This window comes from Leuciscus leuciscus, assembly GCF_965113295.1.
Source record: "Leuciscus leuciscus genome assembly, chromosome: 3".
In the NCBI taxonomy this organism is placed as follows: Eukaryota; Metazoa; Chordata; class Actinopteri; order Cypriniformes; family Leuciscidae; genus Leuciscus; species Leuciscus leuciscus.
In genome coordinates this window covers 25,078,476-25,150,564 of record NC_138727.1, presented here as the reverse complement: position 1 = coordinate 25,150,564, position 72,089 = coordinate 25,078,476, and the positions used below count along the sequence as shown (strand labels likewise).

At 43.8% G+C, this 72,089-nt stretch overlaps 1 protein-coding gene and 1 long non-coding RNA gene across 2 annotated transcripts; one reads left to right on the top strand and one right to left on the bottom strand.

The window, feature by feature from the left end:
* Positions 1 to 26,765: 26,765 nt before the first annotated feature.
* LOC309493573 lies at positions 26,766 to 28,409 on the bottom strand. The gene is made up of 3 exons (XR_014204000.1): positions 28,285 to 28,409; positions 27,532 to 27,639; positions 26,766 to 27,494 (listed from the first exon to the last, which is right to left on the bottom strand). It is a non-coding gene; the product is annotated as an uncharacterized lncRNA (long non-coding RNA).
* A 20,700-nt stretch (positions 28,410 to 49,109) lies between these two features.
* Positions 49,110 to 58,736, top strand: ednrba (endothelin receptor Ba). Its single transcript, XM_082165561.1, has 7 exons — positions 49,110 to 49,986; positions 55,019 to 55,131; positions 55,228 to 55,432; positions 55,558 to 55,707; positions 55,958 to 56,091; positions 56,293 to 56,401; positions 57,072 to 58,736. Exons 1-7 carry the CDS (start codon positions 49,576 to 49,578, stop codon positions 57,207 to 57,209), a joined length of 1,260 nt encoding a protein of 419 aa, XP_082021687.1. The 5' UTR covers positions 49,110 to 49,575; the 3' UTR covers positions 57,210 to 58,736.
* The last annotated feature ends 13,353 nt before the right edge of the window (positions 58,737 to 72,089 follow it).

The window sequence follows — 72,089 nt, the reverse complement described above, 5'->3', positions numbered from 1 at the left end:
GGCTCAAACATGAATGGAGTAGCGAGAATATAACGTTAGGTCAAAATATCTGAAATGAAGAGGTTTACGGCTGATCAAGTACTGGAGGTGTTGATGGACTCGGAGTCCGATCACTCCTTATTTGATCATTCTGAATCTGATCGGGACGAAGTAGTTAGTGAGAGAGATGTTCATGTCACAGAAATATCTTTATGCACAATGTTGGATAATATATATATATATATATATATATATGAAGAGTTCAGATGCAAAAGCCTCTAAGTGCCATCTGAAATTGTCTTCTAAAATTATCATTTTTATCAAGCTTGTATATTTAAGTTCAGTAATTTCACTTAAATTACAATTAATAGGTAATTTTCATTGCCATTTAAGTGAAATTACTGAACTTAAATATACGAGCTTGATAAAAATGATCATTTTAGAAGAAAATTTCAGATGGCTTTTAGAGGCTTTTGCATCTGAACTCTTCATATATATATATATATATATATATATATATATATATAAACACTATAATGTTTGTGTGTGAGTGTGCATGTAGGCTATTTGTGTGCATAAATATGAGCGTGTAATGCCCAAATTGTTTCTCTCTTTGTGCACATTTACCACACTGTAATATGTATTTACAGGTGGAACTATAGATATAGAATATCGTGCAAAAATTGATGATTATGGCTTACATCTTATGTAAACCCCAAATTCTAAATTAGAATATTGTGAAAAGGTTTTCACAAGCTGTAAGCCATAATCAAAGTTATAACAAATAAAGGCTTGAAATATCTCACTTTGCATGTAATGAGTCTACATAATATATTAGTTTCACCTTTTAAGTTGAATTACTGAAATAAATAAACTTTTGCACGATATTCACATTTTTCGAGTTTCAACTGTGTGTGTATATATATATATATATATATATATATATATATATATATATATATATATATATATATAATGTGTGTGTGTGTGTGTGTGTGTGTGTGTGTGTGTGTGTGTGTGTGTGTGTGTGTCTTTTTTATTGAAAGTAATTCCAATTATTCATATAATTATTTACAGGTAGAACACAGCGAGGGGGAAATGTTTCCACATCCTGGGAAATGTTACTCAGTGTACCACTCAAAAGCAAATTACAGTGCCTAAATTTTATATATTTTAGATTTATTTATAATTGTAATTTATTTTGGAAGGTTTTATATATGATGGAAAAGACATCTGAATGTATTCTGCTTGAAAATGCACTTGTTTGATAAAAATGCCTTTTTCTCAGCTTTTTGTCCAGAATGTTGTGTTTTTGACAAAACCTATCTATGTTCAAGTGGCAATAAAAAAAGAAAAAATTAAGATAAAATAATTTTTTTTTTTTTTGTTTAAAAGCAGACGCTCAGATCTTTATTTTGATATGTAGCATGTTCATATATTCATAGAACAAAATATTCTGGGCCATTAAAATTTAGCGAAAATCGTCAAAAACCCTGGCGGTGGCTGGCAACTTTTCAAAAAAATGCTGGCGGGGAAAGAGTTAACCGAGAACCTCGGCCAATGTTTCATATTCGCGTCGTGCCTAACAACGCCCTTCAGCCGTGACTTATTCAGATACAGCACTAGCCTAGAGTACCTTATTGATTTTATAAAACGGTTACCACGCAATACAAATATTAATCCCGAAACATATGTATCTATTCAACTATCATGAAGTAAAATGAATCACTAAAAGCCAATTCCTTCCGCTGGAGAAAAAAAAAAGAGTCCCTGACCATAAAGCAACAGAAGAAGTTAGCTACATTATTTCTCCATTAGATGGAGACAAAGACTGTCTTAATGAGTGAGTCAGTCAGTCAGTAGAGAAGACTTTTGAAATGACTCAAACGTGATCACGGAGAAGAAAGACGCAACTGACATGACTATAGGCACGGACAACCCCCATTAACTGTTAAAAGTACAACTACAAGATATCACACCGGACATTCAAACGGATTTTTTATTATGAATATAGCACTGACCTGAAGGAAAATGCTATATCTAGCCTACTGTAAATGCATACACTCGCTTTCTCGATCTCATCCAGAAGTTGTTACTGGAAATGAAAATCAGCATTGTGATTCTTTTTGTACACAAACTTAAAATAACCAAAAGACACGTAACAGTTAAACAGCGGACTGAATAAGTCACGGCTGAAGGGCGTTGTTAGGCACGACGCGAATATGAAACATTGGCCGAGGTCCTCGGTTAAAGCTAGCGGGTATTAATGTCTGGCTATAATTGTTGTAGAAATTGTGTTACTAAGACCTTTGTACACCCAAATAGTTGAATTTCCAAAACAGCCTAATACATGAATGAACCTCATCGTCGATTATGGTCTAGTCTGAGTCTAACATCATAACTAACATGGTCAGGCTGGTTGTGTCCATGTTCTAATGCTGCGGCAGCTTCCCGCAAAAGCTCACTGACAGATTTCGCCATATCTCGTCGTCTCGGATTACAATATAATCACATTTAATTTCGTTTCACACATTCAAATCATGCACACGGGACGTCGACGACTTCGCTTTACAGAAGGCGTGTCTCTAGCGCAGTTACTAGAATAAGCCACACCCACTCATTAACATAGAATTTGCATGCAGGTTGTCTTTGAAAATGAAAACGAAAATGAAAACTGTGAAATAAAAGAGGAATTAAAATGAAAACGAAAATTTACATTTGTATTTGAATTGTGTCACTATTATTGCGTGAGCGTTACTAAAGAGCATTGTAAAAACTGTATTTGTAGTTTCTTTTTCACGTTTGGCTTTTCATTTTAATATTGGCAGTCTTGCCTCGAGACTGTAGTGAAAATGAAATGTGAAATCAACAATTGCATTTTATTTTTCAATTTGACAGGGATAATGCTGTGAAAATGAAATCATTTAATTTCATTCTCAATTTTGTCACATATTTTGCATACAGTTTTCTGTAATGAAATCGTTAATCTGGTTTTAATTTTAATTTTAATTTTAATCATTTAATTTATTTATTTAAATTTGGCAGAAAATGCCTTCCATATATAAGAGTAGGCTATATAAAATGTAACTTCCTGGCTCTTTTGTTTTGACCCCTGACTTTTATATGCTAATACATAGAAACTACGCCTGTGCCCCTGCCATGATCGAACCAATCTTCATTTTCAATTTAGCAAACGGAGAGCAAACATCTCTTCTGCTCAAGGATTCTAAATTCAAGGATCTATGATTTAACCAGAGACAAAAAGACCTCCTAATTCCACAGATGGTAAGTTCACTTCAACACATGTTTAAACCTTAAAACACTTGATAATTTAACGTTATTTCAAACAAAACAACCCATTTTATGTTTTATCTATGTAAGTCAGTGTTTTGTTGTGTATTAGATTAAAATACTCATACTTGATTGTAATAAGGTTCGTAATGATGTAGATGTAGGAAGGAAGAAGACAGGGGTCGGCTGACTGGGACGCTCACTTTATTAACTCTTCTCAAATAAATAAAAAGATGCGCACAAAGCGCCTTCACCGTGTCACAGCACAGCTTTCAGACAAAACAATATTCTCAGCACAATTCTCTTTCCACTCTCCAGCAGCGTCCTTGTGAGGTCCCAGTCCAAACTCTCTCTCCCTCTCTCTCGCTCTCCTCGGTTATATGCGGTCTCTCCACGCCAATTACTGCAATCAGACACAGGTGTTCATCATCTGTACTTGACCTACTTACTCACCGCTCGGCCCCCACCTTTCTCTCCCGCTCCAGACTTCGCGAAACCACGCCCCCCTCGCCACATTGATAATTTAACAATTCAAATAAAATGAACTATTATTCACTATTAAAATACTTATACTTGATAATTTAACATTTCAAATAATATGAACTATTATTCACTATTTTATGTTTTATCTATGTAACATATCATTGTATGTTATTGTATGTACTGTGTTGTGTGTGATCGAAGTTGTGTACTGGCCATGTCATGCTGTCCAAGACAAATTTCCCAGAAATGGGACAATAAAGTATAAAGTAAAGTAAAGTAAGTAAGTAAGGCAGTGTTTTGTTAGATTAAAATACTCATACTTGATAATTTAACATTTCAAATAATGTGAACTATTATTCACTATTAAAATACTTATACTTGATCATTTAACATGTTTCATATAATCTAAATTGTTTTAATTATGGATGTGACTGTGTAATCTGAAAACAATTCACTCTGACATATTTCTTCGTCGCAGAAAATTCCACGATCGGCTATTTATACACTCCTGAGAGACTATCAGACAGACATTTGTATTCTTAACTCATATAATGTTGTGTTTAAAAGGTTAAAACTTACTTTTAGAAATAGTTAAATAAATGTAATCTTATTTCACATATCTGTTATTGTATAATGATTTTTAATTTGTCTATGCTATTTCTTAATTTCATTCACCCGTTTTTATTCTCGCCACAGACATTATCCGTCATCTGAAAAACAAATCCATGACAGATTTCTTCATGTTCATAATTTCACCATTCTGTGGACATTATCCACCAATAATAAAAACATCCCTGCAAAAAACATTCACTTCCATTTCACCAATCTGTGGAAATTATCCGTCACCAATAATAAAAACTTCCCTGCAAAAAAAAAAAAAAAAAAAAAAAAAAATTCACTTCCTTGTCACACCAAGCAGTTTACAGTCAAAACACATCTGAAAAACCAATCCATGACAGATCTCTTCATATTCATAATTTCGTCATTCTGTGAACATTATCCATAATAAAAACACCCCTCCTGCAAAAACATTCCTCTCACACCAAGCAGATTACAATCATAAACACAACCATAAAAATTCCGGAAACACACACAGTCAAAGGTCAACAAACAGGTGATCATAAGACCCCATATAAACAAACATCCTGTCAGAAACAGATGTCATAAAAACAAAAATCAAGGGGCCATAAATAATTTGACACAAGCTACAGGGTATACCTACTATTAACTGATCTTGATGAACCTTCAGCAGTGTGTTCGTTGTAAGAGTCCGATCACATCGATGTGACTATTGTGAGTCAAAGATACAGCGCCACCAACTGGCAGAAGGAAGTGTGTCACTTTCAAAATGCTTTGAAATCACCCTCTTATTCTTACCCGAATTGCTTCAAACTTCATTATTATAATCTAAGCACATGGCAGATGTAGACCTGTTAAAGGATTCTTGATATCTTAAATACTGTTGCCATGGCAATGCATTAACCCTCTGGGGTCTGAGGTGTTTTTGGGGTCCTTGAGATGTTCTGACATGCCCTGACATTTGTGCTTTTTTCAGTTGCTTATAAACATATTAATGGCAAAGGTGTAATTACACTCTATTTAGCACAAACAGGGCTACCACAATATGTGAGCAAGATGTATGTACATGTTTTCATTTTTGAGAGAATAATGTTTATGCATGGTTATTGAAAAAACTAAAAATGAAAGTTTCTGAAATAAGGCCACAAAACACATACTAAATATGTGTCAATAAGACTTTTGACTAATGGATGTCGTCGCCTAGAGTTTTTTCTTCAAAATGATGTGAAAACCATCCTGCCTAATAATTCACATAAAACGATACATTGATTTAAATTTTGTGAAACACTTTTAGTTTGGAAAGGCAATATGCGGATGGGGCGTAAACGACCCAACACCATCATGAATATTTAGTGGTTCACACCCATAATGAGCCTTTCATTCAGGTGTGTCACTGAGCCACAGGAAAGAATGCAAGGACTAATATATATATATATATATATATATATATATATATATATACACACACATACATATATATATATATATATATATATATATTTTACATTTACATTTATGCATTTGGCAGACGCTTTTATCCAAAGCGACTTACATTGTATTATCCTATACATTTATACAAAGGTATGTGCAATCCCCTGGGATCGAACCCACTCTTGCTCTTACCACTGAGCTACAGGAAAGCTGCTATATATATATAATTGGTTCACAGTTGGAAACATGTTGTTTTTGCTTGCAAATTGTATAATATCCAAGGTAAATATTTCTAGTAATTGTGCAGTTAATTCTCATGCTGTATCTTCAGAAAGTTTTGGAATATATTCTCTACCCAAATGTGTCACTAATAAAACACAATAAAAAATTATTTAAAGAGAAGGCTTATATTGACCTTTTAAGTTTTTGTTTACATCTATCCTTGTATATATTTTAGCTATTTTATTAAAAAGGTTATACAATTACAACAATTAAAATTTTAACAATATTTCCAGTGTAATCTTTCTTTGTAAAAATACATTTTATCAAACGTATTTCAAAGTTAAGGATTCATTAGTTTGAATATCGCCTACATTGGAACAAACACTATAACATCTTAGTTGATTATTTTTGACAAAACATATATATATATTTAACACATGAGCAGAAATTGGCAACATTATAAGCTTATTTGATGTGGCAGTATTTTACAGTAAAAACTTTATAATCTATCCGATTTTTGTAGTCGATTTTTACTCATCTTAGTATAGCAATAGAGTTCGGTAAAAGCTGTTCATTCATTCACACACAGAAACGCGATTCATTTTTTAACAGTATTTGTGCCAGCTGTTGTAGCTACACAACAGCGGGCATCTGTGCATTCATTCATTCACGCACAGAAACGCGATTCATATTTAAACAGTCTTTTTGCGTGTACAGACACTTGCGATTAGAACAAAGCATACACTGTAAAAAATAAAAAGTTGAGTAAACTTAAAAAAGTAAAGCAACCAGCTGCAAAGCATTTTTGAGTTTACTCAACTTCAGTGGTCGAAGTTCATCCAACTACCAGTCCAACTCAAAGAAATGAGTTAGCACAACTACTGAGGTCCTGAAGTTGAGTAAACTCAAAAAAGCTTTGCAGCTGGTTGCTTTACTTTTTTAAGTTGATTCAATTTTTTACTTTTTTTAGTTGATTCAATTTTTTACTTTTTTAAGTTGATTCAATTTTTTACTTTTTTAAGTTGATTAAACTTTTTTACTTTTTTAAGTTAATTCAACTTTTTCAAATATCTCACCCAGATACTTGTATAGCCTTCACATTAAGAATCCAAATGCAGGGAGTAAACCACACTGTAAATACAACACAATACAAAAGACATTGCTATCATTACAGAACTTATTTATTGACAAATATTCTGCAAAACAACACATTTTCTATTTGCATTAGGTACACATATTTTAAGGTGATGAAGTTCTATTCCACTCTTCAAGATTAATAAAAATAAAAAATAAATGCACAAAATTAGAGTACAAACTGGAATAAATAAATGCTCAACCTTACAATTATCCATATGGATTGCAGCTACTTGGACAATCTTTTGAAGGACTATGCAAAATAAATCAGCCTTGCGGAGCACTTTAGGTCAAGATAAATAAACGTTTTTTTTCTAAACAAACTAAACAATTTTTTTCTTAACCACCAGTTACTACTGGTGTATTTTAATACTTTAGGATAGTCCATTGGGGCCATAAATCAAGCCAAAGAGGAGAGTAACAACTGTGGCAAAGGTCTTGCACATTATCTGGCCCAATCTGCTCTTATAGTACTACAGAGAGGCACCTTATATTTGGGTTTGAGTGGCAACATCATCTTCAACGATAGTTAAGATCCTCATCTTCTCCCCTTGTGAATGTCTTCTGGCTCTGTGTCCTGCAGTAGAAAATAAATCAGCATAAAATTAGGGTCATTTTTATTTTATTTTATTGAATTATGTTAGACCAGAGTGTCCCTAAAGGTCTGCTCATGTAACTTCACTTGAAACACGGTCATGTTTAACCTTATGATTGTGCACTGTATTGTTTTAACAGGTTAGATATCAGAGGGAATGTCTCCAGACAGTGATGTGAAACGTACTCGGTTACTAACGTAACCTCGGTTCTCTCTAGAGAGGAAACGAGTACTGCGTAAATCTTACGCTAGGGGAAATCTCTTTTCCACGAGATACTGAAGCCAAAAAATTATCCTTAATTTTGAAATAATGTAAAACGCGTTGCGGCAGCATGCAGACACAGGCGAGACGGCTTGTGCGCCTATTGGCTGCCCTGCGGCAACTGCAGCAGCCTATCGATAAGGCCCACTCGTGACGTCAGCTCCAATGGGGGCGCTTCGCGCCCAATACGTCACGTCCCGCCAGAATGGGCGTGGTCTAGGGCTATAAACATAGCTTCGAGAGGCTAGCTCACTGGTTTTTCATCGCCGAAGCGAACCAGAGCGTGTGCAGGCACGGCAAGATACGCAGTACTCGTTTCCTCTCTAGAGAGAACCGAGGTTACGTTAGTAACCGAGTACGTTCTCTTACGAGAGGTACTCTCGTACTGCGTAAATCTTACGCTAGGGGAAACAGTGTAAAACGCCGTGCATGCTAAGATCCAGCACCAAAGTCCCAAGGGCAAGTGCCCGGGCTCATATAGTACATGATCATAAGGGACTCACAGAGAGCCCAGGAAAGAGTGGCTAGAATAGCATCATTCCTGTAATAATATAACATCTTATAAGGAGCAGTTATACTGATGATGTGTCGTACAGTCAGGGCGACCCCCGGCCTGGACTGACGAATATAGTGGGTCTTACACACTGCCCATAGAGCTGCGCGATCCAACAGCGAACATTTGCTCAAGCAGTTTCAGTATTCTGGCCCGAACACATCAGGGCAGACAGTACCGATTTTAGACCGAAAGCAGCTTAGCCTGCAAGGCGGGAACCTCTAGGTTATAAAACCTTATAAATGCAGACGGGGAGGCCCAGCCTGCCGCCATACAGATATCTTGCAAGGCAATCCCACTAGACCAAGCCCACGACGAGGCCACGCCTCTCGTGGAGTGTGCTCTGACTCCAAATGGGCACTGTAAGCCCTTAGAGGTATAAGCCAGCGCTATAGCATCAACTATCCAACTGGATAGGCTCTGTTTCGACACGGCAAGTCCCTTAGAACGTCCGTAGAGTGAAAACAAAGAGCTGCTCTGTCTGTCTGAAAACAGACGTGCGAGACACATAAGCTCTTAATGCTCTGACTGGGCAAAGGAAGCTTGCGTCTCCTTCCTCGTCAGAGACCGGTAAGGCTGACAGGGAATGACCTGCGCCCTAAACGGTGTGTTGAGGGATTTTGGAACATAACCGTGCTTAGGTTTGAGTATAACTCAAGTCATTAGGCCCAAACTCCATACACGTCGCGCTTACTGAGAGCGCGTGTAAGTCCCCTGTGCGCTTCACTGAAGCGAGAGCCAGAAGAAACACTGTCTTGAAAGACAGGTGTTTAAGATCAATCGTCTGTAAAGGCTCGAATGGGTTACCTTTCATGGCTTCCAGCACTGTAGAAAGGTTCCATACAGGGACTGAGGGAGGTCTGGGAGGATTCAGTCTCTTAGCTCCTCTAAGGAAGACGATGACTAAATCGTTCCTTCCTACTGACTGACCCAGCGTTGTTTTTGAGAACGCTGCTATGGCCGCCACATACACTTTGAGCGTGGAAGGGGTCCTGCCCTTGTCCAACAGCTCTTGTAGGAAGGAGAGAACCTCCGTCACCCCACAGTCTAGGGGCGACACGCCACGAGCTGTGCACCAGCTGGAGAACACTGACCATTTCGAGGAATAGAGACGTCGCATAGACGGAGCTCTAGCCTGCGTGATCGTGTTTAACACTCCGCTTGGGGCGGTCAGCGGGTACCCGTTGATGGCCCAAACATGAAGGGACCACAGCTCTGGGCGCGGATGCCAAAACGAGCCCTTGGCCTGAGAGAGGAGGTCCCTCCTCACTGGCACTGGCCATGGGGCAGTGCTTGCTAGCTGCATCAGAACTGGGAACCAGGGTTGGTTTTTCCAGAACGGCGCTACGAGTAGCACTGAGCATCCTTCTCTGATCCGTTCTATCACCTGAGGCAGGAGAAAGACGGGAGGAAAGGCATAGAGCGGGCGGCGGGGCCATACGTGAGCCAGCGCGTCCCTGCTCTTGGAGAAAAATTGGAGAAAAATTCCAGACAGTGAGCGTTTTCTTGAGACGCGAACAGGTCTACTTCCGCTCTGCCGAATTTCTTCCACAGCAGCTGGACTGTCTGTGGGTGTAGAGGCCATTCGCCTGTCGGAACATTGTTTCTGGACAGTCTGTCCGGTCCTACGTTCAGGAGCCCTGGCACATGCGCTGCTCTCGGCGAGAGCAGGTTGCGCTGAGCCCACACCAGGAGGCGTTCTGTCAGCCTGTGCAGGTTTCGGGACCTGAGGCCGCCCTGGCGATTTATGTAGGACACCACTGACATGTTGTCCGAGCGGACCAGGACGTGGTGTCCTCGTATTTAGGGACAAAAACGCGTCAGTGCGTTGTCTACTGCCAACATTTCGAGGCAGTTTATGTGTAGAAGCTTCTCCCGTTCTGACCATTGGCCGAAGAACGGTCTGCCCTTGAGCAGTGCTCCCCATCCCAAGGTGGAGGCGTCCGTAGACACTACCTTCACACTCGAGGAAGTCCCCAGGCTAACACCTGATTGGTACAAGTCGTTTGCTTTCCCAGGTTTCAGAGCTGCGATGCATTTCTGATTGACCTTGAGACGAAGCAGACCGGAAGCCCACGCTCGGCGCGGTACTCGCGCTTTCAGCCAGAACTGTAGCGGGCGCATGCGAAGCAAGCCCAACTGAAGTACTGATGATGCTGAGGCCATGAGACCTAGCATCCTCTGAAATTTCTTGAGCGGGACAGATGCGTCGCAGCGGAAAGAGCTCGCTGCGCGCTGAATGTCTAGTACGCGCTCTGGTGACAGTCGCGCTATCATAGACAGCGAGTCCAGTTTTGTGCCCAGAAAAGATATTATCTGTCTGGGAGACAGAGAACTCTTCGCCCAATTGACCCAGATTCTCGAGGTGATCGAGCAAAATGGTCCTGTGCTCTATGAGCACCGAGTGAGATTGAGCTAGAATCAGCCAATCGTCCAAGTAGTTCAATACTCGCATGCCCTGTAGTCTGAGGGGTGCGAGCGGCTAGAGACAAGCCGAACGGTAGGACTGAGCACTGATATGCCTGGCCCTCGAAGGCGAATCTCAAACGTCGCCTGTGACGTGACGCTATTTGTATTTGAAATATGCGTCTTTCAGATCTATTGACACAAACCAATCTCCTCGGCGAATGTGCGTGAGGGTTTTTCTGGTCGTGAGCATTCCGAACTGTTGCTTCGCAAGCACTCTGTTCAGTTGCCTTAGATCTAGTATGGGTCTGAGACCCCCGTCTTTTTTCAGTACCAGGAAGTATCTGCTGTATAGCCCTCCTTCACTCTGAGCTTGAGATAAAGGCTCTATGGCCCCTTTGCTCAACAGTTTCAAAATTTCGGCTCGAAGTAGGTGGTGCTACTTCTATTTTTACCGTAGCTTCGACGCGCGTCACATAGCGGCGAGGGCGTCGGCGAAACTGTAGCGAATAGCCTCTTTCTATAATGCCTAGCACCCACTTCAAAACCCCCGGGTAGCCTTGCCCATGCATCTGCACGAATGGCTAGGGGCTGAATGCGGAGCGCGCTCTGGTCGCTCAGCGACAGAGGGGCTTCGGTGTGCTGTAACATAAGCGTCGCGCTTCGAGGCAGGGGGCGCGCTGATAACAGCGGGCAGATTGCCCGCGCTCGCCTCCTTTGCGGTGGTCAACCGAGAGGGGAGGGCTGGGCGAGTCCCGTAGGACCTGTCGTGTCTATGTGTGAATGTGGGCGCGGGATAGCGGGCACATTTACAACACTGAGAGCATTGTCCGCCTGAGCAGAGCGAATGCACGTTGGTTTTGTTTTTACAGAAACCTTGAGATATGCGGAACGTAGTGTTTGTGGGCACTGGGCACATTTACCACGTTTAATGCGCAATCGACCTGGGTCGATTTCATGTGCGCGAGCCCTGTGTGACGGGCTGTGTTTGTGTGTAGGAATTTTCGTCTACATTCGTAACACCATCGGCCGTGGCCGGGACACCAGAAAATACACTCTTATGGGATTTATCTGGGTAGCCGTAAAAGCGGCGTTTGTGTGCAGGCAAGCGGGCTGTTTTCGCCGACTTGTTTACTGCAGAATACACTGGAACAGTCGCATTTACTGGAACTGAACGAGCGAGAAGTTGCCATAGAAACAGAAAACGTCAACATGCTGGCGTTTGTTTGCAGGCGTGCGTGTATTACAGCAGGCTTGTTCACTGCAATATTGACATTTCCAGTCGTCTGAACTTCAGAGGCGGAAACCATAGAAACAGAGTTTGGGTGCAGGCGAACGGGTTGTACCACGCGCTCGTTGGCTGCAAAATACACATCTGCAGTCGCCTTTTCAGGGAACTGCCAGAGCGAGAATTGACGGCAAAAAATGTGTTTTGCCGGTAGACCCGGGATTCGATCGCGGGTCTCTCGCGTGAAAATCTGACGATCTACCACTGGACCACAGAGGAAGACACATAGACATTCAGTAGCGCGAGTATTATCAAAGAGCGTCAACATGCTGGCGTTTGTTTGCAGGCGTGCGTGCAAAACAACAGGCTCGCTCACTGCAATATTGACATTTCCAGTCACCTGAACTTAAGAGGGGAATGAGAAATGTGTCAGGAGTGGAGGTCGGCCCGGCCGCAGCGGGGCTAAAACACCCTTTTCTCCTTTCGCCAGTGACGCACGGGAACCATAGAAACGGTGTTTGGGTGCAGGCGAGCGGGTTGCACAGCGCGCTCGTTGGCTGCAAAATGCACATCTGCAGTCGCCTTTCAGGGAACTGACAGAGCGAAGCATTGGCGGCATAATATATCTGCCGTTAGACCGGGATTCGAACCCCGATCTCTCGTGCGAAAAACCTAAGATTCCGCCACTGAGCCACAGGGGGGGAACACAAAGGTGTATAGATGCATGAGTATATAAGAGAGCGTCAACATGTTTTCTTCGGCGTTTGCTTGCAAGCGTGCGTGTTACAACAGGCTCGTTTGCTGCAATATTGATATTTCCAGTCGCCTAATCAGGGAACTGAGTTGTCTTTTCGCCGGTGAGTGACGCGTGAATGGGGCGCAAGGGCAGGATAGCTTTCTTGTAACGTAAAGAAAAACTAACCCCGATCGTCCGCTTCCAGCCTCCCTTGTGAACGGCGCAGTTTGCGCGGCTCGAACAGAGGGAGAGAGAAAGCTAGCCCCGTGACCGTCCGCTCCTGACATCCCCTGTGAACGGCGCGGTTTGCGCGGCTCGAACAGAGGGAGAGCAGGTATCATCCCCCAAGCAGGCAAGGCAAGCGGGCGCACCGGCGAGCTTTGCGGGTTGGGGGGGGGCGGAGGAGCAGTCTCGGAGAAGGATGCCAGGTGAGTCCTCAGAGTCACCAGGCAGTAACTGGCTCGCAGTGAGGGCGGTCGCCGTCAGCGAGCGCGAGCGCGAGCGCGAGAGCTGCGTGATCCTCAGGAAAGGGGCGTCTTGAAAAAGACGCCCGGCTCTTTTAGTGCAATGAGAGTGTGTGTCGCGGCGGCGAGCACACACACATATACAAAACACAGTAGCAGAGAAAGGATATAACGCCGGATAGCGCAGCAGGAAGGCGACTGAAGGCGGCGCGGCCAGCGGCTTCAGAGTGTCGACTCGTCCCGCTGAAAGGCTTTTTCAGACGGCGCGGCTTCTCTCCGGATCCAGCGATGCGAGAGCTTCGCTGAAGAGATGAAAAATCAGTGAGCTAGCCTCTCGAAGCTATGTTTATAGCCCTAGACCACGCCCATTCTGGCGGGACGTGACGTATTGGGCGCGAAGCGCCCCCATTGGAGCTGACGTCACGAGTGGGCCTTATCGATAGGCTGCTGCAGTTGCCGCAGGGCAGCCAATAGGCGCACAAGCCGTCTCGCCTGTGTCTGCATGCTGCCGCAACGCGTTTTACATTATTTCAAAATTAAGGATAATTTTTTGGCTTCAGTATCTCGTGGAAAAGAGATTTCCCCTAGCGTAAGATTTACGCAGTACGAGAGTACCTCTCGTAAGAGAACAGTAATTTTCGACTGTCTTTGCTTTGATAAAATAACAACTTGTTGAATTTGTGCTATCAGGTGAAGTCAAACTGATCACTGAGAAAGTTTCAACTACGATTATTTAATAAAGTATTTTTTACCATGACTTTGTCTGTTGATGATAAGTTTTGTATATCACACAAAACCTATCTCTTAACAGCATCTGGTAAATAGGTGAAATATATCAGGTGTGAGTGTATATGCTGATGATCTTCTTACCAGGCAAGTCTTCAGAATGTTTCCAGACTTTTCCCTCATAAACAAAGGCAGACCTTTAAGAGTTGTAGACTTTCTTTGAGGAAGCACATTGGAGTTTCTGTGTCTGAAAGACAGAAAAACAAATATGGAACAAGTTATATACAAAGAGAAGCATGGGAATACCTTGAAAAAGAGATGGCACCATTTAGCCTTTAACCAGAGAGATATGATCAAATAATTACTTGATGATCAAGTTGGTCTAGGAGGATCTTCATCTCATCTCCATACGCTCCACCACTTGCTTTGTACGACTAGATGTGTATTCATTTAACCAAGAGAAAAAGGTGCTCTTCGGATCAGTTTGTGTGATCCTGTAATACTCAGCAGAGAGCAGAGACCCTAAAAAACAAAAAAAACATTGTTGAAACAGTAAGAATTAAGTGTAGACCAACACAAGTAAATTCAGTTCAACTCACCTGATCTTTTCAAAAATAAAGGCCACTGTTTCAGCACATCCAAGGATCTTGTCACTGTACTGATGTTCTTTAGTCTAAAAAGGACAAATACAACAGAACAAAGATACATAATTTTATTAAACAAAACAACAACAACAAAAATCAGTTACAGTAAGTTAATTTAACATGTAGTAAAAATAATAAAGAAATTGAATAATCAAATGTGAAAAAGAATCAATGCATAGTTTTCACTGTATTTATTAAATATGACAGATATTAAAGATACAAAAGTTATTATAAGAGCAGTGAGCTATTTTGTCTTTTGTAGCCTAATATTTGTTTAAGGATACACAATATTTGTATCTTATTCACTTTAAAACATACTGCACACATACTACCCATTCTATTATTTAATATGCAAAGTTAACATACATATTTTTAACATAACACATTCGTTTTGCATATATAGGCCAATATTATTAAATTTTTCCTCTAAATTGTATTGTATTTAATTATATTGCACTGTAGAATGACTGAGCCTCAACCTAAGCATGTACAAACTGTAACTGAAATTTGTATACGTGACAAATAAACTTGAAATTAAATTGAACGGACTGCGGTCACTTTAAGAGCTCATGGATCTAATACTGAAACATCTAGGTTTCACCAAATTGGTTATGTTCATTTAAGACATTGCCGACCGTGTTTACTTGAATACTTTTTTTATTTTGTTTTTTTTGTTATTGACATAATTGTATGTGTATGTCACTATTAAATCGCAATACGCCACGAAAGATAGCTGAATTCGCACTCAGATTCTGTCCGAGTCCGAGAGAAGCAGCATTCTGTCTCTCAATCAACGCAAGCACCGCATTTAAGTCTTTATTCACGACTTACTGAGCTTAACATTTTTAACATATTTTAAACACCATGCACGTCCTTGTCCTTCTTTTCTCATTCAAGCATGTTTCCTCACTCTAACGTTAGTCTGGGTAACTTAACGTTAGCACGTTAGTAGCAATGTGCTACGTGGATAATCTCTAACGATAGAAACTTATCGTCACCACAAAATATATCTTTTAACATAATACTATATTTTATCAACATATGTGTGCAATTTATAGCCTATTTTCATGTATAAAGCTTAAAGAAAACTTACCTCAATCAGATGAAATCCAGTCCCTTCGATAACGTGGTTGAAGGAGGAAACCCCGAGAGTAACGTACAGAGATACAGACTGCGCATGCGCGATGACGGGAGGTTAAACGTTCGAACTATGAAATCAAAATATTAAGTTTTCTCAACTTAATTGTTTGTGTTCATTGGACAAAATAGTAGTACACTTGCAGTTAAATAGTTTTCATAAGTAAAGTCAACATTGCAGTCAAAAATTTGCCCACTCAACTTAAAATTTTAAACTGAGTTAACATTTTGCAAGTTGGATTTTTTACAGTGTAGAACTGACCTATTCCTCAGTCGGATCTGTTGCTCCTCGAAATGAAACTTCCAGAACTTCTGAGGTAAATTTTCCAGGATTATTATCAAGATAGTAGCGTCCTACATGAGTCTGAAAGTGAACTCGCGGTGTGTGTTATCAAATCAAATCGTTTATATAAATATAAGTTTATTTATAAAGCACAGTAAAAACAACAATAGTTGACCACTGTGCTGTACAATGTCATACTAAAAAAGGTATAAAATAAGTGATATACACATATGCATATATACACATATACATGTACACATGCACAAATATACATACATGCGTATATACACACAGTACACACCTATACACAAAAACATGCATAACACATACATACATACATACATACATAAATATAATAAAGACCGCAATGCAAAAAAAAGAGAGAATGAGTAAATCAGAACACTGATAAATGGTCTAAAAAGTCTAGGAACAGTTATATGCCTGAGAAAAAAAGTATGTTTTTAGCTTAGATTTAAATTCAGCTTCTGATGAAACTGATCTGAGGGAGACCGGGAGACTGTTCCACAACTTTGGCCCAACAACAGAAAAAGCCTCGCAGCTTTAATCTAGATCTAGGGACCATCAGTAATTTTTGTTCAGAGGATCTCAGAGATCTAACAGAGGTTTTTGGGTTCACAAGGTCACAAAGATAAGTAGGGGCTGAACCATTCAAAGCTTTAAAAACAAAAAGTAAAATTTTAAAATCAATTCTGTAGTGGACCGGCAACCAGTGCAAGGAGCGCAGTACAGGGGTAATATGTTCGAACTTGCGAGTACCAGTCAAAAGTCTGGCAGCTGCGTTCTGAACCATCTGAAGTCGATTTATATTAGATTGACTAATTCCAACATAGAGAGAATTACAATAATCCAGCCGAGATGACACAAATGCATGGATCACTCTCTCAAACTCAGAAAAGGTTAAAAAACTCTTGGTTTTAGATAACAATCGTAGTTGGAAAAAACAAGATCTAACTACAGAGTTTATCTGTTTGTCAAATTTGAGTGAGGATTCAAAAATGACACCCACATTTTTTGTAGAGGGTCTTTCATAGCAAACTAAGTCTCCCAAATCATAATTAAAGGTGCCTGAAGGCTCAAAAACCATAACCTCTGTTTTGCTCTCATTAAGGTGCAAAAAATTTGAAGAAAGCCAAGACTTAATATCAGCCAGACATGCAGCTAAGGATCTCAAAGCTGTTTTGTCGTTGTGCTTCAGGGGCAAATAAATTTGGGTGTCATCAGCATACAAATGAAATGACAGCTTGTGCTTGGTAAAAATAGACCCCAAAGGAAGCATATATAATGAGAACAAAACAGGAGCCAAAATGGAGCCCTGAGGAACTCCAAACATCAGGGCGCAGCTGGATGAAGAAAAACCATCAAGACAAACAGAAAAAGTCCTATCTTCGAGATATGATTTGAGCCAGTCCAGAGCGCGACCTTCAATACCCACATATTTTTCTAGGCGCGATATAAGAATTTTGTGAGATTAGTTTTTTTAAGCAGTGGTTTAACAATTGCGTGTTTAAAATATCTTGGAACGGTTGCTGTAAGAAGTGACTTATTTATTATAGCTAAAATACTTGGTCCGACAACATCAAAGACCTCAAGAAAAAACCGAGTGGGAACAATATCAAGTGGGCATGTAGTGGGTTTCAAATGCTTAATTATGTCTTGAAAGGAGCTTAAAGAGATTGTCTGGAATTCATTACAAATTGGAGTGCAGAGATGCGGGACAGATAGGTCATAATTTGAAGATACTATACACTGTCTTATGTCAACTATTTTATCTGTGAAAAACCTGAGAAAATCTTCACATACTGCAGCTGAGGCATTCAAAGAAACAGCACTATTTGGATTTAAAACAGAGTTTAAAATGGTAAAAAGAGTTTTAGGTTTATGACAATTTTTTGCAATGATATCTGAAAAATACTGAGATTTTGCCAGTTTAACTGATGTTTGATACCCAATTAATGATTCACGTAGAATTTCAAAAGATACTTGTAGTTTATCTTTTTTCCACTTCCGTTCGGCTCTACGACAAACTCGTCTATGTTCTTGTGTGGTACTGTTTAACCAGGGTTCAGGTTTAGATTTTAGTCGTTTTTCTCGAACAGGAGCCACAGAATTTAAAATATCATTTGAAATGGAATTAAACAATGAAAGATGTTCATCTACATTTGAATTATTTAAGGAGGAATCAAGGTTGTACATCAAACAGGCCTCCTTAAAATAAACAGCAAAATCATCATTAGATGAAGGATTAAAAAGCCGAGTTTGCTGTAATAACCTCTTAGATTTCATAGTTTTACCATTTGGAAGAGAGCAAGTGAACATAATAGGCATATGATCTGAAAAACTCAATTCAAGAGTTTCAAGTTTGCAAACTGGAATACCATGCAATAATACAAGATCTAAGGTATGGCCTTGTTTGTGAGTGGGACCATTTACCACTTGAATTAAGTCCAGAGAGTCAACCAGACTAAGAAAATCTTTAGCCAGGGAATTTGACTCGCAACAAACATGAATATTAAAATCCCCCACAACTAAAAGCCTATCATATTTAAGAACATCTTCGCTCAAAAAGTTTGAAAACTCCTTTAAAAAGTCCTTGTTTGGTTTCGGAGGACGATTAACCACTGCAATCGATAACTGATGTTTATTTAGCTGAAAGAGTAGTATTTCAAAGCTTGAGTAGGATTCAGTCTTTAGGGTATGACAACAAAATCGGCTTTTGAACACCGACGCAAGCCCACCGCCCCTGCCAGAAGTTCTAGGGCAGTTTAAAAACGAGCAGTTTGTTGGCACAAGTTCGGAAAAGGGGCTTGTATCCCCCGCAGTCAGCCAAGTCTCAGTGATTAACAGAAAATCCAATTTATTTGAGGAAAAGAAATCTCGCAAGATAAATGTCTTGTTGATCAACGATCTTGAATTTACCAAAGCCATCTTTACCTGTACCGAATCGCAGTTCGTCTGTGTAGCACAGCACAGCGAGCGAAGATTGTTGAGATTTACACCCCCGCGGCGAAGACGTGGTGTCCGGAGACGAGGAGAGCTGGAAAACTTGCCCTGAGTCACAGGTAAAATCCAATAATACGCCACTTCGAGCGAGCGCCATGATGCAAATCGGCCACATCCCAACTCAAAGCGACCCAAGCCATGGCATGATGGATGTAAGCTTGTTAGATGCAACTTTAATTTGACCGCAATACCCCCTCTTTTCCCCCTTCTTCTGCGGCGCTTCTTTTCAGGAAAGCTCCATGGCAGCTGGCTTCGAAAGGCCGGGACATCCGTCAAGAATGGAGGGGGTGGGCTGTTAAAATTCTCAGATCTCAAATCAGTGTTTGATACAGCCTCAATAGAGTCTCTTATGTTTAAAAGCAATTGACGGTCATACGTAATCAATGTAAAAACTTTAGGAATAAAAATAAAAAACAAACGCCCTATCGACCGCTACTGCCTACTGGCGCGAGCGAGCCGTGGGGCCGCCATCTTAGACCGGTCACCCGCTCCACTCAGTGTAATCTGTATGGCAGGTGCAATGAGCTGTCAGCGCATTTAATTAATCATACCTCACTGAATACCGAACTGATTTTCACGCGGGTTTTTTTTTTGCTGCAAAGGTCATTCATGTAGCTATTATACAGGACACATGGTTCGGCGTATTTTAATATTTATAGTAGGCTTAACAACAGTAATATAATATTCTGATATAAGATATAAAGTGACCAGACGTCCAAAATCAATATATGTGATGTAGGATATAAGGTATTTTATAAATCACACACTATAAATATGATAAAGAAGCAGAAACAGATAGTTGCAATAAAGTACAATATTTTAATAAGTTGAAGAAACGTGTGTGTTTTACATTTACATTGCTTCCTGATATCACGTGCGCAAACACAAATAACCTATATATATATATATATATATATAAAACAGTCATGTCTGGTCGAAAAATGTATGAATTAACTTCAGATTGGATTGCGCTAAAAGTAAGTTTCGTGCCTCTTACAAGTGCTTTCGAACTTCTTTCTGATCTGAATGGTATGTGGAAAACACTTGAGTTGAGGGAGGGAGAAAACACTTGTGGGAGACTTCTCCTAGTGTCTAGAACGCAACTGAATGCCTTTTCAAGCGTCTCAATACTTGAAAAACCACAGGAAACGTACTCGGTTACTAACGTAACCTCGGTTCCCTTTCGTGGTCACTCCGAGTTACGTCGGATGACGACGATTGGGGTTTCGCTTAGAAGCCTATCACCTTCGAGTATATAAAACGAGCCAATGGCAATGAAATGCCATGGGTCTGCGGAATTTGCATAGCGTAACTCCGCCCGCCGCAGGGGGTATATAAGGAAGTACGCTGGCACAATGCAGATATGTTTTCGCTTCGGAGCCGAGAACTTCTCCACTCCTGCAAGCCAAATATTCTGAGTTAGTCTTCTCTTACCTTCGAGACGAGCGAACTCTCCGGTGTTGGTGTGACGGCGATTTCAGCGAGTGCTCACTACCCTGCTGATCTTGTCAGTGATCTGACAGATAGTGTGTTTCTCCCTGTTCGCTTCAGCATCTGCGGAGTTTTTCCTCTCACAAAAAGAGCATTGCACGTGGCACGTCTTTTTAAAGATGCCTCGCCCGTGCACTTCTGGTTGCGGTGGCGAGATATTTTTCTCTGATGAGCACGATCGCTGCTTAACGTGTTTGGGCGTTGATCACGCTAAAGCAGCGTTCGTGGATGACTCATGTTCCCACTGCGGGAACATGACCATCTCTATGCTGCGGTCGAGACTCAATGAGCTCACTAGAGCGAGAGTCCCCCTACCCACACCCCGATCTACTGGTCCCGAGAGGGCTAGTACTTCGGCTGGTGGCCGGGGTGACCTGAGGGTGACTGTGTGGGACATACCGCCGACACGTCCACGGTCCACACACCCCTCTCCAGCATCAGCACCCGCGAGTGTTCAAACTGAGACCGCTGGTCCCTCTTCGGAGCCCCAGCGCGTCTCGTTTGGAGCTCCAGAGGAAGATACTATGTCCATCGCTGCATCACAAGGTGGGCACGAGTCCTCGGGAAGTGAGGATTCGGCTGTGTTGCCGCCCTCGGGCGTGCCAGCATTGCCCGAGTCTGATCCCGAGCTGACCGCCATGCTTTCCCGGGCAGCCGCGGCCATTGGTATTGAGTGGTCCCCGCCACCTGATCCAGTGCGCTCGCGGCTGGATGATTGGTTTTTGGGAGCGGCCGCTGACACCCGTCGCCGCCCAACCCCAATACCATTCTTCCCGGAAGTGCATGAGGAAGTCACGCGGTCCTGGAAGGCTCCCATGTCTTCCCGTGATCGTTCGTCGGCTTTCTCCGCCTTTCCTCCCCTCGATAGAGCTGATGCTTGTGGGTACACTGGGATTCCCACGGTTGAACGTTCTGTCGCGATGCAGCTGTGTCCGACAAGCGCTTCATCACGTGGTGATCCTAAGCACCCGTCCAAAGCCTGTAGATTCTCGTCTACCATGGTGGCGAAATCTTACAGAGCGGCGGGACAGGCAGCTGCCTCTTTGCATGCCATGGCCATCTTACAGGTCTACCAGGCCAAGATGCTTCGTGACATGCACGAGGGTAGGACAGACCCAGGGCTCTTCGATGAGCTGCGCGCCGCCACCGACCTCGCTCTCCGGGCGACGAAGGTGACCGCGCGCTCCCTGGGTTTGGTGATGTCCACAGCTGTGGTCCAGGAGAGACATCTCTGGCTGAACCTGGCTGATATGCGTGAGCCCGAGCGGACTCGTCTGCTTGACGCTCCCATATCCCAGGCCGGCCTTTTCGGCGCTGCAGTCGAGGACTTTGCCCAACAGTTCTCGACTGCTCAGAAGCAGACTGAGGCGATTAAGCACATTCTGCCCCGACGCTCTGCTGCTCAGCCGTCGGTACAGAATCCTCAGCCTGCTCGCCGCCGAGGGCGCCCTCCCGCGGCTCCCGCCCCTCCCGCACGGCCCCAGCAGCAGCCTTCATCTGGGCCGCGTCGTGGAGGAAGCCGTAGGAAGGCGCCACAGCCCTCTCCAGCCCCGCAGCCCGCTAAACGCCAGGCTAAGCGGCGCTCCTGAGACGGGCAGCTCAGGATTGGCTTTCTTTTCTCTACAGGAGGTGGTAGCAGGGCCACTCCTTCCCCCGGTGGAGGGCCGGGGGAGAATCTTTTGTTCTCCACTCCCCGCTGCTCGTCCCACGACGGGCAGCACCCTAATGTGGTTAAAGAAAGAATCGAAATCCCCAATCCTGAGCCTACAGACCCAGAGGGCCGCAGTGCGCGCCACCCTCGGGTCCCGCCACTGCCGCCCTCCTCTGTCCCAGAGGTCTGGGATGACAGCACGCGCCGCCCACGGGCCACGCTCCTCTCATCCCCCTCTGTCGCCAGACCCCTGCCAGAGCACGCCCCCGTGGGACGCGCGCCCTCCCCTGGCCTCCTCTGGCAGGACGCGGTTAATGACCGTGCCCCCGCACAGGGCCGCGATGCCACCCTCGCCGGGGCCGGTCATTCCGCCTCGCTGCCCCACCGACGGTACGTCTGTGGTTCGTATGACCCCGCTGGTGCACTTTCTGGAGGCCTGGCTAGAGCTTCCCAGACTGTCCCGCTGGGTCGCGAGAACCATCAGGCTCGGCTACGCGATTCAGTTCGCGCGATCTCCTCCCCGCTTCAGCGGAGTCCGCTTCACTATGGTCGGTGGCAATGCCCCTGTCATGAGAGCGGAGGTCGTCACCCTGCTGGCGAAGGGTGCGATCGAGATTGTCCCTCCAGCCGAAATGAAGTCCGGCTTCTACAGCCCTTACTTCATTGTACCCAAGAAGTCCGGTGGGTTACGGCCAATCCTCGACCTGCGCGTCTTGAACCGCTCCCTTCACAGGCTGCCGTTCAAGATGCTAACGGCCAAACACATCCTCCAGTGTGTGCGGCCGCAGGATTGGTTTGCAGCGATCAACCTGAAGGACGCCTACTTCCATGTCTCCATTTTACCTCGACACAGACCGTTTCTACGGTTTGCTTTCGAGGGGCAGGCATACCAGTACGCGGTTCTCCCTTTCGGGCTAGCCCTGTCTCCTCGCGTCTTTACGAAGGTCGTCGAGGCAGCCCTTGTTCCCCTTCGGGAACACGGGGTTCGCATCCTGAACTATCTCGACGACTGGCTTATCCTAGCTCACTCTCGAGACCAGGTTTGCGAACACAGGGACCTAGTGCTCCGGCACCTAGTCCGTCTGGGCCTTCGGGTCAACTGGGAGAAGAGCAATCTCTGCCCCGTGCAGAGGATCTCTTTTCTCGGTATGGAGATCGACTCGGTCGCCATGTGCGCGCAGCTTACGAGCGAGCGCGCGCAGTCACTGCTGACTTGTCTTCGTCAGTTCGAGGACAAGAGTGCGGGTCCACTGAAACGTTTTCAGAGGCTCCTGGGGCATATGGCATCCGCAGCCGCAGTAACGCCGCTGGGATTGCTTCATATGAGACCGCTTCAGCTTTGGCTTCGCGATCGAGTCCCGAGGTGGGCATGGCAACACGGCACGCTCCGAGTCCCAGTGACTCCAGCCTGCCGTCAGACCTTCACCCCGTGGGCGAACCTCAATTTTCTACGGGCCGGAGTGCCCTTAGAACGAGTTTCCCGGCATGTTGTTGTGTCAACAGATGCCTCCAACACGGGCTGGGGCGCCATGTGCAATGGTCATGCTGCCGCAGGCTCCTGGACAGGACCCCAGCGCCTTTGGCATGTCAATTGCCTCGAGTTGCTGGCTGTACGTCTCGCCCTGCACCGCTTCCATGCGCTGCTCAGGGGCCAGCACGTACTAGTCCGATCAGACAATACCGCAACAGTAGCGTACATCAACCACCAGGGTGGTCTACGCTCCCGCCGTATGTCGCAACTCGCTCGCCACCTCCTCATATGGAGTCAGAAGCATCTGAGGTCGCTTCGAGCCATTTATATCCCGGGACACCTGAACCAGGCGGCCGACGAGCTGTCTCGAGTTCGGCCTCTCGCTGGAGAATGGCGACTCCATCCCCAGACGGCCCAGCTGATTTGGGATCAGTTCGGCGACGCACAGGTAGACCTGTTTGCCTCCCACGACTCGTCCCATTGCGACCTGTTTTACTCCCTGACCGAGGGCACGCTCGGCACGGATGCACTGGCGCACAGCTGGCCGCGGGGCCTACGCAAGTATGCGTTTCCCCCAGTGAGCCTTCTTGCGCAGACCTTGCGCAAGATCAGGGAGGACGAGGAGCAGGTCATTTTGGTTGCCCCGTATTGGCCCAACCGGACCTGGTTCTCCGAACTAGTACTCCTCGCGACAGCACCTCCCTGGCCAATTCCTCTGAGGAAGGACCTCCTTTCTCAGGGACGGGGCACCTTATGGCACCCTCGTCCCGATCTTTGGAACCTCCATGTGTGGCTCCTGGACGGGACGAGGCAGGTTTGAGTACCCTACCACCTGCGGTGGTGGCTACCATCACTTCCGCTAGAGCATCGTCCACGAGACATGCCTATGCGTTGAAGTGGAACCTCTTCGTCAACTGGTGTTCTTCTAAACATCAAGAACCCACGAAATGCCCGATCAGTGTCGTGCTTTCCTTCCTGCAAGAAGGGTTGGAGCGAAGGCTGTCTCCCTCCACCCTGAAAGTGTATGTTGCCGCCATTGCCGCACATCACGAAGCAGTTGATGGTAAGTCTCTGGGAAGGCACGACCTGATCGTCAGGTTCCTGAGGGGAGCGAGGAGACTAAATCCTCCTCGTCCTCCCTTCGTACCCTCTTGGGACCTCTCAGTGGTTCTAACTGCCCTGCAGAGTGCTCCATTTGAGCCTTTACAGTCAGTGGAGCTTAAGTTCCTGTCAATGAAGACAGCGCTCCTGGTTGCATTGGCCTCCATCAAGAGGGTAGGGGACCTGCAGGCATTTTCGGTTGACGAAGCGTGCCTGGAATTCGGGCCGGCTAACTCTCACGTGATCCTGAGACCCCGGCTTGGATACGTGCCCAAGGTTCCTACCACACCCTTTCGAGACCAGGTAGTGAACCTGCAAGCGCTGCCCTTGGAGGAGGCAGACCCAGCCTTGGCACTGCTCTGTCCAGTACGCGCCCTCCGTGCTTATGTAGACAGAACGCGGTGTTTCAGGACCTCAGACCAGCTCTTTGTCTGTCATGGTGGGAAGCTGAAGGGAAAGGCTCTCTCAAAGCAAAGGTTATCCCACTGGATAGTGGATACCATTGCTTTGGCATACCAGCAGCAAGGTCGTCCGTGCCCCCTTGGTGTGAAAGCCCACTCCACACGTAGTGTGGCTTCCTCTTGGGCTCTAGCGCATGGCGCCTCGCTAACAGACATTTGTAGAGCTGCAGGCTGGGCGACACCCAACACATTCGCGAGATTCTATAATCTCCGAGTAGAGCCAGTTTCTTCTCATGTACTCGCTTCAACCAGCCGGTGCTAGATTCTGCTCAGGTGTCTTCGCTTGCTCGCCATTCCTCTCCACGGACGGGATACGTGCGATATTTCTCTCAGGTGAGTCTGAGTTTCCTCCAGCACTGGTTACGTCAACGCCTGAGTTATGCCAATCTGCCATAACGCAGCTTTTGCGCTTGACTAGGTGCCTCCATGTGCATGGTTCCCCTCTGGGCGACCCCCACATGTGTATTCCACTGTAAGTCTCCTTGTGAGCGTGTGTCTTTCCCTTGGCAAGCCACCTTGCCACCCCTGGGGTTTAAAATTCCACCTGCGGCTGGACACCCCAGTGATTTTCCATATGCAGCCCTCTGGGTCATATGTGTATTCTAAGTCCCCCCCATCAATGGCTGGGCATAATTGCATATTTCTCTCTGGAGATATGCTTCCCAGTGTACCTTGGTATCCCTGTGTTAAGTAGGACTCCTTCGTTCGTGCTAGTCTCACAACAGGGAGCTCAGACTTACGCAGGGCACTGGAAGACAGCCGAGGTGGCGTGATTAGACTGGAACCCCAATCGTCGTCATCCGACGCAACTCGGAGTGACCACGAAAGGGAACGTCTCGGTTACGGATGTAACCCTCGTTCCCTGAGTGGGAACGGAGACGTTACGTCTTCCTGCCACTTCCGCTGTACCGCTGAAAAACGCCTGGGGCTAGTCTCGGCTCCTCAGCGAAGACATATCTGCATTGTGCCAGCGTACTTCCTTATATACCCCCTGCGGCGGGCGGAGTTACGCTATGCAAATTCCGCAGACCCATGGCATTTCATTGCCATTGGCTCGTTTTATATACTCGAAGGTGATAGGCTTCTAAGCGAAACCCCAATCGTCGTCATCCGACGTAACGTCTCCGTTCCCACTCAGGGAACGAGGGTTACATCCGTAACCGAGACGTTCTCTCTAGAGAGGGAACGAGTACTGCGTAATATCTTACGCTATGGGGAAATCTCTTTTCCGCGAGATACTGAAGCCAAAAATTTTCCTTAATTTTGGAATAATGTAAAATGCGTTGCGGCAGCACGCAGACATAGGCGAAACAGCTTGCGCGCCTATTGGCTGCTCTGCGGCAACTGCAGCAGCCTATCGAAAGGCCCCGTCGTGATGTCAGCTCCAATGAGGGCGTTTCATGCCCACTGCGTCACGTCCCGCCGAAACGGGCGTGGCCTTGGGCTATAAATATAGCTCGAGAGGCTGGTATAGCTGGTTTTCATCACCGGAGCGAACCAGAGCGTGTTGCAGGCACGGCAAGATACGCAGTTCTCGTTCCCTCTCTAGAGAGAACCGAGGTTACGTCAGTAACCGAGTACGTTCTCTTACGAGAGGTTCTCTCGTACTGCGTAAAATCTTACGCTATGGGGAACACAGTGTAAAACGCCGTGCGTGCTGAGATCCAGTACCAAAGTCCTAAGGGCAGGTGTCCGGGGCCCATATAGCACATGATCATAATGGGACTCACAGAGAGTCCAGGAAGAGGGGCTAGAATAGCATCATTCCTATAATAAATAGCATCCTATAAGGAGCAATTATATAGATAGTGTTTCACACACAGCCAGGGCGAAACTCGGCCTAGTCTGGTGAATATTATGGGTCTACACACTGCCCATAGAGCTGCATGATCGATCAGCGAGCATTGTTCAAGCAGTTTCAGTATTCTGGGCCGAAAACATCGGGGCAGACAATACCGATTTATCAGACCGAAAGCAGCTTAGCCTGTAAAGCGGGAACCTCTAGGTTATAAAACCTTATAAATGTAGACGGGGAGGCCCAGCCTGCCGCCATACATATATCTTGTAAGGCAATCCCACTAGACCAAGCCCACGATGAGGCCATGCCTCTTGTGGAGTGCGCTCTAACACCTAACACTGCAGGCCCTTAGAAGCGTAAGCCAGCGCTATAGCATCGACTAACCATCTGGATAGGCTCTGTTTCGACACGGCTAGTCCCTTAGAACGTACGTAGAACGAGACAAAGAGCTGCTCTGTCTGTCTGAAGACAGATGAGCGAGACACATAAGCCCTTAATTGCCTTGTATGCAGGAATTAATCAGTCGACTTTGAGACGTTTGCAAATTGTTCAAAATGCCGCAGCTAGATTGCTGACAGGATCTCGGAAGCGGAGCCATATCACTCCAATTTTGTTTTCTTTACATTGGTTGCCTATCCGTTATAGGATTGATTTCAAGATTTTGTTGTTTGTTTTTAAATCTCTAAATGGTCTGGCACCACCTTATCTCTCAGATCTATTGCAGATATACTCTCCATCAAGATCACTTAAGTCTTCTGACCAGAAAATGCTGTCCCAAGGTCTAGACGCAAACTTTGGGGTGATCGTTCCTTTTCAGTGTTGGCTCCGAAACTCTGGAATAGGCTTCCTTTGCATATTAGAACTGCCTCCACAGTGGTATCTTTTAAATCCTTTTTAAAAACTCATCTTTTTTCGCTGGCTTTCCTGTCTAAATCAAATAGCTGAGTTAGTTGATTGTTTGTTTTATGAGAGTAGTTAGATATTTGCATAATATTGTATAAATGTTTTGTACATTTGCTTTTTGCATGTTTTTACAAATTGTACAGCACATTGGTCAACTACCCGTTGTTTTTAATTGTGCTTTATAAATAAATTACCTTACCTTACCTTACCTTACCTTACCTTACCTTACCTTACCTTAATGCCCTGACCGGGCAAAGGAGGCTGGCGTCCTTCTCCTCGTTAGAGACTGGCAGGGCTGACAGGGAAATCACCTGAGACCTGAACGGTGTGTTGAGGGATTTAGGAACGTACCCGTGCCTTGGTTTGAGTATGACTTTCGAGTCATTTGGCCCAAACTCCATACATGTCGCGCTCACTGAGAGCGCTTGCAAGTCCCCAATACGCTTCACTGACGCGAGAGCCAGAAGAAATACTGTCTTGAAAGACAAGTGTTTGATATCCAAGGATTGGATTGGCTCGAATGGGGCACCTTTCATGGCCTCCAAGACCGTGGAAAGGTCCCATATGGGAACTTAGGGAGGTCTGGGAGGATTTAGCCTCTTAGCTCCTCTAAGGAAGCGAATGACCAGATCGTTCCTTCCAAGTGACTGGCCAAGCGTTGGTTCAGTAAACGCTGCTATAGCCGCCACGTAAACTTTGAGCGTGGATGGGGTCCTGCCCTTGTCCAGTAGCTCTTGTAGGAAGGAAAGAACCTCCGTCACCCCACAATCTGGGGGTGACGGAGGTTCTTTCCTTCCCTCTCTAGAGAGAACCGAGGTTACGTTAGTAACCGAGTACGTTTCCTGTGGTTTTTCAAGTATTGAGACGCTTGAAAAGGCATTCAGTTACGTTCTAGACCAGGGGTGGGCAAACTTTTTGGCTCAAGGGCCACACTGGGTTTTAAAATTTGACAGAGGGCTGGCCCAGTAGCAGATTATGAAACACGATCTCATGAAAGTGCCTATCTATACCACAAATTTTATTTCTCGTGCCATTTATATACGGCAAGAATGTTTTTTGCGTGCATATGCTATGCACTGTAAACCCATTGGTTAGGATTAGGGGTGCGGAGTGCGTGCCTATTACACGCCATAAAGTGCGTATCATATGCACGCGAAAACTGCGTATCATAAGTAGGCTACTACAAATACAATTCGTGGTATTCGCACTTTCATGAGACCGGGCTGAGCAAACACATTTACGTTGTGGCAACGTCTGCGCGAAATTCAACAACTGAGAGACGACATTCTGACAATACATTTTTTATGCTAGATATCCCCCATTTAGGCATGTTATGTTTTGAGGTTAATTTTTAATTAGTTAGATGTTAGATAATTATAGCCTATACTTTTAAAATATTGTTTATCCTTATTATTATTTAATGGGCCTAACAGTAAATTAGAAACAAAACACCTGCAAGTGTACACTTAGAAGAGTAAAAATAACAAATTAATTCAACTTTATTAAAACTGCATATGGCAATCAATTTGCACTTCCAAAAGTCATACATTTGTAGAAAAAAAAACGAAATAAACTAATATACAGATTTATTTTTAAGTATAATAAAATAAAACATAAAAAGCAAAGGCAGATCAGAACATTTCATGAACAAAACCGGGTTCTGTACATGGCAGACAGGGGAGCGCGGTCGAAAGCCGGGCGATAAAGGTCGGTAAACGGAATCAGTCAGATACATCCACAAATCCAGAGGAGCAAAGAAACTAAATAGCAGACAAATCAAAGGAAAAACTAAACAGGTGTGCAAGCGGTTACCAACATTTTTTTTTCTCTGTGAGTTTCCAAAAAAGGAAAAAACATTAACGTGCAACAAGTCTATGCGCTGTCTGTTTGGTTTCCATGGTGACGCGTCATTGCTTGTTACGTGACACACCGCAGCCACAACAGCGCTGAATGAATGATGATCTGCTTTTATGTCATTTTTCCTTTTTTACATTTGTTAGCTGGCATGAAATATCTGATATTCCGATTGTCAAATATATGCAATGCAATATATATATATATATATATATAACGCAAAGTATTGCAAGAAAAAGGCAAAATGAATGCGATCTTAAGACAGTTTTTTAAATACTCGACGGGCCGGATTAAACAGCCTAACGGCCCATATGTGGCCCGCGGGCCGTAGTTTGCCCACCCCTGTTCTAGACACTAGGAGAAGTCTCCCACAAGTGTTTTCTCCCTCCCTCAACTCAAGTGTTTTCCACATACCATTCAGATCAGAAAGAATTTCGAAAGCACTTGTAAGAGGCACGAAACTTACTTTTAGCGCAATCCAATCTGAAGTTAATTCATAAATTTTTCGACCAGACATAACTGTTTTATATATATATGTGGCAGTTCGCTCTCTTAAGCGCAACACAATAGGCTACCAATTATGGCACAAAATAGACTACGCCACCCCGGAAAATGGGCCGGGGACCCGCTTGTACATCAAGTGCAAAGCACACAGATACGTGGTGACTGGGTCAGATAACAGACAACAAGGAAACGTTTCGAATCGTTTATTAAATACAAATAAGAAACACAATACCAAAAGGCATAATACAAACATACATTAGAATAAATATATCAACCATAGCACTTATCCATTTCAGAATTGGGGGTTCGGTTCGTCTGCCCGGTAAACACTGCAACAATTAGTACTCTCACCACACAGCACCCCAATCACCCTCTGTGAACACTGCAAGCGATAAGCACACCACCACCACACCAGAAGACGTGGGCGTGGAGCTGGCACCCCAACTCTGAATAAAAGGAAGAAAGGACAAATTGAGACATAAGCAACATACACACACACGCACACAGCACTTTCCACGTAATAGTCTTTTGGTTTGTGGACAGATGGAATCAGTTGTTTACACATAAAAGTAACCACTCACTGGCCAGCGCTCATTAATAGCTTTCCAACACTGCGTTGCCTGATGATTACAGTATTTTAAAAGTATACCCTTCTCCGGTCGGATTTGGAAATACATGTAAGACATTCAAAAACAGACAATAACAATTTTACAGACGTAAATACTTTCAATGACAATGTTTCAACTAAAACAATTCAAGTAGAAATGACAACTCAGTTATTCGCCGCTGTACCCCAGCCCGAAGATCAGCACTGAATTTGCTAGATTTGGGATGCGTCACTACGGCCGAAAATGCGCTATTGTTCCGGCCGTCTCAAGACGGATGAGAGATAAGAGAAGGTAGCCTATTAGTCAGATGATCACAACAAATACGCGGTTCCAGTAATAGTCACTGAGAAATGGTCGAGGAGTTTCCGGCAAGGGGAGACACAATCCAATCGGTCGTCACTAAGCCCAGCTACCCCCACCAAGCCTGCTGCAGCACCTTCCTCGTATCACTATCAAAAATACAACGCACAGCGTTTGTAAATTTGAGTTTATGATCTCATTAACCGGACATTCAAATAGGTATGACTTACCGCTTGTTGGTGACTCGCACCACCCAGTGTACTCCGTAGAGTGCAAATTACTGGCTCGCCATGACGGGCGTTAAGCGACGCGTCTGATACTCCGCAGTCGCACTGTAAATTAAATGGGTCTTAACTTATCCTTCCCAACGCACATTAAAAATTAAGCAGCTACCAGTAATTCTTACCTCCCAATCCTAAACACTGCGCGCCCAAATGACGTCACGTCCAGAACCCCGAATGACGCGCTCCCTTAGACGCCATTCTCATCCCTTTTATATCCGCCACGCATACTGAACCCGCCCCTAATCCTTATCATGGTGGATCGCATCACCACATATATATATAGGTTATTTGTGTTTGCACACATGATATCAGGAAGCAATGTAAATGTAAAACACACACGTTTCTTCAACTTATTAAAATATCTTACTTTATTGCAACTATCTGTTTCTGCTTCTTTATCATATTTATAGTGTGTGATTTATAAAATACCTTATATCCTACATCACATATTTTGATTTTGGACGTATATTACTGTTGTTAAGCCTACTATAAATATTAAAATACGCCGAACCATGTGTCCTGACTACGCCATCAACTACTCTTGTAGGAAGTAAAGAACCTCCGTCACCCCACAATCTGGGGGTGATATGCCACGGGCTGTGCACCAGCCAGAGAACACAGACCATTTCAAGGAATAGAGCCATCTCGTAGAGGGGGCTCTAGCCTGCGTGATTGTGTTTAGCACTCCCTCCGGGAGGCTAGCGGATACCCGTTGATGGCCCACACATGTAGGGACCAGAGCTCCGGGTGAGGATGCCAGATCGAGCCCCTGGCTTGAGAGAGGAGGTCCCTCCTCACCGGTATCGACCATGGGGCAGTGCTTGTCAGCTGCATCAGAACTGGGAACCAGGCCTGGTTCTTCCAGAACGGAGATACTAGTAGCACTGAGCATCCGTTTTCCCTGATCCGCTCTAATACCTGAGGTAGGAGCACGACGGGGGGAAAAGCATAGAGCGGGCAGCGGGGCCAGACGTGGGCCAACGCGTCCATGCTCTTGGAGAAAAACTTCAGACAGTGAGCGTTTTCTTGAGACGCAAACAGGTCTACTTCCGCTCTGCCGAATGCCTCCCACAGCAGCTGGACTGTCTGTGGGTGTAAGGACCATTCTCCTGCTGGAACATTGTTCCTGGACAGTCTGTCTGGTCCCACATTCAGGTGGCCGGGCACGTGCGCTGCTCTCAGTGAGCGCAAATTGCGCTGAGCCCAGACCAGGAGGCGTTCCATCAGCCTGTAAAGGTTCCGGGACCTGATACCTCCCTGGCAATTTATATAGGCCACCACTGACATGTTGTCCGAACGGACCAAGACGTGATGTCCTGCTATCTGGGGACAAAAGCGCCTCAGCGCATTGTCGACTGCTATCATTTCCAAGCAGTTTATGTGTAGAAGCTTTTCCCGTTCTGACCACTGGCCAAAGAACGGTCTGCCCTCGAGCAGCGCTCCCATCCCAAGGTGGAGGTGTCCGTAGACACCACCTTCACACTCGAGGAAGTCCCCAGGCTTACACCTGACTGGTACCAGTCGATCGCTTTCCAAGGTTTCAGGGCCGAGATGCATTTCTGATTGACCTTGAGGCGAAAAAGACAGGAGGTTCACGCTCGGCGCGGCACTTGCGCTTTTAACCAGAACTGCAGTGGGCGCATGCGAAGCAGACCCAGCTGGAGTACTGATGATGCTGAGGCCATGAGACCCAGCATCCTTTGAAACTTTCTGAGCGGGACTATAGCGCCGCAGCGGAAGGTTTCCGTCATGCGCTGAATGTCCAGTCTGCGCTGTGGTGATAGCTGATAGCATAGACAGCGAGTCCAGTTCTGTGCCCAGAAAAGATATTCTCTGACTGGGAGACAGTGAACTCTTCGCCCAATTGACTTTGAGACCCAAGTTCTCGAGATGTTCGAGTAACATGGTCCTGTGTTCTATGAGCTCTGAGTGAGTCTGAGCTAGAACCAGCCAATCGTCCAAGTAGTTCAAAACTCGCATTCCCCGAAGTCTCAGGGGAGCGAGGGCTGCGTCCATGCACATCGTGAATGTACGGGGTGCTAGGGACAGGCCAAATGGTAGGACTGTGTATTGATATGCCTGGCCCTCGAAGGCGAATCTCAAAAATCGCCTGTGACGTGACGCTATTTGTATTTGAAAATACGCGTCCTTCAGATCTATTGACACAAACCAGTCCCCTTGGCGAATTTGCGAGAGGATTTTCCTGGTTGTGAGCATGTTGAACCGGCGCTTGTTCAGCTGTCTTAGATCTAGAATGGGTCTGAGACCCCCGTCTTTCTTCGGTACCAGAAAATATCTGCTGTACAGACCCCCTTCGCTCTGAGCTTGAGATAAAGGCTCTATGGCCCCTTTGCTCAACAGTTTCGCAATCTCGGTTCGAAGTAGATGTGCTACTTCCTTTTCCACCGTGGTTTCGATTCGCGCTGCGCAACTGCGGGGGCGTCGAGCGAACTGTAGCGAATAGCCTCTTTCTATAATGTTCAGCACCCATTCTGATACCCCAGGGAGCTTTGCCCATGCATTCACACGAATAGCTAGGGGTTGAATGAGATCTGGGCTCTGGCCGTGACATAGTGGCGGCCGTAGAGCTTCGGTATGCTGTAACATAGACGCCGCATCTGCAGCGTTTGAGGCGGGGGGCGCGCTGATCACATCGGGCAGCCTGACCGCGCTCGACTCTCCTTGGGCGGATAGCTGAGGGAAAACGAGCGGGGGGAACCCCGTGGGGCTTGTCATGTCTGTGAGTGAATGTGGGCGCATAACCGCGGGCACATTTACTGCACTGAAAACACCGCCGGCCTGAGCTGACTGTATGTGTGTTGGTTTCGTTTTTACAGAAACCGAAAGACATGCAGTGTGTAGTGTTTGTGGGCATTGGATCGTGGGCACGTTCACTACAATTAATGCACAACCGACATGAGTCGATTTTATGTGCGTGAGCCCTGTGGGGCGAGCTGTGTCTGTGTGTAGGAATGAGCACTGGGCAGCGGGCATTTTTACTACACTCATAACACCATCGGCCGTGGCCGGAATACCAGGAAAAACACTCTTTGAGAGATTCATCTGGGTCGCCGTAAAAACGGCGTTTGTGTGCAGGCAAGCGGACCGTGGAACCGGCTTGTTTACTGCATAATACACTGGAACAGTCGCATTTTCTGGAACTGAACGAGCGAGAAGTTTTGGTGGAAGTCTGGCCGCAGCGGGACTTGAACACCGTCGTTTTCCTAGGCGGGCTAGGAAGACTTTGAGGCCACGGGCTTTATCTCAACCTTCTGCCTGGGCCCACATGGGGGGCGGCGGCCGGCAGAGCGAGAGCGCGGTCTCGAGTCTCGGGCCTGTCGACGCTGTGAAGCCACAGAAGGTGCGAGACATCTTAAGAAAGACGCTTGAGCTCTTTTAGAGAGAGAGTGTGTGTCGCGGCGGCCAACACACACTAGTATGTAAAGGATATAGTACGCCGGATAGCGCAGCAGGAACGGCGGCAGAAGGCGGCTCGGCCAGCGGCTTCGATGCAAGGCTCGTCCCGCTGAAAGGCTTTCTCGACGGCGCGGCTTCTTCTCTCTGGATCCAGCGATGCGTGAGCTCCGCTGAAGAGATGAAAATCAGCTATACCAGCCTCTCGAGCTATATTTATAGCCCAAGGCCACGCCCGTTTCAGCGGGACGTGACGCAGTGGGCGCGAAGCGCCCTCATTGGAGCTGACTTCACGACGGGGCCTTTCGATAGGCTGCTGCAGTTGCCGCAGAGCAGCCAATAGGCGCGCGAGCTGTTTCGCCTATGTCTGCGTGCTGCCGCAACGCGTTTTACATTATTCCAAAATTAAGGATAATTTTCGGCTTCAGTATCTCGCGGAAAAGATATTTCCCCATAGTGTAAGATATAACGCAGTACGAGAGAACCTCTCGTAAGAGAACTACTTTTAAACACGAAATTACTTGATTTACAGAGGGTCTATTCGCACGTCTATTAATATAAACGTTACCTGAGGTAATTTTCCTGGACCTTTTTACAGAAGGTAAAAGTCGCCGTAATCTTTGCTGACATTGTCCGTAATGATTACTGAGATGCACATTCGGACGGGACTAAAATAACCGAGAAGCTCTTTTATTTATTCTCTTTTACCGAGAATTATTACTTTACCCCACCTCTCCATGTCAGGTGAACACCGGCTGGTGCAGTAAACATTGCCTAGCTAACGTTAGCTGGCTACGATTTCAGTACAGTAATATCAAAGACTTCTCAATTATCTGGTAATATTCTATTCACAAAATACAACCAATAGTACGGTAATGGTAAAAGTAATCCCCCGGGCCCTATTTGCGATGGTCCGCCGATTAGAACAGGAAAATACTCCACAGTGCTCTAGCATTTTAACTGCTGCCACGCAACGAAACTAGAAATACGACTGGTTTAAGATGGCGGCAGCATTTCTCAGTGCCCAGCGGCCAATAGGGCATCTAGTCTCTATATAATAACTATTGGTGGAGCTACCATGAATATTCACGAGACCATAGCGTGGGCGGGGCGACAAATACAAGCAAGTGGAACAGAAATTATTAGCGTGAGCGTCTCAGATCGCGTTTTGTCCTAAACTACTCCTAACTGTTCGTTTCTCACGAATGACTGAGATTAAGCTTTTTAAATGTCTATTATTGCATGTTTAAATAAATATTTACAAATATATTCTTGTGTTTTGATTCTGTCTCCCAAAGTTGTCTGTAGGCTATTATTGACATAGCTTTTATATTATAGGATGATAGCTCAAGACAACATAGGCTACTTGGAGTTGCATGGTGTTGCATGCTTTGAATGTTGCTTTACACTCAACTGAAAATCTTTTGGATACACAACTGTCAAAGGTTATCATAAATGTTAAGCTTCAGTTGCTTTAACAGTTGTTTTCTCTAGCAATGCTTAAGAACGTTGGTCAAAGTAAGTGATAATTATTTCAATTGTATTGATGTATACATAGCAAGGTCCAACTAAAGTAATGTTATACTCAGTTTGCGCAATTTGTAGTTTTGAATGTACCATTCCAAAGGTAAGTGCACTTAATTGTAATAAAACAGAGACAAAAATCTAGTAAATTGATTCATTTAATTTTGTTTTTTATTTGGCACTGCCAAATTTAAAATTTTCTTTCATTGATAGCATGCATGGGAGTACAAAATTAAGGGTGTTTGCATCTAGGGCAAATAAAAACCTCACTGTATAGCCTAATATAGTATAAGACCTCATCTAAAAGTAGTATGTTTTGATCATGAAGAGACAGAGAAATCACTAAATGTTACTTAACTCACCTCTCATTGTGAAGTTCTGTGCCCTTCTAAGAAGGACATATTTTTCATTTTTTTAGAAACAACATGAGGAGCCTTTCCAGATTTTTTCAATTCATACAAGGTTTTAAACATTTCCTTATCTATATTGACAGCCAAAATGACAAATTCAACAAAGATGGGTAGGTTTATTTAGATGATTTGTGGTTGAGACTCGTTATTCTTTTAAAACATCACCATAGCTAACTGGAAGTTGAATGCTTCACAAACTATATGTACTGAACCAATTATGTATTGGCAAAGCTGTGTACAATAGTAAATTGTACAGAAATAGTGGTCAGAAAATAAGTTTCTTAGGTGTGGTGGGATATGGACATATAATTAAAAAGTATTCTCATTTAAAGAATATAATATATATAATTTTTATAATATAAAACAATATGCATAAAGTTATCTACCTATCCTAAATACAATCTAGACTGTTTAAAATTGATAAACAAAAACATCTGCCTCAACAAATTTCTGTGTAAAAATTATTGAGTTTTTTTTTAAGCATTCATTCATTAACTCAAAATTACTTTTATAGTAAGATACAGTGTCTTAAAATGACATTTTATTAATATTCATCTGTAAAAACAAGAATGTTAGACAAGAGAAAAACATGGGATCAAGGACAAAATTAATACAGCAGGACTAATAAAATATTTACTATATTATTCAAATATGTATTTATAAATATACCTTTCCTTAATTGTTTGGTATACCCATGCCTTCTACACCAGTGTGTTTTTGTGTTCATTTGTTTACAAAAAGATTACATAAGAATGATAACATTACTAAACTGATAAGATGCAGGCCTAATTTTTATGATTAATGGTTAGTCATTATTATCAATTAATTTGACCAATGTTCTAAAGCATTGCTAGAGAAAACAACTGTTAATGCATCTAAAGCTTAACATTTATGATAACCTTTGATAAAGTAAAGGTTGTGTATCAAAAAGATTTTCATTTGAGTCAGTATAAAGCAACATCCAAAGCATGCAACATGCAACTCCAAGTTCTTATGTTGTATTGAGCTATCAGCCTATAATTTAAAGGCTGTAGAAAGACCATGCAGAGGGAATACTTTATAAACCGAACTCTCTTTATTAGCCTCCTCGTACAGCTCTCTGTATCAGGTAGCCTAGCATGGTATCCACCACCAGCCGGTTTTGCGCAGGCGCAGTATGGTAACAAGTACGGTGGCTACAGAGGCACATTAAACTGCAAGCGAGCATTGGGTGAATGCTCTACAAAGGCTATTTTAATAATATGCAGACAACTTTGGGAATAAAGACACAAGAATATATTTGTAAATATTTATTTAAACAGCAATCACACTCCTTTAAAAATCCTAATCTCAGTCATTCATGAGAAACGAACAGTTCTAAATCATAGAATGTCAGCAACAACTAATCTGGGAAAATTTGGAGAAATATGCCTTTTTTGTAGGTCTTGCAACGCTTCCTACAGGATCAGGTCTGTAATAGTTCAGGTAAACTCAGAGTACTGAAACACATGCTACAAAACGATTAATTATTTATAAAATATCAGTTCAACTTTATTACCTGTTTGAAATAAATAATCCATAAAACAAAACGAGGCGCTCACGCTAATAATTTCTGTTCCACTCGCTTGTATTTGTCGCCCCGCCCACGCTATGGTCTCGTGAATATTCATGATAGCGCCACCCATTGGAACCAAATATTTCAGGAACCGAATATATTGTAACACCGGATCGCCTCACATTTGCGTTTGAATAGCGCGCGCTCTCCGTGGGCGGAGTCAAATTAAAACATAATGAGCTGAGATGAGAACGACTGACATCTCTCTCTTTTCATACATAGTACATGAACTGAGAATATTTGTTTTTTATAAAAATTACTTCATTTAAAAGAAGAGAATTCAAGCTTCATGCCTGTGTGTCTGTATGCCTGTTTGACTGAGTATTCGCTGAGTTACAGTTCATTTTCGGACGCGTTTCAGAATGGACTGCACTGACAGAGAGGAGGCAGCACTCGCATCATGTTTATTTTTCTTTATTTGGCGAAAAGCACAACACTTTGTTTTTATTATGAGTATACACAAAAAAAAAACACACTTAACAGGATCGATTGATGTATAACACAAGCATATAAGATAAAAATGAATATTAGTATTTTGATTCTTTTTTGCACTGATAAGGAAATCAGAAAAACCCCCGACCTCAGGGGGTTAAACTTTAATATTCTTTTGGATGCTTTTGAGACTCTCAGCGTGCTTGAAATTGCATGAAACTCGACAGACACATCACATTTATTAGCCAATAGACATGTGCAAAGTTTCAGAAATGGGCGTGGTGGAGGGGCTCAGTAGCGCCACCTTTTGACAAAAAGGGGGGGTTAGTTTTATCTACAGTCACAAAACTTGGTACGTATATTGTTCTTATCAAGCCGGACAACTTTCTAATTTACAGTCATTAGCTCCGACCAACAGGAAGTCAGATATTTTAGTCTGAATGTGGATTTTTTTGCAAAATCAGCCTCTGAATTTTTAGCCACTCCTCTTAAGTGGTTTATTTTATTCCCACCAAACTTTTTCAACATGATGAAAATACATTAAAGATGCTAAATTGTGAACGGATATTGAATATCTCAAACGGTTTTGCTATGGCGAGGGATTAAATTAATGTCAAAAAGGAAGCAGGAAACGTCTCATATCTTCTAAAAATGTAATTATACACCATTTATTTTTATATAAAATTCTACAAATATTAGAACTAAAACCATTTTATTCTGTTTTTGCTATTCAAGAAGTATGAAAAAGTTAAAAACAGGCTATTTAGTGCTATTTGGTTAAACAAAAAAGCATACATAGTGCCCTCTTTGATAATGAATAATGGTGCACACACAAATCACACACACGTTGGAAAGAATGATACTTTGACTCAAGTATTACTATATCCTTCAGGAATTACTTTTTGGATCAGTAGCCTTTTCTAAGGTGAAAAGCATGATAACTCTCTAATAATGTAGTAATTATTATTAGTGGTAGTAATATTTTATTTTTATTTATTTTTTTTGCCGTGTGGGGTTGCTCACTCGACTGCATTGATCAAAAAGCACGATTGGAAACGACATGCTGACGACACAGCTTACAGTTTTTTTCGATTGCTAAAGGACAGTGAGCACAACTGGAGCTACATGTGCAAAACTCTAACTACAGTCTGCACTACCAACAGTCACCTGAGCTAAACAGTTCACATCACCTGCAAAACTCATTCCAAGCAACACAACTCTTAACACATGGCTCAAAACAGGCTCAGTGCAGCCAAACACTATGCACAACCCTCACTGAGATAACACACACTGTCACTCAGAACACACTGAGAGTAAAAACACTAGCATCAAACACCAATACAGAAAATACAAACTTTTCATCTTTACAGTTTGAACAATTTCAGTGACTTCATACAAAGTAATATTTTCTTCAAAGAAAAGAGTGACATTCTTTCACATGATTTATTTACATTTTTAGAACATAACAATTCTTTAAGGTAAATGAAAATTAGCAGTTTGCTTCAATAGTCTGTAGTAATTTACGGAATTACAGTAATGAGAAAAAAAAGGTAGAAACTAAAAGTACATACTGTAATTCGAACAAACAATTGAGGGGATAATCCTGCTTAGCCTTTCAGCTGAAATTGCAATCAGCAGTGTTTGAAAGGCACAAGGCTGAAATTTATTCTGTTTTGAATGTTTGGTTCACAGTTTTGACAGCAGTGTGTTAGCATTTGAACAAAGTGCTGTAAATCCACAGTGTTGTACAGGTTGTGGTTAAAGTCATGGGATAAGTGTGTAGAGTTTTGAAAACTGTGTTCAAGCAATGAAAAACGAACTAGAGTTTGGTCCACATGAACTGCTGCTGTGCAGACTGTAGTTAGAGTTTTGCACTTGTGACTCCAGTTGTGCCCACTGTCGTTTAGCAATCGAAAAAAACTGTAATAACAAGTAACCGTGATTGTTCTCTTTGATTTTGAAACTGATACCGCCTTTGATTTCGTAGCGGGTTGGATCCACTACTAGAAGAGAAAACGTGTTCATCTTGACTGCACTTATTTCACTTCTCCCTTACTGCAGCTGCCTATTCTCGCCTAAACAGAGCCGTAGAGGATTCGGGGCCCCCTGAAAAAATATTGATGCGTGCCCACACCACCCTCCACCAATATCATATACTGTACAATAGATGAGCATGGAGGCCCACATATAACGCCTCGGTTACGACTGTAACCTCGGTTCCCTGAAGAGGGAACGAGCGTTGCGTCGAAATTGACGCTATGGGGAACGCTTTGCGTGATGGCGTCTTGAAGCACATGTAAAATCAGTCCAATGGTGTGGCGGAACGTCAGAGGTGGGTGACGTCACGTACCAGGAAGCTATAAAAGCCGGCCCGAAACAGAAAACGAAAGCTACGTAGAGTCTGAAGTCGTGCTGACAGGCATGAAGGAGATATGGCAAGGCGACGCAACGCTCGTTCCCTCTTCAGGGAACCGAGGTTACAGTCGTAACCGAGGCGTTCCCTTTCAAGGGAACTCGCGTTGCGTCGAAATTGACGCTATGGGGAACGTCTATACCAACGCCACCATAGCTACAAATGTCTGTCCTGTGTGTAATCAAGTGAGCAGCACTAGGAAGACAAAACCTGAGACCCTGGAGTAGAGTCTAGGTCTAAAGAGTAGAACCTGACGAAGGTGTGCGGTGAGGACCAGCCTGCCGCATCACAAACGTCCTGCAAATATACTCCTGATATAAGGGCCTTAGAGGCCGCCATACTCCTAGTAGAGTGCGACCGGACAGCCAAAGGAGAAGGCTGCCCAGCCGCCTCATAAGCAAGTGAGATAGCCTCAACCACCCACTTGCTCATCCTTTGCTTAGACACTGGACCTCCCTTGTTAGGGGACCCAAAGCATACAAACAATTGATCGCTTCTTCGCCACAGGGCAGCTCTGTGGACATATGCGTCTAACGCCCGAACAGGGCAAAGCAAATTATTCGCCTCCTGGTCCGCATTTTGAAAAGGAGGAGGACAGAAGGCCTGCAGAACAATAGGTCTAGCCACATTAGTGGGGACCTTGGGGATATAGCCCGGTCTAGGATGAAGAAAAGCTTTGACCATACCCGGAGCAAACTCCAAGCATGACGGAGCAACCGACAACGCTTGGAGATCCCCTATTCTCTTTAGAGAAGAAATGGCTAGAAGGAACAGAGCTTTTAAAGTCAAGAATTTCTCAGGAACCTCCTCAATAGGCTCAAAGGGGGCCAGGGAAAGGCCTTGCAGTGCAATGGACAAATCCCAAGGTGGCACCCTAGAGCGGACTGCAGGCCTCAGCCTCCAAGTGCCACGAAGGAAACGAGATACCAGAGGGTCTTTCCCCACAGACATTCCACCCAAAGGAATGTGGTAAGCACCTATAGCCGCCACATAAACCTTTAAAGTGGACGGGGTCAGACCTGCAGTGAACCGGTCCTGCAGGAACTCCAGAACTGTACCAATTGGGCAGTTGACTGGATCCAACCGACGGTCACTACACCAAGAAGTGAATACTCTCCACTTCAGGGCATAAAGTTTCCTCGTGGAAGGAGCTCTGGACTGTAGAATGGTCTCAACAACCTCAGTTGAGAGACCTGACTCTATGAGCTGGGCCCCCTCAGAGGCCAAGCCCACAGGTTCCACAGTTCCGGTCGGGGGTGAAAAATCGAGCCCCCTGCTTGGGACAGAAGGTCCCTCCTGACAGGAAGCTCCAGAGGATGCCCGTCGAGGAGGGACACAAGATCGGGAAACCATACTCTGCCCGGCCAGCGCGGGGCTATAAGAAGCAGGCAAACCCGGTCCCTGCGAACTCTCTCCAGAACTCCCGGGAGCAGAGCAACTGGGGGAAAGGCGTACAGACGTAGCCTCGCCACGTCTGTACCATAGCATCCAGTCCCAGAGGAGCTGGATGCGTGAGGGAGAACCAAAGTGGACAGTGAGACGTCTCTCGAGACGCAAACAGATCCACTTGTGTTTGGCCAAACTCCCTCCATATCAGCTCCACCACCTCGGGGTGGAGCCTCCATTCCCCGGGCCTCGGCCCCTGTCTCGACAGAGTGTCTGCTCCTATATTCTGGACCCCGGGGATGTAGGCTGCCCTGAGTGACAGCAACTTCCCCTGGGACCACAAGAGGATATGGCGTGCCAGATTGGATAATGGGCGCGAGCGCAAACCCCCTTGGTGGTTGATATAGGCGACTACCGACGTGTTGTCCGTATGCACTAACACATGGTGTCCCCTGTGATCTGTGATAAAGCTCCTCAGAGCCCGGAAGACAGCTAACATCTCTAGGCGATTGATATGCCAGGAACGATGATGGTCTTCCCACAGACCTTGAGATGAGCGACCCTCTAGGATCGCTCCCCAACCCGTGAGGGAAGCATCCGTCGTTAGCAGTTTGCGACGACAAGGAGCTCCCAGCACTGGGCCCTGGGACAGGAACCAAGGTTTCTTCCACATAACCAAGGCACGTAGGCATCGCCGCGTGACCTTGATTGTGCGAAATGGGTTGCCCCTCGGGGAAAACCCTCTGGTCCTGAGCCACCACTGCAGGGGCCTCATGTGCAGTAGTCCAAAAGGTATCACGTTGGAAGCTGCTGCCATGAGACCCAACAGTCTCTGGAACTGTTTGACAGTGAGTAGCTGGCCTAGCTTTACACTTTTCACAGCTGCAAGGATGGAATCTACACGTGGCGGTGACAGGCGCGCCTGCATCGACACTGAATCCCAAACCACGCCTAAAAAAGTGGTCCTCTGAAGTGGAGAAAGCACACTCTTCTTGGCGTTCAGCCGTAACCCCAGCTCTTTCATATGGGCGAGGACGACATCTCGATGCCGAATCGCCTCCTGATGCGACTGAGCTAAAATCAACCAATCGTCGATGTAGTTCAATATGCGAATACCCCGAAGGCGCAAGGGCGCCAGAGCTGCATCCACGCATTTGGTGAAAGTGCAGGGTGATAAAGCCAGGCCCGAATGGAAGAACTCGATATTGATATGCTTTGCCCCCGAAAGCAAACCTCAGGAACTTCCAATGACACGGACGGATGGAAATATGGAAATATGCGTCCTTGAGGTCTATCGTGACAAACCAGTCCTCGGACCTGATCTGTGGCACGATTTGTCTCAATGTTAACATTTTGAACTTGAGCTGCATGACTGACTCGTTCAGAACTCGAAGATCTAAAATGGGACGCAATCCCCCGTCCTTCTTTGGAACTATGAAGTACCGGCTGTAAAACCCGGTTTCCCTGTTGGAGGGAGGTACATATTCTATGGCCCCTTTCTCTAACAGAGTGTTTACTTCCTGTTCCATAACCAGAACCTGCTCGGGGCCCACCACTGTGGGCAGGACCCCCATAAACCGAGGTGGGTGTTTCTTGAATTGTATCTGATACCCTTTTTCCACAGTCTGCAGAACCCAACGAGAAACATTTGACAGTAGCTTCCACGCTGTCAAAGATTCTACTAGAGGTACCAGCCTCTCGAGACTGGTTTCTGGATTTTGTTGCTGTTGAGTAGTCGGTTCGTCGCCCTGTAACGGCGCACCGGCAGGGAACGACCGAACAGACTGCTCTAGCACCCTCCTCAGAGGGGGTGGGCATCCCGAGGCCACTACGTTTCCGGGTGGACCTTGAGATATGTGCTCGCCGGAGACCGCTGCGCCCTGAAACACCGGAGGCGGCAGGGTTGGCAGACCGGTCCCCTGAGGGTACCGAAGAGAGACGGGCACCGTAAAAAGAGGTGTTGACCACTCTGCTTCGGGGGGGACTACCCTCATTTGTCCTGAGCCCTCGGACATCAGGACTTTTTCCCAGCAGCCTTCTTGGCGGTAATAACGGTCCACAGATCCGTTCTACCCCTCGAAGACTGCTGGGTTTGAGAGCGCCCTCCGTGTCCCTGAGATTTTTGTGGGGGAGCACGGGAGGAAACGCTCTGTTTCTGAGTGGCACGGTGCTCAGCGCTCGTTTTGTGATGAGTGAGGCTGCTCCCGCTCAGCAGCCCCAATGAAAGAACGGCGGGGGAGAAGTTTCTGAAGTGCAGCTGCCTGTTTTGAAGCTTCTTGTGATTTAGCTACAGCACTATTAACTGCATCTCCAAATAACCCTTGAGTGGAAACTGGTGCATCTAAAAGAACATGTTTTTCTTTGTCCTTTATATCACTTAAGTTGAGCCACAGATGCCTCTCAGTGGCCACCAGGGCTGCCATAGAGCGTATCAGACACAGTATCGGGACCAATTCCCCCGCCCTCCTCAGAATCACCCCATAATTCAGCCTGGTACGCTTGCATTAGTGACATTGTGTGTAGACACGCTGCAGCTTGGCCGGCGGCGGCATAAGCCTTATGAACCAGGGAAGATGTGTACTTTACTGGCTTGGATGGTAGTGCAGGAGCCTTCAGAGAAGATGCCGTTGTTGGAGAGAGATAGCTCGCGAGCGTCTCTTCCACCTTCGGCATCTCCCCATAACCATGCTCTTTACAATTGTGAATGGATGAATAGTGTGATGTTTGTGCAGTATACACTCTATATGACACTGGTTTCCCCCACGATCTCGACACCTCGGTGTGGAGATCGGGGAAAAACGGAAGGCTTCTGCGCTGAGGCTGTGCACGAGATGGCAGGAAACGCTCGTCGAGCTTGCTTTTCGAACGAGCGCCCTGCCGATCCTCTGGCCACTCAACAGATAATCGCTCGACAGCTCTCGTAACTACATCGAGCAATTCTTCAAACGCATGAGACTGAGGTGGCGAATCCTCAGACTCAGCGTCAATACTAACAATGTCCAACTCCTCAGAGCTGGACAATTGCAGTATTGGTGCCTCCATCGGGGTGGAAGAAACCGCAGCGCGTGCTTCCACACCCTGATGAGAGGCACTGGATCTATCAGAAAGAGGCTGAGATAAGGCAGAGCCCGTCTCAACATCCACTGATAGATCCATTTGCGAACCCCAGGTCTGTGATCGACGCCGTGCCTCGGCAGCGGCGGGACCAGAGCCCTGGGGAACGCGATCCTGGTTAAATAAAGCCAGGCGGGATCTGAGCGTACGCATAGGAAGCGCATCGCAATGCTCACAGCCAGCACCCTCGAGTGCTGACTGGGCATGCTCTTCACCCAAACAGACAACACAAAGAGTGTGAGTGTCCCCACTCGTTAAATAACGCGGGCAGGGGTGAACACACACTCTAAACTGCTGCTGCTTACTCGCTATACTGAATATATAATGTAATATAGACAGACAACACCAAATAACAAGGACAGATCACACAGAGCGCAACTGAAGACTCAGAAAGCTTTCGTTTTCTGTTTCGGGACGACTTTTATAGCTTCCTGGTACGTGACGTCACCCGCCTCTGACGTTCCGCCACACCATTGGACTGATTTTACATGTGCTTCAAGACGTCATCACGCAAAGCGTTCCCCATAGCGTCAATTTCGACGCAACGCGAGTTCCCTTGAAAGGGAACAGAAGATGGTGATGTTGTTGTAAAACCTTTATTTTAAAAGTTAAATGTTTATATAAAAAATATAAAAACTAACAAAAAGCAAGAAATTGTTGAATAATAATAAAACCAATTTTAAAAAGGTAACAGCAAAATAATGTTGTTGTTTTTTCCCATCAGTCTGTTATAATTCATAAATCAAAAAGTAAACATTTAGAAATTGACAAGAATGCAGTCAAATTTGACAAATAAAATGATTTATTTTCTTTTCTTTTTTTTTATAAAGATAATATGGAAATGGTAATATTATTAAATAAATCTAATAAATGTATTCATCCAAGTGCAGTGTGTATTCGTGTTTTATTGATGTAATACATCAGCAGCCGGCAGGTCAGGTGCATAATGCAATGCGTCGTGACTCGTGTAAATTTAGTGACTCTATGTACAATAGTGTAAAAAGAGAAATTTTGACCACGTAATCATTCGGTCGATTGTGGTGCGCACCGATAATGAAGACTGACAGGACCCGGCAGGCTTTAGTCGACGGTAGTTTTCTTATTCCCAGCGAAATAACAATGCAACCTGTCTTTAAGAACGTATTGATCGACTTGGATACAACAACTCTCCTGGCCTCCCTCTCATTATTTTCATGCCATTTCTGGCACCCTGATTTATGGGGGGTTTTTTTGTACGAAATTTTCAGTCAGTCAATCTCCTGCTCTTCCACCAAGTTCATCGTTAACTTCAGGCACTGCAGCCTCAACTCTGATTGGTTCTGTTCACGAGCTGGGGTGGGACTTACAATTTGATTGGGTCCATCTGATGTTTGTCACTGACTGAATAAATAATAAATACTTTAGATCGGACTAAACCATTTTTAGGGAGGTAAGATAAGCAGATATTTGGAAAAAATATTTAACCAAATTGCATGTTTTTGTGGTTTTCATTTAAATCTCAGGCATGCAACTAATATTTAAATATTATAATTATTCAAACAACAGGGGCCTATATAGTATAACTGCTGGATTTTGTGGGGCCCCCTGGGCAGCGGTGAATTGTCACCACCTTTCACCCCACTAGCGACGGCCCTGCGCCTAAAATTCAGGCGAGGAGCATCTCAAACGAGCCTAATGTCTCGCTAACCAAAGGACGACTAAATAGCGACATAGTCAGAACGTACCATGTTCAGTGGCGGATTTAGCAAATCGGGGGCCCAAGGCGAAGGTAGGCTATGGGCCCCTACCCATTCAATCTTTAAAAGAGAACGAAAAAAATATGTACCGACTGAATGGTGGATAGGCAGGTAAAGCTAATCTACGGGGAAGTAAAGGTTAGAGAGGAGAAAAAAACGTCCCCTTTAAACCCTGCATTGGCTACACTTCTTTACTCCTAAACAGAAACATGTTACAATGTTTACATGGTACAATTTCTGGTAAGCTATGTTTTATTTTTGCTTGGCAAATTTCACCATTTCGATTCAATTCTTGTGATTTGATTCAATATTGACTCAAGATTAGGTAACGTTTCACAAGACATGTTACTTTTTCTCAAGAAAAAAAAAAGCCCTATCAGCTGGTATAATTTAAGGTTAAAATAAGTAATATAGTAGGCCTACACATATTTAGCCAAATACTCTCTATAGCTCTTTTTTTCCTAGCTAATTAAATGGCTTTCCTAAGGTAAATGTTATGTGAAGATTGTTCTCCAGCTGTTTTACCTCTTTCCGCGGTTGAAAAACACTTATTGATCGATATTATGAATGAGGAATATGTACATTTCGGTAAGTTATACGGTATATTTCAACATTGTTAATTCGTGTTTATTTACTATTAGGTAGAGATGATCAGTTCACGTGCCGCTATAGGAATCTGTCACGTCACATTAAAACGGCAAAACGGTATTTATTGTTTGAATTTCGTAATAGAATTGACAGAATCTGAGAGCTGAGATTTTTTTAAATATCATGATTCATAAACTGCTCAGTTTTGTCTGTCGATCTCCGTGTCCTCTTTGCTTCACGATTTTTCTGTGCGTTGGACGTTGTTGTTCCTGATCTGTATCCCCAACAGTAGCCATAAAAAAGTTTGTCATCTTTGGCAGCGTTCCCAAATACTTATCAGCGTCTTTTCACTATTTTTCTTTTATTTGAGCCGCTTGGGTAACTTCGAAACTTTACATTTTCGCGTTTAGACTCGTCTTGCTCTGGGGATCAATTGCTCTATTTCCCAGTCCTCCTGTTACTGCGTGTTGTTTATCTTTCGCGCCGCGCACTTTTTCGGACTTTTTGCTTTCCTCCCGCTTCCTCCTTTTTTCAGCACCGCTTGGGTAGCTAGCTTCGATTCATTTTTACTCTGTCTACTACTCTGTACACTCTGTCTGTCAATCACTTCTTTTTCTCCGTCAGTTTTTTTGGCACAGCCTTGTCACTTTCGCAGATGCGCAGTAAAAGTGAGATAATGGAATAGTCCAATGTTGTGAGGCGGGGGGGCCCCCTCCTGCCTGCGACACTAATGATTGATGCCATTTTTCGCAAATGGAGTTTTAGAAATATATTATAAAAAAAATATATAAAAAAAACTTAAGCATAAGTTAATAGGGCATTTTGGGGGCCCCTAGGTAGCTCGGGGCCCAAGGCAATTGCCGACCTTTGCCTAATGGTAAAGTCCGCCCCTGACCATGTTTGCTGGGTAATTACATGCACGCGGTCACCATCCCTCTCGTTATAGTCTGCGTGGTCCTTTCTGATCGTCAAGTTATTTAGAGGGTCAGGGGAGAGAGTAGGCTAGTCTGAGGAAACGCTGCACAGATACAACAGGGATAAAACACTTAAGCGTAACGTTGTGGTTATGTGAAACATGTCCTTGCGTTTAGAAGGAAATGTGCGCTAAATTAAGTCATCTGGAGTTCTGATGGATTAACTTGTCCAGAGACGAAAGGACTTTCTCTCGATTTTCTCTTTACGAATAACTTGCGAAGGGTACCAATATTGCAACCAATATTATCGTGAAGAGACTATTTCCATTGGTTTATTAAAGCCTCTGTAATTTTAGCACCAGACCTTTGGCTGCCTGTCAATCTAATGATTAAATTAATAACAGTTTTACCATAGTGTGTATTTACCATAGGCTACATTTCATATAAACGATGGACACGAGATGCGTTGTTTTTTTGCTCATTCTCCTGTCTGGACACCTCGTCTTAATAAGTGCTCAAGGGAAGGATTTTAATCAGAGGCAATTTTCCACGGGACCCGTGTCTCCAACTCTCAAATCTGCACTTGGAAAAGACAATGTGGTCAATGAGTCCATGCCTCGACGACCAAGAGTTTTGCCGCCTATGTGCACTGGTCCCACGGAAATCAGGGATACTTTCAAGTATATTAACACCGTGGCTTCATGCCTTGTGTTTGTTGTTGGGATAATCGGAAACTCCACGCTGCTCAGAATCATTTATAAAAATAAATGCATGCGTAACGGTCCTAATATCCTCATTGCAAGTCTGGCGCTCGGGGACCTGTTGCATATCGTGATAGACATACCCATCAACGTGTATAAGGTAAGCACAGTTTGCAGGACAGCTTTTATTTATTTAGTCTTTCATAAAAATTTTTTTTTTTAAAAAACACCTTTCGTTTTCTCTTTTAAACTTGTAAACTCAGTTTACTTGGTTGCAACGTTAATAAACAGTACCTCACAGTTTTGAAATCTGAAACAGGTCAATGCCATTTTATGAGCATTGCAATATTCAACCAATTATGTAGATCAATTCACACATCCTTCTAATTTAACTTTTGGGAAGGCTTGAGACATGGGTCCACAATGTAAAAAAAAAAAAAAAAAAAAAAAAAATTAACCAAACTATGTACAATTCAAATAGCAATTTCTTATGGAAGCTTGTTTCCGCCACTGAATAATAAATAAATAATAATAATTGCGACTTTTTATCTCACAATTGCGAGTTTACATCTCGCAATTCTGACTTTATAACACGCAATTGCGACTTTATATCTCGCAATTCTGACATATTTTCTCAGAATTGTGAGATATAAACTCACAATTGTGAGATATAAAGTTTATTCCCTAAGGGGAAAAAAGACGGCCTTTTTTTATTTTATTTTTTACCACAGCATAGTTTATATCTCACAATTCTGACTTTATAACACGCAATTGCGACTTTATATCGTGCAATTCTGACTTTATATCTCCCAATTGCGACTTTATTTCTCAGAATTGCGACTTTATATCTCGCAATTGCGACTTTATTTCTCAGAATTGTGACTTTATATCCCGCAATTGCGACTTTATATCTCGCAATTGCGACTTTATTTCTCAGAATTGTAACTTTATATCTCACAATTCTGACTTCATATCTCGCAATTCTGAGAAAAAAAGTCACAATTCTGACTTGATATCTCGCAATTGTGAGAAAAAAAGTCACAATTCTGACTTGATATCTCGCAATTGTGAGAAAAAAAGTCAGAATTGTGAGATAAAAAGTCGCAATTATTATTATTTATTTATTATTCAGTGGCGGAAACAAGCTTCCATAGTTTCTAACAACAGTCTATTTAATTAAAAAAGTAATTTTCAAGGCAGCTAAATGTTGATTTACATTTAACAATGAACAACAATTTGTTGTGCTTTCATCTTTATGTAGATGTTCAAACCCTTCTATATGAAATTTGCATTATTTGCCTTTTAAAGGGGAACATACATCTGAAAGTTGAAATGAGATCCATACTGTACCGGTCAAAAGTTTGGAAACATTACTATTTGTATGTTTTTGAGTCTCTTCTGCTCACCAAGGTTGCATTTATTTGATCAGAAATGTATGCAGATTTGTTTTTTTTTACTATTGTGAAATATTCAATAATCCAATTTAAAATATGGTTTTCTATTTTAATATAGGCCTACTTGAAAATACAATTTATTTCTGTTAAGCAAAGCTGAATTTTCAGCATCATTACTCCTGTCTTCAGTGTCACATGATCTTTCAGAAATCATTCTAATATGCTGATGTATTATCAATGTTGGAAACAGTTGTTCTGCTTTTTTTTATTAAATTTTTTTTATAACATGTGATACTTTTTTTAGGATTCTTTGATTAATAAAAAAAGTAAAATAAAATAAAAGAACAGCATTTATTTAAAATAGAAATATTTCGTAATAATATATGGGCCGTTCTACAGAATTGGAGCAAACTGCTGTTCCACAACAAAAACAAACAAAAAAACACATTTAAAAAGCAAGTATTCAAATTTTAGATGTTTACACAGACGCTAAACTTTTATTATCTATTGAATCCCACAATAATATTTCAAATGTCAGTAAGCTTAATATAAAATCATAATTTATTGGGTACTTTCAATTGGGAGGTGGCTGTCTCGAACCCCAACCCCTAAATTTCAACTTGTGAAAATGATATTGAAATGTTTTTGTTTTTTATTGTTGTTTTTAAAAATATCTTTTGATTTCTTTTAAAAAGTGAAATTAAAAAACAACAACATTTATTATATATTTTATTTTTAAATCATGAAATTTTATGAAAAGAATGCGTCCCGCATTTTCATGTCACTACCGAAACAGTGTGTGTTTTAGTCCATAGATTTTAACCACACCCCTACATTTTTGATCAGGAAATATTCCTGTGTCCCTCTGTCTCATAGCCTCTCTTTCATTATAGATAGATACCATCATTTTGAGGGAAATGTGTTCTAAAGTCTGAACATTTGTGTGTTACTTTAAAGGGGTCATGAACTGGCTTAAAAAAAAATAAAAAATAAACTATTGTTGTCTGAGGTCAACTTACGACATTCGCTTGGTTTTTACATTAAAAAAGATCATAATGAATAAGTAATTGGCTATTTTCTACCCTGGTTTTGAGCCAGCTCCTGAAACGCTTGTTTTTTATGGGCGTGCCTCATTGAAGACTTGGAAGTAAACGCCCACTGCTATGATTGGATAACAGTTTTGCATATTATAATGAGTTTCATTTAATGTGCGAATCGGTGGGTGGGGCTAAACAGGCAGTGTTGAAGTAGGCGTTGATCTTCTTCTGCGGAGGCGGTGTTTTATACCCTTTGACGTCATAGATCCCCACTTTTAAAAAACCTGTCTTTCGCTGTGCCTGCTGTCTATAAAAGCTTTTATTGGACTAACAAAGAAGTTTTCAGTTCTGAAACTTACAGTATATTCTTATAGTATGATGACCTCTTACATGTCAAAAGCTCAAGGAAATTTTTATTTCTCAGTTCATCACCCCTTTAAGAGACGCCACTACCAAACACCTTTTTTTCTGCAATTTAAGCAGATTTTTATTTTTATTTTTATTTTTGGTTGTTATTCCATAAAAGTTTGTTTTTATGTGTGTGCAACTGTTCAGAACTGTGCTAGGTAACCATGTGCTGGTTATCATCTTTGAACTAGGCTCAAAAGTATCTAAAATTGTCACTACCGATACAGTCACTACTGAAACATGGTCAAGTTTTGGTTGTGACATGGTTTTCTGAGTGTTATTCGATACAATTTAGTTTTTGTGTGTGTACAACTGTTCAGAACTGTACTAGTTAACCATGTGCTGACTAGCATCTTTGAGTTAGGCTCAAAAGTATCTAAAATTGTCACTACCAAAACAGTCATGACCGAAACATGTCATCATTGTTTTGGTTGTGACAAAAGGGAACACATTTGGGGGAAATAATCAAAATTTTAGTACAGTTATGCAAATCATTAGTATCTTAGTATGTTTTAGTTGTGTTTTAGTATGCGAGTTAAAATTATGTAATGTGATGTGGCCGCTACCAAAACATTACTGTCACTACCGAAAATGTGCCGTCACGACCGAAACATGCATGTTTTGCCTAAAATGAAGTTTAGTTGAATTATCAACTAAGATGTTTATAGTGTTTGGTTCAATGTATATTCAAACTAATGAATCCTTAACTTTGAAATCAGTATGATTAACGTTTTGCCTTTTACAAAGAAAGATTGGATTCAAAATACAACAAATCTTATAAATTACACTTGAAATATTGTTAAAATTGTATTGATTTACCTGTGAATTTTTTTTTTTTTTTTTATGGCAAAAAAATTATTTATAAGGTCGATGTAAAAAAAAAAATAGGTCAATAAAAGCCTTCTTATTAAATAATTTATTATTTATTATTGTGTTTCGGTAGTGACAAATTTGGGGAGAGGAAACAATGCAATATGATTTATGAAAATACAATATGATAATTAACTGCACAATTACTAGAAATGTGTACCTTGGATATCATACAATTTGCATACATACAAAATTTGTGGAAAAAGACAAAAAAAAAATCAAGACGTTTCCAACTTATAATAACTAATAACTGAGTATCAAGTCAGCATATTAGAATGAGTTCTGAAGGATCATGTGACACTGAAGACTGAAGTAATGCAAATTCAGCTTTGCATCACAGAAATAAATTATATTGTAAAGTATATTAAAATAGAAACCCATTATTTTAAATTGTAATAATATTTCACAATATTACTGGGTTGTTTTTTTTCTTCTATATTTTTGATCAAATAAATGCAGGCTTGAAGAGCATAAGAGACTTCTTTCAAAAACATTAAAAATAGTAATGTGTCCACACTTTTGACTGTTCCTGTACATCTCAAGACAAAAATCTAACATGCTGTTGATCAACAAAAGGGAGAATATAAGATTAATATAAATATTAAATCGAATTTCATATTAAACAATAAAAAAAGAACGGTAACGCTTTACTGAATGCCTTTATTTATAATGCATTATAATGGTCTCCATAATTTATGTTATAATGCATTATATCTTTTCATAAATAACTGTAACCAAAGTTAAAATGCATTCAATTTGCACATTCCTTGTTACATCTGAAATTGTTTGTCTGTCATGTGTTTCAATGCATTATACTTTCTAAAGGTGTGTTCAATGAATAGGTATTATAATGTATTATAACTGTGGTTACAATTATTCATGAGACCATACAATGCATTATAAGGTGCATTACAAAGCATAATTATGCATTAAAAATGCTTTTCTAACTGGTCCTACTTGAACCGGTGTCTCCGCCATGGTAGGCGTGCGCCCTAACAAGGACGCTAAAGAAAGCAGTCTCTGGCGTCGGCCACTATTGTGCCTCTTGAGGCCAGGGGAGTGAGGTTTACATGCACAGCTCTTACTAGATTGCTTCTGTTACACTTTTATAATGCATTATATATAAAGGCTTTAAGTAGTGTTACTAAAAATAACCCACCAAAGTCCACCAATATTTTATCTTATGGGTTGTGGCCCGGCTTTTAAGCCCTTTATAAAGTATGTAGAGCAATCTGAGAAAAAATGACAGCTCCAGCTCATCAAAAAATCCATGATCTAACTCCATGAAACACAAAAATTGTTTTTACAAACTAGGAAGTCCCACATCCTCTTCAACACAGAGCTTTTAACAATTGGCTCACTAAAAACAAGGTGTAATTGTGTAGTCATAACAGCTCTTCTGGAAATATTTGGTTGAATTTTTTTTTCTCCCCTATGTAATTTTCTGTTGGCACTTATTGACACAAAAGTAACTGTCTTTCAGCTTCTGGCGGAAGATTGGCCATTTGGTGTTGGACTTTGCAAACTGGTTCCTTTTATACAAAAGGCGTCAGTTGGCATCACAGTGCTGAGTTTGTGTGCACTGAGCATAGACAGGTATCTGTATTTTGTTGTATTTGTTTGCTCTTAGCTCTTAGATAATATCTAGTAACACTAATTAATTTTGCTTCTGGCACTGATCATTGTCCCAAGGTTTCGAGCAGTGGCATCATGGAACCGCATTAAAGGCATCGGCATCCCCAAATGGACCGCTATTGAAATAATTCTGATATGGATGCTGTCCATTATACTTGCAGTGCCAGAGGCCATTGGCTTTGATATGATCACAATGGACTACAAAGGAGAGCTGCTTAGAATTTGCTTGCTCCACCCTATGCAGAAAAACGAGTTCATGCAGGTCAGTTTGCATGTCATACAATAGTTGGATCAACAAAATTTTGGACGACACATAATAATTGGACAACCCTGAATATGATTATAATTACTTGTCAGTGGTAATTTGGTATATGTGTTCATTTCCAGTTTTATAAGTCAGCCAAAGATTGGTGGCTTTTCAGTTTCTACTTCTGCATGCCGCTGATGTGTACTGCCATCTTCTACACTCTTATGACCTGTGAAATGCTTCGAAAGAAGAATGGAGTCCAAATTGCACTTAATGATCACCTAAAACAGGTCAGAGCACTCTGTCCTCTATGACTTTTGAAAGTGCACTGTATATTCTTTTAAGAGAGACCATACACTCCCTATACAAAATAAAGACATAATTGTGTACTGCCAATGGGACGTAAAAAGCTTGTTCACTTTAATAATTTGTCCCAAAGTTTGTTACTCTGGGGATAGCTTACTTGTCATTATGTCTTAATCCACTATGATTGTCTCTAAATCAAAATAAATAGGCAAAAGACATGATTGTGCTCTACAGAGGCGTGAGGTGGCTAAGACCGTGTTCTGTCTGGTGCTAGTCTTTGCACTGTGCTGGCTTCCACTGCACCTCAGCCGTATTCTAAAGCTTACCATTTATGATGAAAGAGACCCTAATCGCTGTGAGCTTTTGAGGTAAGATCACATCAACTATATTCAAAGGCTTCTCTTGTTAAAACACTGCAATGTTTTTCTAAACATTTAAATTTGGCTTTCAGAGGACAACAGTTCTGCCATGTAATCTAGAAACAAATAATCTCTCTATTTTTGGTAAATCATAGTCTTAATAATAATGAGCCTGTTTGTTTGTTTGTTTGTGTTTTTGTTTACCTGTAGTTTCTTCCTGGTTCTTGATCATATTGGGATCAACATGGCATCAGTGAACTCATGCATAAACCCAATCGCTTTGTACATGGTTAGCAAACGCTTCAAGAGCTGCTTCAGAGTAAGAACAGACTGACAGACAATGATGTACTGCTATGATGTAAAAATATTAAAAATATAGTAATAATATATTGGCAAATTTAGGTAAAATAAAAACTCCTATGTCAATGTACTAAATAATGTAGATATATGGCTACCATTTATATGATGTTGTCAGTGAAAACAAAAATATAAAAATTTCTCATCACTGAAATGAAAGTCTCTGCATATGATAATAATGTGATAATATCTGCATATGATAATACAAATGTTTAATACATAGGGCCACTTCCCACAGAACTTGTTTTTGCACTCCTCTGCACTACTTTTTGTTTTTCTGTATAATATGCATTAGACGGGTGTCCTGCTAGCTTTCAACATGAAATGTTGTTTTGAAACATTCATTGCGTGTGAAAGCCACATTTTATGATGTCATGTCATTTTTATGATGCCATGTCATGTTATAAAATGTTTAACTTAAAAAAAACACACACAAAAAAAACATGTTTTAAGACTGTGCATTCATTCTTTTCAGTGTAAACGATTTTCAAAGATTTCAATATTTAGTTTGTTCACCTGTATATTTTAAGGCCTTATTCAGTTAATCTTAATTTTCTTGCAAGTGTGAGCTATAGGCATCCTTCAGTAGTTTATATGATAAATAATACTTTTCTTCCTCTGTTCCCTTCCAGTCATGTCTGTGTTGCTGGTGCCTGCCTCCTGAAATGTTAGCCATGGATGACAAGCAGTCCTGCATGAAGCTGAAGGTGACAGAGCGAGGATCCGAACAAAGTAACAGCCGTGCCTCCAACAAATACACGTCAACTTAGGTACTGATCTGCATACAGGTATCGGTGGCCTACCAATTGCATTTAACATTTAGCTAATACCATGAAACCTAACTCTGAGTCAGCTGGAGGGATATTCATAACAAGTGAATGTGGTGCTACAGTATGAAAGATAAATCTAGGTTTTTTTCTGTTAGAGTAGGTAAAAAGGTATTGTAATGTATCTTTAAGTCCCAGTTAAATGTATCTTTAAAGCTGCCGTCGGCAAAATTTTTTTGATCATATTCAGTGTAATCGACACTATAATCCGACAGAACAACATAAATAAGGTGGTTTTAGAAAAAAAACCGAGCTTCTAACTCCACCTGGAGCGTGTTATTTGTTTTGCAAAAATCCAGCGCTCCCGCTTCATCAGGTCCAATCAGCGCAGGGGGGTGTGAGATCTGACTGTCAATCACAGGTCGTGCACACGCCACAGATCCCCCCTCACTCGCGCACGTTAATATCACATGCACACGCCACGCCTGAAGTTCGCCTGGAGATTGCATGAAGCGTGATGGCGGAGAGAAAATCTACTAACAAGCTTCCAATTCCTCGGTTATTGCTATCTATGGATAGATTAGCCAGGGCTGCCTACCTCCGAGTCCATGGTGTTGATAGATGCTGAAGAGACGGACGCGTTCACAGAAAATCAGGTACACACGCACAGTGACGCACTGACGAGCACGACCTCGATGGGAGGGTGCTCGCTGGTAGTGGGGAGGGGCATGAGAGTTGTAAACATTCAAAATTTTGGCTAATCGACCCAATCTGCCAGACTTGCCGACGGCAGCTTTAAGTCCCAGTTTTTACTCACTCCTGACTGGCATAATTTTACATGTAGTGTTAGGAACTGCTTTAAGTTTTATTTAACATTGGCATCCAGAATTTTTTATATTATGATAATGTTTAAGATGCCGGGGGGGGGGGGGGGGGGGGACTGTCAAATTCAACTGACTGATTTAACACTGATTCAATATCTCAGCATTGACACTGTCACACACTCTGAACAACACTGCTCACAAGTTTTGCCCAACCTTCATATATTCATGCTTCACGGAAATATTAGACCAAACTTGAATGTGACTTCACATGCTCTCTGTAGTTCCCTGTACATGTAAATATTTTTCAAATGTTATAAAGCAATTGATTGTAAGAACAAGGGTGGGTTTGTTTTTGGTGCACATGTTTTTGTATGGAATTCCCCTGCAGGGAATGGCAGAAATGTAATTAACCCTAGTGCAGAAGAGTATATTACTAATGTTACTGATATTATTATTAGCTTTGAAATGTTATACTTTTGTGCTCGCCTTGGCCTTGCCTTGAATAATTCATTATGTAATAGACACCATCAATTTTACTAATCACTTCATCATATTATAATTCCTGCTGTCTCTGTTCACTTCCTCTTTTTTGTAGTTCTTTCTAATATTTATGTATTTCTTTGTTGTATTGTCCATCTATTAGGTAAGACATTTTTTCTTACATTTATTGCTATGCAAATCTTAAGACAATAAAGACAGAAAAGTATGTTGCAGTTGACTGTGGTATCAGTGTGCAATAAAGTCGGAGTTGTTAAAATTAGCAATAGTAGTTTACTAATATTAACCAATGAAAGTGTTATCTTAATTATTTTGCTAAGGCAGATGAACTCAGGGCTTTAAAATCACATCAAGTCAGTGGAGCACAATCTTTCTCCTCAAGGTATTTGTTCGAAAAGTAAAACACGTCTTAAAGCTTGTCACTTTTTATTTTAACGATAGCCTGCACCATTAGTACATTGAATTATTAACATCATGGAGACAAGACATCAGGAATAGGAAGTCAACTAAATAGTGATCAAAAACGTATGCATTTGGACATGTCCTTGTCTGCCATGTTGGAAAATAATGGGTACACAGTAAACAACAAATGTGAAATCTACAGTAATTTACTGTGTTTGTGCACAGGAAATTACTGTATACCCGTTCACAGTAGAATACTCAGTCAAAAATTGCAGTAATAAAAGAAGTACTGTGATAGTCACAGTAATCAGCAATGTCCTGTAAAAAATCACAGTAACTTCAAATGTTCTGTAGAACACACAATAATTAATTATTTCCTGTAGAAAATTACGGTAACCAACGATGTGCTGAAGAACACAAAATAATCAATGATTCCCTGTAGAAAATCACAGTAACTTCCAACTGTAGAAAACACAATAATCAATTATGTACTGTAGAAAATTACAGTAACCAAAATACACTGTAGAACACACAATAATCAATTATGTACTGTAGAAAATCACAGTAACCAACAATCTGCTGTAGAAAATCACAGTAAACAATTATGTACTATATAGAGAAGGAAAACACAATACACTGGCAGCTAGGTTGCCAGCCAATTATTGCATTTAAACTGACCTTATTGTAATTCAGTATATATATATATATATATTTTTTTTATTTTTTTTTTTTACTGTGAATAGAGAATACAGGACACTAATATATTCTTTAATAAAACTTCAAAAGATGTCAAAAATCACAGAGGGTTTTCAACTACATTAGCCATGTTGCCCTTATCTTGTGACCTACCAGCGTCAGTTACGTTGCTTCACTGCCATTCACAAATCCTCTCCTGTGGCCTCATGAGATAATAAAGTGTCCATCGTATGCACACTTCAGAATCTTGTCAGAAGAAGTAGGTCATCCGGGTACTTTTTGCCTACTCTTTTATGAGTAATGTGAATTTGGACATACTTCTTTTGTCACTGTTTTTTGCCTACTTTATAGTAGGGAAGTATGTGGTTCCGGCTGAAGCCAAAGTCAACAAATAATGACAGGGTAAATGGGAACAGAACCAAACAAAAACAGAATATACACGTTACTGTTTTTTGCCTACTTTATAGTAGGGAAGTATGTGATTTCGGCTGCAGCCAAAGTACATTTTTCAAATTTTGCTGTTGTAGAACATGGACAGTACCAGCTAAAAGTTTAAACCAACCCTTACATTCACTTGAATAAGAAAGTGTGTCCAACTTTTCACTGGTACAGTACATTATGTCATGGGCACATAGTGGTGGTTATGTTTATGATTATTTGTGTTTATGAAAATAAAGAATAGCATAATAATCATAGCAGCATGATTTAAAGTGAGGCATGACTTTCCAGCAAGGAAAGACTTAACACCTACTTCAGTATTGCTGTAAAGCTGCAATACTTCATTGCATGAGGCAAATTGACCTATACTTACACAAGTTGTTGGTCAAAATGAATATCCTACTGGCCAAGCAAACTGATTAATCAGTCAGTATTTATGCCCTCCTGCCCACTCAGACTGAGTATTATGTCTCTGGGGGAGAGTACATGGCTTGCCCTGCTGTTTTTTAGGCTTGCTAATGCTAACGCTACCAGCAGCTCTGTGTGAGCAGAACTGGGCCCTCATTAAATTATGGAATAATTAAAAAGAAAAATATAAAAAATAGGCCTATTTGTGGAAAAAACATGTAATATTTGAGTTACATAAAAGCTTTATATTTGTTTTCTTCCTAATTGTCCTTGAAATAGTGGTCAAGAACCCCCCCCCCCCCCCCCCTCAAGTTTATACTTGACGCGCTCGCCGTTGTACTATTCTTTGAAACGATAGGGGGCGACTCAAGTAATTATCCTCTAAAGTTAAACCATCAGGAATCAGCGGTTAGAAGAAGAAAGCTACACACGTGACAACGTTTATTTTAGTACACCACCACCAATACCACACTACAAAAAGAATCGTGTAAAACCCAGTAAACCCTGAGATTATTACTCGTGACAATAAAACAAAATATATGGATATGAGAATGTGTATACAATATAACTAAATTAACAATCTCTAACATATTTTCTAATTTCACTAAACATTTCATTGTTTCGTGAACATTTTTATTAAACATGGACCTTTAGGCCTATGTTCATTAAAAATACTTTTTATGCTATTGAATGCTCATTTTTTAAATGTAAGCAACTAATTTAGACGTGCAAACTGGGTGCCGGTGTGGTGAGAAGTTCGAGCTCGGCCAGATTCGGCTCGAAGTCGTTCATCTTCGGATGCGGCGCCGCGCGCGTTGTTACAAAATCTGCCGTGCACACCGCCAGGCGAAATGTGCCCTTGCGCACCCAACGCGCGCGACCGCCCACACCGCGATGACGTCATTTTTGCCGCGCGCACCTTCGCGCTCGTGCGGATGCGTCGAGTATAAAGCCTGGTTTATACTCGACGCGCGGCAAAAATGACGTCATCACGGTGTGGGCGGTTGCGCGCGTTGGGTGCGCAAGGGCCCATTTCGCGCTCGTGCGTTGGGTGCACGTTGGGTGCGCAAGGGCCCATTTCACGCTCGTGCGGATGCGTCGAGTATAAAGGGCCTTTCACACAGGACGCGGTATGCGCGGCGCTGCGCTATAAAACCCATTCATCTCAATGGCTTGCGCCGCGCAAGGACGTTTTGTTGCTGCGTCGACCAAAGCGCAAGCGCAGCGGTGCGCATCATTGGCGAGCTCGCGCGCACGCCGCGGTCAAAGTTCAAAATAGTTCAACTTTTGCCGCTGCGCTCTGTGACGATTACCAGCCAATACAATCGGGGGATCAAGCACGGAAATCAAAATGGATGAACGTCTAGTCTTGTGTGTGTCGGAATTTCATGAGCTGTACGATACAAGTTTGAGGTCGTATAGGGACATCGTCAGGAAAGCTGTATTCAAATCAGTATTTTATGAGGATTTGATGCTCAAGAAACATTTATGATTATTATCACTGTTGAAAACCGTTATTTACATTTTTATTTCAGGATTCTTTTATGAATGGAAAGTTCAAAAGAACAGCATTTATCTGAAATAGAATCTTTTGTAACATAAATTAAGAATGGGACAGATACATGGTTTGCTGCTGACCGAAAGGAGGAACAACAGACGTAATAGAGCTCCCGCTAAAAGTTTTTAAAACTCCGCCTACGTCATAGCGCAGCGCAAATCGCGTTGTATCTGAAGGGCAACGCAGAACTCAGCGGCAAGCGCCGCGCATACCGCGTCCTGTGTGAAAGGCCCATCAAGCCTGGTTTAAGGCCAATTTATACTTCTGCGTCGAGTGTACGCCGTAGTGTACGTCGTAGGCTACGCACGTAGGCGACGCCGTCGTGAGCATTTATACTTCTGCGAATGTCTGTGTTGCTCTGCAGTTACACCGCCGAAACGCTAGTTGGCGCGGGTGGGTTTTAATGTTCCAGTTCCACTGTGTTTACATTCCTCGCGGCTATTTTGAGTTTAGGTTTCTACGAGCAATGGCGACTGAAGGAGTCATACAGATGGCTGTATTTCCGCACTTCTTCAAGCAATCTCTCGGTCACTCGGTCTATTTCCATGGCTCTTTACTGATCCTCGGAATTTAAAAATGGCGGGCGGGCGGTGCAGAGTGCAGAAGATCATTCCGGAAATGCGTAGGAGGAAACGCGATGCTATCCAGCCGACCAATCACAGATCTTGCGGTCCGCGTCGCCGCGACGCGTAGTTACATTTTTGAGGAGGTGCGCGTCAGGGTACCGTACCTTCTACGCGCACCCGACGCAGAAGTATAAATTGGCCTTTATACTCAACGCGTCCGCACGAGCGCGAAGGTGCGCGCGGCAAAAATGACGTCATCACGGTGTGGGCGGTCGCGCGCGTTGGGTGCGCAAGGGCCCATTTCGCCTGGCGGTGTGCACGGCAGATTTTGTAACAACGCGCGCGGCGCCGCATCCGAAGATGAACGACTTCGAGCCGAATCTGGCCGAGCTCGAACTTCTCACCACACCGGCACCCAGTTTGCACGTCTAAATTAGTTGCTTACATTTAACAAATGAGCATACAATAGCATAAAAAGTATTTTTAATGAACATAAAGGTCCATGTTTAATAAAAATGTTCACGAAACTTAATGAAATGTTTAGTGAAATTAGAAAATATGTTAGAGATTGTTAATTTAGTTATATTGTATACACATTCTCATATCCATATATTTCGTTTTATTGTCACGAGTAATAATCTCAGGGTTTACTGGGTTTTACACAATTCTTTTTGTAGTGTGGGTTTTTCACAATTCTTTTTGTAGTGTGGTATTGGTGGTGGTGTACTAAAATTAACATTGTCACGTGTGTAGCTTTCTTCTTCTCACCGCTGATTCCTGATGGTTTAGAGGACAATTACTCGAGTCGCCCCCTATCGTTTCACAGAATAGTACAATGGCGAGCGCGTCAAGTATAAACGCCTCGTCCGTTTGCGGAGGTGCGCGCGCAGTCTGCGGAGACTCGCGCTGCGGAGACTCGCGCTGCGGAGCCAGGCGAAAGTATAACCAAGGCTTTACGCCGCCTTCACACTGGCAGTTGAAATCAGCTCCGATACGGCTACGAAACGACCGGAAGTCATTCATTTCCTATGGACATTCGCAGACCGCATGCGAATGGGTGCGAACCGGGTCCGAACGAGTGCGGTGCGAAAAAAATCGTGTCCGTTGGTCATCCGGATGCGTTCAAAAAATTGAACTCTTGCGAAATGCTACGGACGGTTCCTATCCGACAATTCCAGCGGAAGTTAGCGTTGCTATGGTACTGATAAACAAACCTGAATTCTCAACTTTTAATAAAATAAATAATGATTTTATATTGATAAGTTGTCATGTCATTTTTTTATTTTCATGATTTTCTAACGTTGTTAGGGCAGTTAATACAATTAAAAGCCCTATACCAATTTAGCCGACCTGACATATCAACGTCCTTGGGAACTTTCCTCCACGCAGCAGCCTTCCGATTAATGTCTCTATAACCCTCATCAGAGAGATCATACAGAATTGTACATTCTGACACTGACAAAATCAACCGTTAATCTCTCCGCCATTTTTGTTCTACTCGCTTACGAAGCTTTTCAACGGTGTAGTACGACGTCCGCTGGGGGCGTATTGCGTATTACGGAGCTGATTTCAACTGCCAGTGTGAAGGCGGCGTTACGGTGCGTGTCCACTACAGCGGCAAAACTCCGCTCAGTGCCGCTGGCAACGCTGTAATGTCTCCGCTTTGTCTGTTGCGAGTGTGTTTAATCTAAGCTTTTTTCAACACACGGACAGTATAATCATCAGCGATGCACGCGATTACATTTAGAAATAGACAAGCTTTGTTTCCAAATGCACCAAGCAAAGATCCTTTCAATTTTATAAACTTTTATAAACCCAGCCAATATAATCACAAAGAACACATCCAAAATAAAATCTTTAACATATACTGTATATACTGCAAAGCGTCTAATTTGTAAACAAAATGATTTACGCACTAAATCCAGCATAAACTCCGGCACAATTTGCATATTTTTAAACTCTCAAAACAGACGTCACATCCCGAACCTCACAGCAATTGGCTGCCGACCGCGTTTTTCGCTTGATATTTGCATAAAGTCGAGAACTGCCCAACCTTTTGACGCTCTCGGTCGCTCTCAACGCTTTCTCCGGTCCGCTGTCAATCCCAAAATGCACTGCGCGAGCGTGAAGCTCGACTTCCATAGGAATGAATTGAAAACGCTCGCTCCGCTCCGCTCGCACCGTGCCAGTGGACACGCACCGTAAACCAGGCTTGACAGGGCGATAACGAGCATAAAGAGCCCCGGCCGCGCGCGCGCACTCTCACGTCTTCAAACAACACGTCGAACGCTGTCTTGCTCTCTCTCCCTCGCGCATATTAATCAAAGTCAATTGGCATCTAAGATTATCTCGTCCCGGGCCCAGGCAAGACTGTCAGCTGGCCTGGGGGAGAGTACATGGCTTGCCCTGCTGTTTTTTAGGCTTGCTAATGCTAACGCTACCAGCAGCTCTGTGTGAGACAAAGAGTATACGCTGATTTCACGCAGCCATTATTTTGATATCGAAAGCGAGGCTCCGGTGGTAAGAAAACCGGAAGTGTCGCCTTTAATCACAGGAGAGTCGTGAATGCGATGGCGTATTGTTGTGTTTAATGATGTTGTGTCAATTCTAAAAATGTACATACATTTCTTTCATACTTTAGACTATATACAGTGAAATTAATTTATAAATATATTTTTTTTATATATATAATTCAGAATGTAAAAAAAGAAGCAGGAATGAACTATATACATATCCTATATTGGATATTAACATCCAATAGTGTAAATCGCAGCAGCAGCTTCAGGTTGGTAATCCAAGGCATTGTTGTTTATCTTTACTTCCGGGGTTCTTCCCACCGGAGCCTCACTTTCGATTTCAAAATGGCGGCTGCGTGAAATCAGCGTATAGAAGCCCAAGAGGCGAAACTCAATAGAACGCTCCATAGCAACAGTTGCCCCCATGACGTGACGGCGCGGCTGAAAACTACGACTGAAAACTGAAAACTACTGAACTGAAAACTGAAAACTACTCGGTTACTATCGTAACCTCAGTTCCCTGAGATAGGGAACGAGTATTGCGTAGCTATACGCAGTGGGGAAACTCCTTTTCCTCGATTTACTGAAGCTTTTATTTAAAACGCATTTGCAGCTGCACAGCTAGCACATTGAGCGTGGCTCGCTCATAGGCTGTGCTGCAGCAACTGCTTAAACCAATGGCGCGGGCGCCTCTGACAGGCCACCAATGAACAACATTGTACGTCAGAGCTCCCAAAGGGGGCGTGGCCTTAGTCTATATCAGAGCCCCGCATTCACCATTATAGCAGGTTCCACGACTGAAGCGACAACTCACCAGGTTACTATAGTGCGGCCGGCTACGCAATACTCGTTCCCTATCTCAGGGAACTGAGGTTACGATAGTAACCGAGTAGTTCCCTTTCGAACGGTCACTTCGTATTGCGTAGCTATACGCAGTGGGGACGCCATGCAAAACGCCGCACTAAAAATAACTGGTTGCCACTGAACTCAGGACCCCTGAGCTCAATACAAGTCCGAACCATTATAATATATATTTATATATATAGACCAGACACCGTCGGGCCTTATAAAATATATGTGTCAGTAACAATACCAACCCAATATACTAATGAACCCAGACACCGTCGGGGCTATTTAGTAAATTAGAAAATAACCAGCAAGCGGGTTTTATATATATATGTGAATGATTGTGCACAGTACACTGTAGAGAAGACCGGGCACTGCCGGGTCTTCATCATACTGAAAGCACCTTCGCATGCAGAGAAGGAACTTCCATATTATAAAATTTCATATATGTGGAAGGCGAGGACCAGCCGGCCGCATCACAAATATCCTGAATAGGAAAACCAGATGACCAAGCCCACGATGAAGCCATGCCTCTAGTCGAATGGGCTTTAATACCTATGGGGCAAACCTGACCCATCGAGGTATAAGCCATAGATATAGCATCCACAATCCATCTAGACAGCCTTTGCTTGGTGACTGGATCGCCTTTGGATCGGCCACCAAAGCAGACAAATAGCTGTTCTGACTGCCTGAAAGACGCAGAACGCTCCAGATAAATTCTCAGTGCTCTGACAGGACACAGAAGATTCACCTCCCCATCCTCGGCAGAGGGGGGAAGGGCTAATAACGTAATGACCTGTGCTTTAAACGGAGTTGAAAGCACTTTAGGCACATAACCATGCCTGGGTTTGAGGACGACCTTAGCGTCACCTGGGCCAAACTCCAAACATGAAGGGCTCACTGAGAGCGCCTGCAGATCCCCTACTCGCTTGATAGATGCCAGTGCCAGCAGGAGAGCAGTCTTTAGCGAGAGAGGTTTCAAATCAACCGACTGTAGCGGTTCGAATGGTGGGCCCTTTAAGGCCCCCAGGACCCTGGAGAGGTCCCAGAGGGGCACAGAAGGGGGTCTGGAGGGGTTAATCCTCCTAGCACCCTTCAAAAACCGCACCACCAAATCATCCCTTCCTATCGACTGGCCAGCTATCAGGGCATGATGCGCTGCAATAGCTGCCACATACACTTTGAGCGTGGACGGGGAGCGGCCCGCATCCAACAGCTCTTGCAGGAAGGATAATATTGCATCTACCTCACATGACTCTGGGTCCAAACAGTTTTTCGAGCACCAGCTGGAAAACACTGACCATTTCAAAGCATATAGGCGCCTAGTAGACGGGGCCCTAGCTTCGGAGATAGTGTTTAGGACTTTCCTTGGAAGGTCCCCGGGTACCCGTTTAGGGGCCACACATGGAGGGCCCATAAATCGGGTCGCGGATGCCATATCGTTCCTTTCGCCTGGGAGAGGAGGTCTTTCCTCATTGGAACAGGCCAAGGGACTGTGTCTGATAGCTGAATCAGCTCCGGAAACCACGGTCTGGATCTCCAGAGAGGGGCCACCAGCAGGACTGGGCACCCGCTCTCCCTGACCCTCTTTATGACTTGTGGAATCATCGAGACAGGGGGAAAAGCATAGAGGGGGTGATTGGGCCAATGATGGGTCAACGCATCCCTGCTCTTCGAGAAGAACATTTTGCAATGAGTGTTGGATCTCGAGGCAAAAAGGTCTATTTCGGCCTCTCCGAACACACTCCATATCAGACGAACCGTCTGAGGGTTTAGGGACCACTCGCCTGGGGGAGTGTTGCCCCGTGAGAGCGTATCCGCGCCCAGATTCTGAACGCCCGGGATATGCATTGCTCTCAAAGAGCGCAGATTGCTCTGTGCCCATATAAGGAGTTCTCTCGCTAGGGCATACAGGCTGCCTGACCTGATGCCGCCTTGGCGATTTATATAGGCCACCACTGACATGTTGTCCGTGCGGACCAGGACATGGTGACCTTTTAAGTTTGTTAGTAATGCTTTCAGGGCCAAACCAACCGCTTTCATTTCCAGACAGTTGATGTGTAAGCTCTGCTCCGTGCTCGACCAGAGGCCGGAGACAGGCTTGCCCTCGTGCAGAGCACCCCAACCTAGGTTGGATGCATCTGTAAACACTACTTTCCTTCTGGAAACTACTCCCATGGTCACACCCTTGAGGTACCAGTCCTGAGCTCGCCAGGGAATCAGGGCTCTTAAACAACCGTGATTCACCATGATGCGCAGGCTGCCGGACTGCCATGCATGGGTTGGCACACGGCGTTTCAGCCAGTGTTGCAGCGGGCGCATGCGCAGTAATCCCATACAGAGTACTGGCGATGCTGCTGCCATGAGACCGAGAACATTTACATTTACATTTACATTTACATTTACATTTAGTCATTTAGCAGACGCCCTTATCCAAAGCGACTTACAAATTAGGACTAAGTTCAGCGAGTCATCATAAAGAGGCAAAAGCAACAACAACGCAGGAAGTGCTCAAAATACGAAGTTCTGGTATTATTCAGAGTAGCATAAGCCTGATAAGTGATGTTTCAAAGGGAAAGGATTTTTTTTTTATTTTTTATTTTTTTATAAGGTTAAGTGCTCACGGAAGAGATTGGTTTTCAGCTGTTTTTTGAATGTTGTCAGGGATTCTGCATTCCGGATGAGGGTGGGGAGAGCGTTCCACCAGCATGGAACTGTAAATGAGAATGTTCTGGAAAGTGATTTTGTGGCTTTCTGTGATGGAACCACGAGACGTCGCTCGTTGACCGATCGTAGGTGTCTGGTAGGGATGTAGACTCGGGGAGTCTACAGAAGTTTCTGAAATTTTTTCAGGGGCGCGCGCTCGCGTCTGCACTGCGAGCGCGCGCTCTCGCGTGAGCCGCGCTGTCATCTCCACTGAGTCTAAAACTGTGCCCAGAAAAACTACAGTCTGGCTGGGTGTCAGTTTGCTCTTGGCAACATTGATTGTGAGACCCAGGCATTTCAAATGGCCGAGAATCAAATCTCTGTGAGCTATCAGCTCTGCTCTCGATTGTGCTAGCACCAGCCAGTCGTCGAGATAATTCAGCACGCGCACTCCCTGATGTCTCAGGGGAGAGAGCGCTGTCTCCATGCACTTCGTGAATGTACGGGGTGCCAGGGACAAGCCGAAGGGCAGAACCGTGTACTGATAGGCTTGACCCTCGAAGGCGAATCTCAAAAATGGCCTGTGACGAGGGTTTATCTGAATATGAAAGTACGCGTCTTTCAGATCCATTGTTACAAACCAGTCCCCCGGGCGAATTTGCGCTAGGATGTGTTTGATAGTCAACATTTTGAACGGCCGTCTCATGAGAGCTTTGTTCAAATGTCTCAAATCTAGTATGGGTCTGAGACCGCCGTCTTTTTTCGGAATTAGAAAATAACGGCTGTACAACCCTGAATATGTTTGCGCTGGAGGGATTAATTCTATCGCCCCTTTTGCTAACAAATTCTGTACTTCGGCGCGAAGCATGTGACCCACGCTGCTTCTCACTGAAGACTCGACTACCGCCTGAAATTTTGGGGGTCTGCGAGCGAATTGGAGCGAGTAGCCTCGCTTTATAATGTTTATGACCCAACTCGACACACCGGGGATGGCTTGCCAGGCCTGCACCCGTGTGGCTAGGGATTGAACCACTGAATGGGATGAGTCGCCTACACTGTGGGGACTCGCTACCTTTACATTGTGATTTGTGCACATATTGAGTGTTTGACTGACTGTACAAGCTTTTGCCTGTGGGGAAGTCATTCTTACAACATGGAGGGGGCCACCTAGTGTAGGGGGACCGTGAAACCATGGGTTGTGTTTGTGAAACATACTCTTTTTGTGCTTTATTTGGGTCGCCGTGAAAACGGCGTTTGTTTGTAGAGGCGCGCTCACTGCTGCGGGCCTGTTTACAGTAATAAAATCCCCAGCCGCCTGAACTAAACAGGGAGCTGCGGGAAGTATAGTGGGTCTTTTTGAGGGTGGTCCGGCTAGTGCGAGACACGAGCCCTCTCTCTTCATCCTTGCTAGGACGACTTCGGCGGAACCGGTTCACTCACCCCGCTGGGCCGCGGGCCTTGGCGCCGGGGCATCGGGTAACGTTTTGTCGGTCTCGGCTGGCGGAAGGTATCAGCCGCAGGGCGGGGCTGAGATACCTGCTTTGCCGGTCTGACTGGATGCGGCGAAGAGGCTGGCTTGGTTTTGGACGCTGAGCTAGAGCGTTTCGGCAGGAAGTGTCGCATTGCCTGGGACGCCTTCTGTGCCTCGGTGAATCTTTCCGAAAACCCCTTGACCGCCGGGCCGAAGAGGCCGGAGCTGGACACGGGGGCGTCGAGAAAACGTGTCTTGTCCGTCTCCTTGATCTCCGTTAGATTCAGCCAAAGGTGGTGCTCTAATACTACCAAGCTTGCCATGCTCTTACCTATGGCCTGTGCTGTAGCCTTCGTAGCACGCAAGGCTAGGTCCGTAGCGCTCCTCAGATCGCTGAAGGCTTCCGGATCCGGGCCAGTCTCGTCCATGGACTGGAGGAGCTTGGCCTGGTAGACCTTAAGCACGGCCATGGTGTGTAGAGCCGATGCAGCCTGGCCAGAGGCGGAATAAGCGCGTCCGGCGAGGGCTGATGTAGCTCTACACGGCTTGTTGGGGTGGGTAGCTCTAGCTCGCCAGCTAGCCGCCGTGTTCGGGCACAAATGAGCTGCCACAGCCTCCTCGAGGGGCGGCAAAGACTCATAGCCCTTTTCCGCTGCACCGTCCACTGATGAGAGTGTCGCGGAAACAGATGAACCCACCCGTGCTGAGTAGGGTGCTCGCCACGCCTTGGTCAGCTCCTCGTGGACCTCGGGGAAAAATGGCGCTGGTTTGTGACGTGGGGCCTGTTGGCGCCCTGAGAGAAACCAGCCATCCAGCCGACTACGGGGCGGCTCCTCAGGCGAGGCCCACTCGAGGTCGAGGTCCGTGACAGCCTTTGTCAGGATCCGAAGCATTTCGGCGTCGGAGTTAGTCCTGGTCGCTGAAATGCTGCCTGATGCCTCAGAAGCTTTGGCGGGGTCGAGAGAGCCCGGCCATTCCTCCTCAGACGCAGTAATCGACAGGCTGTCGTCGTGTTCGCCCGATCCCCCGAAGGAGACAAGGCCGTCACGTGGCGGGGGGGGGCGCAGGTCTCCCTCGAAGAAAACTGGAGAGGGCGTCGTCTCTGGAGAAGGCGAGGCACGCGGGGACACGGCCGGCGTGCTTTCGCTTATCTCCATGGTCTCGGGGGGCCTTTGGCTGCGGCGCTTCTTCTTCCGCGGCTTAAGTAGTGCCGGGAAGGGAAGGGCGGGTGACGCGGCATCGCCGTTTCGTAAGAGAGCTAGCCGGGTGCGCAGCACGGAGATCGGCATGCTTTCGCAGGCCTCACATCCGCCGGCGGAGAGCGCATTTTCCGCGTGGGCAGCTCCCAGGCAAGAAATGCAGCTCGCGTGTCCATCAGCCTCGTGCAGCTTGAGTCCGCACGTGGCGCAGGATGAACCAGGCATAATTTAAAAGGATATATCGTCGTCGTCGCCGGATAGCCACAGGTGAGACGGCGTCAGGGGGAAAACGGCTTGAAGTGCGTAGTCCGCTGAGAATGCTCGCTCAGGCTGAAGGGCTTGTTCTACGGCGAAGCTTGCAGTATCGGTCAGAGACATGCAGTTGTTGCTGAAGGAGTGAAATCTGCTATAATGGTGAATGCGGGGCTCTGATATAGACTAAGGCCACGCCCCCTTTGGGAGCTCTGACGTACAATGTTGTTCATTGGTGGCCTGTCAGAGGCGCCCGCGCCATTGGTTTAAGCAGTTGCTGCAGCACAGCCTATGAGCGAGCCACGCTCAATGTGCTAGCTGTGCAGCTGCAAATGCGTTTTAAATAAAAGCTTCAGTAAATCGAGGAAAAGGAGTTTCCCCACTGCGTATAGCTACGCAATACGAAGTGACCGTTCGAAAGGGAACTGAAGGCAAAGAGTATAGAAGCCCAAGAGGCGAAACTCAATAGAACGCTCCATAGCAACAGTTGCCCCCATGACGTGACGGCGCGGCCGCCATTATGGACTGAAAACTGAAGGAAAACGCCGAAAAAGTCAATGGCA

Coding starts and splice junctions, on each gene's coding strand:
- ednrba (XM_082165561.1), top strand. CDS start 49,576: ATGGACACGAGATGCGTTGTTTTTTTGCTCATTCTCCTGTCTGGACAC. Junction 55,132..55,227: donor TGTGCACTGAGCATAGACAG/GTATCTGTATTT, acceptor CATTGTCCCAAG/GTTTCGAGCAGTGGCATCAT. Junction 55,708..55,957: donor TTAATGATCACCTAAAACAG/GTCAGAGCACTC, acceptor TGTGCTCTACAG/AGGCGTGAGGTGGCTAAGAC.